This window comes from Thamnophis sirtalis, unplaced genomic scaffold, assembly GCF_051295495.1.
Source record: "Thamnophis sirtalis isolate CommonGarterSnake01/CBP01778 unplaced genomic scaffold, rThaSir2_p1.2 scaffold_3, whole genome shotgun sequence".
Classification (NCBI taxonomy): Eukaryota; Metazoa; Chordata; class Lepidosauria; order Squamata; family Natricidae; genus Thamnophis; species Thamnophis sirtalis.
In genome coordinates, this window is record NW_028261383.1 from 3,243,676 (window position 1) to 3,315,764 (window position 72,089).

The window sequence follows — 72,089 nt, forward strand, 5'->3', positions numbered from 1 at the left end:
TCTGATACAGAGGCTCTATGGCCAACCAAGTATGAGAACTCTGTCCTTAAAGGTACCTTTTGGTGTGGAAGGGAGAAAGAACTGCTTTTAAAGTGGTTCCCTTTAAAGCCCAAATCCTTTGCACCACCTGAAAACATTTAGGATCATCGGTGGACAGTGCCAGGCTGATATATATCCAACTTGCTAAAACCACTTCAGAAATGCCTGAAAATACCTGAATGTCATTAAAATGATCTTGGCCCATTAGTCAGTTTATGACTGTATGCAATGCATGAAAGAGGGTCCCTTTGCAATCCAGGTTATGGCAGCTACATACTTATATTATGGTTAAAATGGAGTTGAGCTCATCGGGGCATACAGAGTCATCAGCCACCCTATGGGACATTCACAGGATTCCCTTGCAAGGGCTCTCTCATGGGTTTCTAAAGGGGGGGAGATCTACACATGGGGTTGGACACATTTCCTGTTGAATATTGGCCTTCTTCCCTGTGGACCCAACCAGGTTTCAGTGAGAAATGGCAGGTAATGTCATAGATGAGAGCAGCCTTGTTATGCATCAATCTAGCAATCAAAAGCAACAGCTGGAACCCAAAGCCATCAAGGATCTGATAGCCATGATTTGGAATGCTGCATTAGAACTGTTCTCAACTAGAGAGGCCAATGCTGCTAAATATACCTGTGGAAGGGAGAAGGATATTTTTATTGTACTTGAGCGGACTGATTCTTACCAGGTTGACCAACTACAAAACTGCCCCATTACATGCATAACATTATGTACCCTTACTTCCCAACTAGTAAGAATCAGTAGAAAGAGGTGCAACAATTGAACATTCATTTTTCAAATATGTAATTGTGGAATTTCAGACCTGACAGGAAAGCAAAGAGCAAAACCAGAAATGCTAACTCAACTGCTCAAAAGAGCTCAGTGACCATCTTGCAATTCTATTGGACAAGAATGGGCACACAATCTTCCATCAGCCCTTTATTTCAAGCAAAATTATTAGCCCAGTTCACATATGGAGAATATTTTGGATCATTTTTCAGAGATTATCCTGTCAGAGGATATTGTTAAAATTCCTCTCTCTCATATTTCTATATTTCTTCTGGCTGTAAGATTCTCCTTTGTATTTAGTTCTTGTCTGATAACAATAATGTAGCACTTAGGAATGAAGATGCAACCCAATAGACCAGAAGTAGAAGACAGGATGGAGAAGACCTGCACAGCCACCATGTATTTCCCTTTGGTGCTCAGGTAGGTAGGCACAAAAGTCACCCAGACACTGCAGAAAATCAGCATGCTGAAGGTGATCAGCTTGGCTTCATTGAAAGCTCCAGGCAGATTTCTGGCCAGGAAAGCCACTGTGAAGCAGATGGCAGCTAGGAAGCCCATGTAGCTGAGGGTGATGTAGAACATGACAACAGAGCCTTCATTGTATTGAAGGATGATCACTCCAGGTTGGGAGTGGAACTCAGATTCAGAGAACGGGGGAGAAATTCCAAGCCAGATGGAACAGATGATAATTTGGACACAAGAACAAGAAAGGATGATGGAGTTGACACAGGTCTTCTCCAACCATCTCTTCATTCGGTTTCCTGGTTTTGTGGCTAAGAAAGCTAGCACCACCATGATCGTTTTGGCCCACACAGTAGACACAGCTACAGAGAAGACAATACTAAACATTGTTTGTCGTAAAAGACAGGTGGCTTTCTTTGGTTGACCAATGAAGAGAAAAGGAGACATGAAGCAAAGGAGGAGGGAGGCAAGGAGGATGTAAGAGAGGTCTCAGTTGTTGGCTTTGACAATAGGAGTTTCTCGGTACTGAAGGAACATGATTAAAACAACTCCAGTGGTTAGGAGCAAGACAAAGGAAAAAGAGATCAGAATGATAACCAGATTATCTTCATAAGACAGGAAGGATACACCTTTGGGGATGCATCGGAGTCTATCCTCATTTGAATATTTATCATCCGGACACTTGGTGCATTTTTCTGTATCTGAAAAAAAGCATTTTTTCTTTAATATACTTTATTTTTACCTTCCAATATATGCCTTCTTGGGACAACAACTGATATTACAGCATTTTCCAAGATGCATTTCGTATCTCCAGAGAAGGGAGATATGATGGGAGGTTATGTAGATTTCATTGCAACAATTGTTTTAGGAAATGGACCTAAGACATTTTATTAACTTCCAAAGAATTCCTAGAAAGATAAATACTGAAGAACAGATTCAAAATATTAAGCAGAAGAGAGATTTTCCCCCACAAACCTTGCCCAATCCACCACAATTATTTCTCTCTTATCAGCCTCTCCTTCAAGGTATTTTTGCTATTCTTTCCTTTATATAAGAACTGTGCATTTGGAAAATAGAAAGAAAAACAGTTAAGGTTCAATATAACATTGAACATGTGATTTCATCAAAATGTTCTGGATGGATCCACTTACACAAGGCATCACTTACACCTTTCTTCAGTGTGACCTACCTTCCTGAGTGGAGATGGTGCCCTCTGGACAAGGAATGCAGTCATAGCAACAAACTGGCTCTCCTTCCTGAGCCCGTTTGACAAATCCAGGATGACAATTTTCCACACATTTGGAATGAGGCAAAGGCTAAGAAGAAAAAGAAGGAATGCCAAAGAAAATGTCTCAGGACTAAGCATCCATGGAAAATGATAACATAAGATAACCTTTATTGTCATTTTTTTTACTGTGAGTACACTGTCTAAAAATTCTGTTGCCTGCTCTCAAAAGAAAGTAGTGAAAGAAAGAAAACAATTATTTGTGAAAGAAAGGTCACAAGGAATTATGAGTCCTTGTAAACAGAAATCATTGAAAATCCTTCATTGGAGCAGAAGGCCTATCTCCCACCCCATCCAAGTGGGGTGATTTTGAGACATGAATAACTCTGGCTAAGTCTGTGTTACTTATACACATCCTCTCCTGCTTTTTCATGAGACCCTGGCCCCACCAGGACAAGGTAATTCTGAAGTCCCAAAGGTGCTTTTTCAAGAGGCAACTGGACTTTCTTGTTTTTATTAGAAAACGTTTCGCTTCTCATCCACAAAGCTTCTTCCACACTGACTGGATGGTGGAGGATGGATATATTTATATTCCTTGCAGACAGCTGGTCATTTGCATTCTTTTAGAGAGTCTCTGAGGCCACTTGGAGCTTTGTCTCTGTCTTCAGGATAATCATTCTCACTATTCAGGTGACCCTGAAGAAATAGACAAACCTCCAAGTGGCCACAAGTGACTACCTAATAGAATGCAAATGACCCGCTGTCTGCAAGGAATATACTGTAAATCCCTCCATTCCCCACCATCCAGTCACAGGCAAAGAAGCTGCTTGGATGAGAAGCAAAATGACTTCAAAGAAAAACAAGAAAGTCCCGTTGCCTCTTGAAAAAGTACCCTTGGGACATCCATGATTCAGATGACTGAGAATCTCCATAGACATCTAATTCGGAAGCGTAATTTCCATTGGAGCCAAATACACTTCCATTCAGTCAACCTGAAGTTATGAGTACTACAGTCCCGTGAGAGCATGTGAGAGCCTCTCTTAGCATTTTCATGCAGCTTCTCCATTTCAACAGTAAAGCTTAGCCCAATGAAATGGGTCAGAACCTTTTGGAAGATAGAGAAAAGACATCAATATATCTCCCACCCTGTTGAGCAACTTTAGTAATAATAGATGATTTGGGTTGATAATAAGTTTCTGTCTTTCAAAACTTGCAAGTTTCTCTTTAATGAGATTCTTCTTGGAGTAAAACACCCAGCTCATGAGCTTAAAATCAGCTGCTAAATCTCCTTTTTGGTCCAAGTACAGTTTGTAGGTGGAAAAATTGAGAAACTCATTCTTCTCCAGAAAGGGATGGAACTAGAATGGGAACATCCAGAATTTTAAAAGCAGTAAACGTGGTAACTTACCTCTTTTTATCTGTTCTCATTTGAACGTTTCTTCTACAGTGGTCTAACTTGTAAATATTCTTATTTGGGAAAACAGGCTTTACCACTATCTTCAAACATGAAAAAGAAAGGTTCACCAACATTTGTCAATCATATATTGAAAATAGATGTATTTAAAAGGTATAATTTACAAAATCTGTTAATTACAGGAAACATTCTAGAGTAGATCATAAATACTCAGAAATGATTTACACCCTGGTCAGTGTCTCTTCGCACTTCTACCATCGGGTAGAAGACATCGAAGCATAGGCAGCCAAACTAATAGGTTTTAAAACAGTTTCTATCCTTGGGCTGTCAGACTTTTAAACACAACTACAATTACTCCACACACACGTGGAAACGTATGACTAGTTTTTCGTTTTCTTTTTTCCTAAATGCTTTCATAGAGGTTATTCTTTATACTATTTATGTTGTTTGTCTTTCTTGTCATAGGTTCCACCAGTGAGGCTAAAAACAATTGCGTTGTATACATGATGTACAATGACAATAAAGGCTATACTATACTAATTAAATTACATAAAGAGAATATTCATAAACCCCCTGAGAACAACCAGAAAACATGGATTTGCAAGAGGAAAGTTGCCAGGCTCACTTCTTCCCAGTAGACCAGATAGGGAATACATCCAGATGAGCTAATTCTACTTTATTGTAAGGGAACTATCAGATTATTATTTTATTTTCATATATTTTTGTACATCAACCCATTAAAACGCCTTCTTTATCATTAAAACCTGACCTGTCCAAGGAAGCATTGTTGCAAAAACTATGCCAGACTGACCCCCGGCAAAACTAGAGGCAATTCACACAAATGAGAGGCAGATTGAGGAAAGAAATCCCAAAGGATTTGAATCTATACGTATACAGAAATTAATATTTAACATTCTGCACCCAAAAATGTAAAAAAAAAAAGAATCTAAAGAATTTACATACTCAATAGATGTTAAAATGGACCTCTTCTAAAACTATACTACCACTAGGTTGATAGGGACACTCTCCTCTTTTTCACAACTCTCCCCTGCACATGTCTACACACAGAGACCCACACAGAGGCACACAGACATGCATACCCTTCCTTATAAAACTTTAGACCTCTGTTCCATTCCCCCAGAATGGAACCTCTTTATTTTTGGGAATAAATAAACCATCTCTTTTCTACATAGCGTGTCTGGATTTTATTCTCATTGGTTCTTGCTCAATCTGCTTGAATTGGGAGCCCAAATTATTCTTCTGACAGTACGTCACACTACATTAAGAGAATAAATACCTACCTACCTACCTACCTACCTACCTACCTACCTACCTACCTACCTACCTAGATATCTATCTGTCTGTCTGTCTGTCTGTCTGTCTGTCTGTCTGTCTATCTGTCTATCTGTCTATCTGTCTATCTGTCTATCTGTCTATCTGTCTATCTGTCTATCTGTCTATCTGTCTATCTGTCTATCTTTCTATCTGTCTATCTGTCTATCTGTCTATCTGTCTATCTGTCCATCTGTCCATCTGTCCATCGGTCCATCTGTCCATCTGTCCATCTGTCTATCTGTCTATCTGTCTATCTGTCTATCTGTCTATCTGTATCCATCCATCCATCCATCCATCCATCCATCCATCCATCCATCCATCTATCTATCTATTGTATGAAATTCAAAATACTTCTTGGTAGTTTAGCAAAATGGGCTGGGGAAAAAAACTCAGTAGAATTTAAGAGAAGGAGAAGTACAACGTTTTCCCTGTTGAAGAAGAAAAACCAAGCATATAGCAAAAAGAGCAAAAAGGAATACAAAACATGACGACGATATTTGTAAAAATATAAAAATGATATCAAAAGGCTAGTTCAGTGGTGGAATTCAAATTTTTTTTTACTACTGGTTCTGTGGACATGGCTTGGTGGGTGTGGTGTGACTTGAAGGTTTATTATTATTAACATTTATAGGCCGCCCTTTTCTCTGAGGGGACTCAGGGCGGCTTACATAAAATCAGGGGAGGGAAATACAAACAGTGACGTAGACAAACATAGAGTAAAAATAATGAGCAACATTCATTCATCATTCGGGAGGGGCGATTATCTTTATCCCCAGGCCTGACAGGCTAGCCAGGTCTTAAGGGCTATGCGGAAGGCCTGGACGGTGGTGAGAGTACGAATCTCCACAGGGAGCTCGTTCCAAAGGGTCGGAGCTACTACTGAAAAGGCTCTCCTCCTTGTAGTTGCCAGCCGGCACTGGCTGGCAGATGGAATTCGGAGGAGGCCCAATCTGTGAAATCTAATTGGTCGCAGGGAGGTAATTGGCAGAAGGCGGTCTCTCAAGTACGCAGATCCACTACCATGAAGTGGTAGGCATGGCAGGGGAAGAATACTGTAAAATCTCCATTCCCTCCCCACTCCAGGGGAAGGTTACTGCAAAAACCACATTTCCTCCCAATCAGCTGGAACTCAGGAGGCAGAGAATAGATAGAGGCGAGGCCAGTCAGAGGTGGTATTTACCAGTTCTCCAAACTACTCAAAATTTCCACTACCGGTTCTCTAGAACTGGTCAGAACCTGCTGAATACAACGTCTAGACTAGTTGATTTAAAAGTGAATGTGAATGTGAAATGTTATGATCACGGGGAGAAAGCAAATGCATTCATAAATGCACCATCCAGAAAGTGAATGTTGGTTGTTGTTTTTTTTTTTTTTTTTTGGTGAGACACAACTGCTCCTATTATGCAGAAAAAAACTAATCTGTTTTAAAGAACAGAAATGAAGAAACAGATCAAAGGAGCTGCTCTTAGCATTGAGGAAAGACAAGAAGGAGAAAAGCCACATTAGTTTACTGGAGCAGAAAATCAGAAGGAATTTTCAAGCCCCTTTTCCAATTAATACAATGTCTTAAATGATTGATGGATCTCGACAGACTTGGAAATTGGGCCCTATCTAACAAAATGAAATTCAGTAGGGATAAAAGTAAGATTTTATACTTAGGCAAGAAAAAAGCCAACTCTACAGTTAAAGACTAGGTGAAACGTGGCTCAATAGCAATAACTGTGAGAGGGGTCTCAGAATTCTAGGGGACAATCACTTAAATATGAGGAAACAGTCTGTGGGAGCAGACAAAAAAGCCAATGCAATCCTAGGCTGTATTAATAAAGGGATAGAATTAAGATCATATGAAGTATTAGTACCACTAGATAAAGCCTTAGTAAAACCACACTTAGAATTCTGCATCTAGTTTTGGCCACCTTATTACGGGAAAGTTATTGAGACTCTGGAAAAAGTGCAGAAAAGATCCACAAGAGATTAGGGGGTTGAGGTCTTATGAACAATGTTGCAGGAATTGGATATGTCTAGTCGAGGAAAAAGAAGGACTAGGATAGTGATGGCGAACCTTTTTCTTACGGCGTGCCAAAATTGTGCACACAGGTGCTATTGTGTGCATGTACATTGCCCACTCAATCTCCCAACCCAACTGTACATGCATGTGCAACCCCTCCCCAGGCTCTGGAGGCTTTCCTGAAGCCTGGGAAGAGGGAAAATGGCCTCCCCTGGCACTCCTGAAGCCAGAAATGGATCATTTCTGATCTTCCGGGTGGGCCATTGGGGCCATTTTTTCACCCTCCCCAGGCTTCAGGAAAGCCTCCGGAGCCTGGGGAGAGTGAAAAATGGCCCTAACGGGTCAACTGGAAGTTTGGAAATGATTCATTTCCAGCTTCCAGAGAGCCTCTGCAGGGGCTGGGGAGGCCATTTTTGTCCTCCCCAGGCTTTGGGAAAGCCCCTGGAGGCTGGGGAGGGTGAAAAACTTCAGGTTGGCTATTGGGGCCCTTTTTTGTCCTCCCCAGCCTCCGGAGGCTTTCCTGAAGCCTGGGAAGGGCCCAACTGGAAGATTGGGAACAAACTTCCGATTGGCCAATTGGGGCTGTATTTTGCCCTTCCCAGCCTCCGGAGGCTTTCCTGAAGTCTGGGGAGGGTGAAAGTAGGCTCCCCTGGCCCTCCGGAAATGTGAAAAATCAGCTGGCCGGCATGCACATGCGCACTGAAGCTGACAGCTGGCGTGCCACCAAATATGACTCCTCATGCCACCTGTGGCATGCGTGCCATTGGTTCACCATCACGGGACTAGGGCATCTTCCAATATTTTAGGAGCTGCCACAAGGAAGAGTGAAGTCAACCTATCTTCCAAAGCACCAAAAAGAAAGATAAGAAACAATGGATGGAAACTGACCAAGGAAAGAAGCAACCTAAAACTAAGGCAAAAAAATAATAATCCTAACAGTGTGAACAATTAACCAATGGAATGGCTTGCCTCCATTACCTCTAGTTTTCTTATCGCTGGAGGTTTTTAAGAAGAGATTGCACAGCCACAACTGAAAGATGCTACACAGAAGCTGAAGATCTGTAAACTGTTATTTCAGATGGTAGGACATGGAAAAATGGATTCACTTACAGTAGAGCAGATTCTGACTGAATGAGAGAGAAAAAACATTCTGAAAGGGGAGGATTTTTAGCGCTGAACCAGAGAACCAGACGATGCTAATCATAAACCCCTATATACGGGAATTTGTTTTAAAATGCATATATCTTTTAAAAATTAGCAATGTTTGATATCAAACTATATCTGTCATAGTTTCTGCTCTTATGAACCTAATAGCACAAAGATGTTTATGTAGTTCTCCTCCCTCTTCTTTGGACTTTTTCTCAAAAGAAACTAAATTTGATGGGTGCTTGTTAAAACTGCATACCTTCCATGGCTGCATCCTTAGAGTCCCCAATCTCTCTTCACTTTCCTTCCTTCTCCTGAATACAGAGGAATATGCAGCATTCAAGGCATGGGCCAGAGTCTGAATAACACTGTAAAAGTGGTGGAAATTGGAGATCCAGATCATGTTCTTTTTCTCTTGGGTCTCCAGTGGTGCTTTTTCAGTGCATCTTTTCCATCCTTTGATGGAAAGGACATGCTTTGAAAAAGAACAGAGAAATGACTGATCTCCAAAGGGTGGATCCACAAAGATATTGGGTTCAAAGCCTTCCTTTATTGGCCATCTTTTTTCCTCTAAAGCAATGGTCCAGATGCTATTCACATATTTGAGATGTTCACTGTATTCCAGTGGATATAATCCAATGAGTTTTGTGATCCAGACTTCCCCGTCAATGGGCCCTGGCAAATGCATAAGAGTTAAATGGAAAGGAATAATCCTATCCAAAATGGCACCGTATTCTATGTAGTGGAGAAATACATTAACTTGCCTCCACTTAGAAAGGGCATCCCTGATCTGTGCTGTATGTCCAGTTGTTGAGAATCGTTGTGATATAGCCACACAGATTCCATTCTTGACAAGCAAAGGAGTAAAAGTCCTCATGAAATTCTCTCCATTTTCTGTGTCTGAAGCAAAGACACCAATCAAGGTCCATCTGAAATGGAGAAGCACTTGGACAATTCCTGGATAGAAGATCCCTTTTTGGGGGAAAAGCTAGTGATAAAAGGGCAATTGACTTTTATCATGCAGTGACTCTGAAAATAATTCAAAACTAATCTGAAAAAGCAATGAAGAATCCTATGTTATATTTGGGGTCAGTTCAATTCCAAAATATTAGCTTCAAAGACATCCAATTTAGCTATAATGAACATATTCAAATAGTTTATTGTTGATTAGTCTATTTTTTTAATTTTGACCAAACAAGAAATATGTTGTTTTAATATAAAGATCCAAATAGACCATTCATCTAACCTGTGATCCAAGATACTTTCTTACAAAATTGACATTTAAATAATAGATGTGCTTTTGTCTATCTTTGGGGCTCAGCAAATACATGTCTCTTCATTACAAGGATCTTGGTTAAATCTTCCATATGTAACTCTTGTGTCCAGTGGTCAAATCTTGCTTGAATAAATACCACCTTAAGATGTTTAGACATTTCTGTATCGAAGTACTTGCCAATGTGGAAGTACATTAGTAGAGGCCCAACCATTTTAATGTGCCATCCTTACTGGGCATGATTGTATCTTTCTCTGCTTCAACATCTGAATTCTTTGGGCAGCAGTCTTTCAGGTTTCTTCTCCGGTTGCTGAAGAGACAGAAAGACCATAGCCCCTAATATAATTTGACAGTTGAAATGTTGTCTTTTCTAAAGGACAGAATGTTGGGAATCTATCAATTTCCATAGGTTGAATGTAACACCCATAATTGGACACTGGGCCTAGGAAAGAGTCTTGAGGTACCACACTGCATGCCCATTACCTCAAGATAGATATAGATCCTTTGAGGATTTACATACTGAGTGTTCTTAATCAGCCAAAACCAGGGGTCAGCAACCTGTGGCTCTGGAGCCACATGTGGCTCTTTCATCCCTCTGCTGCAGCTCCCTGTCACTCAAAATATGTTTCATAACTGCCAATGTGTGACACCCGCCAGCATGCAATTTATTTAACTTTTTGACCCCCAGTAGGCCAATCATGGATAAATCCAAGAAAAGAAAATTTTCAGAAGAAAACAGGACATTTAATTCAACTACATGTGCTAGTTTTGTGGCCTCTCAAGAAATAGTCAGACATGGGAAGGGGTTTGTGGCTCCCGGGTTTGCAAAGGGTGATCACATGACCCAGGAACGTAAATCACATGACCATTGGGATGCTGAACTGGTCATAAATGTGAAAAATGGTCATAACTCCCTTTTTTCAATGCTGTTGTAACTTTGAATGGTCACTAAATAAAATGTTGTAAGTTGAGGACTACCTGTACTTAAATACAAGCCAGCATCATGCTTCAGGTGCCAAAAAAGTCAATGCCATCCTAGGCTGCATTAAAGAGGGATAGAATCTGGACTATATGAAGTGTCAGTACTGCTTGTGTTCTGACCCCCCCTCGTTCCACACCAAAGCACACTCCGAGCCAAAGATAAGTTATGGCATTTAATTAACAGACAGACAGGTCCTTGGCAGCAAACCGGCACAGACAAGCTTGGGCAGCAATGCAGCACAGATAAGGCTTGGCAGCAATCCAGCCTTCCAAGCTCATAACAATGTTCTCTGACATTCATTCCTGCGTTGACTTCTGCAAGAAGGGTGTGTGCACAAGTAGTCTTTTTATAGTCTGGAGAGGAGCCTAATGATCACCAGCTGAGTGCAATTACCTCCTGTAACTGCGCAACTGTTCCTGACACCTATTAGCTCTCCAGTGCCGTGCATCCAGGAACAACTCACTACTGGCGTCCGCCTCACTCTCCCTTGTCTCCTCCCCAATGGTCCAAGGCTCAGGCACCTCCTGGTGGTCAACCAGCCTCTCTGCACCCTGCTCAGAGTCGGAATCCCGTCCAGGATCCTCCACATCCTCCAGAGCTGACTCATCGGGCCCCTCGCTGTCAGAGTCTGGTGGCAGCTCCAACGGCTCCTGCTGGGCCACAATAGCTTGATAAGGCATTGAAAAGACCACACTTGTTATATTGCATCCATTTTTTTTTGCCACAATATAAAAAAAGATGTTAAGACTCTTGAAAGACTACAGAGAAGAGCAAAAAGATGATTAGGCAGCTGGAGGCTAAAACATATGACCAACAGTTGCAGGAATTGGGTATATCTAGCTTAGTGAGAAGGACTACAGTAGTCCATGGTAGCAGTGTTCCATAAGAATAGTGTGTCAACCTATTTTCTAAAGAACCAGAAGGCAGGAAAGAAGCAATAGATGGAAATTTGTCAAAGAGAGAAGCAACCTAAAACCAAGAAGAAATTTCCTGACAGTGAGAACAATTAAGCAGTGGAACAACTTGCCTCTAGAAGTTGTGTCTAAAGTGATATAGTTCAACTAGAATACCTCCAAGATCCCTTCGAACTCTATTATTGTTTATTCTATTATTCTGTGTGTCTGTGTGTATCAATGTACCTTATCTCCAAACAAGAAACTTTTTTTCCTGACAACTAATCCAGATGCACCAGGAACACAGCAATACCCAACCATCCCTTCCAAGATCTTGGCAATCTTGGGAGGGGAATCATACATAACCTCAGAGATGTGAATGCCAAAGAGCTCCACAACCAAAACCAGAAGAAGGGAAACAATGTCTCTTCGAACCAGGTTTTTGGTGGGTGTGTCAAGGAATTGGTGTCAAGTAAAAAAATATCTATTGATCCTGTATCTTTTTCCATATTTATGCAAAGATAGAATCTGAAAACAGTCAGTGTCCTCAATCTAGAGTGGCATCAAACTCCATAGCTCTGGGTGACCTTACTCAGCAGTCTCTGGAGAAAAGATACCATGTGAAGGACAGCAGAATTCAACAACAATACTGTGTCTTCCTCCAACATCATTTTCTGGTCATGTCCTGATAGGACAGAGCACAATCACTGCATAACACTGCCCCAAGGGGTGTATCTGTAGTTTTTCACTAACATGCTGTACATCAGCTTCCTTTCTGCAAATGGAGCCAAGGAAGAAGTTCAGGATCCCCAGAGGAAAAGTTGCTTCTCACCGTAATTATCACCATCCTGCTGTTTGACATGTCTCCTTCTATTTCTCCAGTAACTGCCTTTGATGTAAACATCAGACTGAAGCAACATGGAAGGATCTTGCATCAGAAAAAGATAAATGCTTCAGGTCACTCTCTGAGTTGTATGCATTTTAAGATGGACAGAGGCTGTGTTGTTATATGTACCTTTCTTTCCTTTCCAGGTGAAGCTTGGTGGGTCTCTATTTCAATCAGGAAAACCACTGGCTCTTGTGAGAAGGCTTTTAATTCTCCAACTCTTGTTCTGAAGCAGGAAGGGAATTGATTCAGCTCCATTAATTATGGATCTCCTGCTTCTCCTTCTGATGCTGTTGTCCCAGCCAATCTCTGGGAATCTTAGAATGAAATGTCCACTGACTCTGGAACACCAGGATGGAGAAAAACCATGGAGCTATTACAGCCCAGGAGACCATCTCATTAGTATAGTCATCACTGCAACAAAAATATCTCCTATAATGTTCCCTTTCAATGCAGCTCCTTCTAGTCAGTCTCCCTCGTAAGTCATTTAGGATAATGAAGTTGCATTCTCTTCATTTATAATTCTAACACTCTCATTTTGTTATCCTTATTAAACTTGCTCTTTATACTGCAGCACTTGTCCTGTCTAATTTCCTGAATTACTTTGATTTCCATGCTGTCTTTGTCTTATTTTTGGGAAGAGATTCAAATCGAAAGATGGGACAGAAAAAGAAAATCTGAAAGAAGTGCACATTATTTTCCTTTCCCTGTTCAATTTTGAATTCATGACTTGAATACTGACTTTGGTTTAAATTAGTGATTATTATAGTTTTCCTCTGCCCAGTTCATTTCAAATGTAACTACTCATTGATATTTACTTCCTGATCCTTCTAGAAATACAGGATGACTTATTTTTAGAATTGGCTTCTGAGTTATTTTTGAAACATCCTCTTCCTTTTAAGTTCTACTTTAACTAGTCAATTATTTCAAAATCTGGTTACTGGGCAGTGAAAATTACTGGCACAAATAATGGTGTCTTTGTGATGCTTAATCCAGGTGGGGGACTGTATGAACTCTCATTCAAATTAAATTGAGATGGGAGAATATCATTTGTTTCTGGGCTTGGAGTCAGTATTGGCATAAGACTTTGAAGGTGTCAAGAGACAAAGTGGATAAGACTGAAAAAAATGTATGTTGCTGGTTCTGTTGATGATGATAACGACAACATCATTTTTATAGGCATTTATCTACTGCACATTCAAAAGTGCTATGCTTTATTTTCATTACTCAGGAAAAAATATTTCAAAAGTATAAAGTATATTTTGCTATTGATGAGGATGGTGATGTTAAAATGAACATTTTTTTACAGTAAAATGTCTTCTAATCAGTCTAAACTCCTACGTTTGATTTTCGCTATTCAAGTGGTCAATAAGAATTCCAAGCTTCTGCACAACCTCACACTTGGCTACAACATCCATGACAACTTTATGAACACCATTGGCACTTCAGATGTCTTGATGGACATGCTATCTACTGGCGAAGCCAATGTTCCCAACTACAGCTGTGGAAGGAAGGATAATCCTTTGGCTTTTTATGATGGAGCTGACAGGGATATCTCCATCCAGATGTCAAGATTAGCAGGCCCCTACAAAATCCCACAGGTCTGTATGTGTGCCTCTCTATCTAGGAAAATGAGTGGATTGGTAGGACATGTTAACGATAAATCCAACCATTTCTATTCTATGGAATTCAAGAGCTGCTTCTCTTCATGGTCACTCTAGGTATGTTGACTTTTGATGGGATTGACATTGGGGAATGGGAACACATAAAAGCAGTCACACCATCTGATGACACCATCCCCATTTCTTTGGGTGCTTCTGTTGCACACTTGTGAATGTAAGGAGGGGCATTGTGTCTAATCAAAGGGTCTTCCGTACAAAAGAAGCACTGATGCAAAGCTGTTGTTTTGAACATCATCTTAGCCAAACTAAGGATATTTTCAATGATATACAATACTAGATTCATGAAAAGAATCTCAATGGCTTATCTTGGTTGGTGAGACACATAATACATATAAAATAAACTCTGCCTACAATCTGGGGTTCGATTCAACTTTCAATCCTTTCAAGGTTGGTAAAATGAGGGCACAGATTTTTTTGGGGGGGAGGGGGGAATAGGTTGAGTTTAAACCATCCAGAGAGTGCTAAAAAGCATTATGAGGCAGTATATACACTCTGTGGTGCAAGTGGAACAATCTGGAGCTGACCACCCTTAAAACTGTAGAGATGAAAGTGCATTTTAGGAGAAGCCCTCCTATTCTACCACCTCTTACAATATTAGGCAACACAGTATCAACATTAGAGATCTTGTTTCTAGGTTCTATCATCTGCGTCAACTCAGACTGTTTAAGGAGCTGCTGATGCAATTCTACAGAGGAATTATTGAGTCTGTCATTTGTATTTCTGTAACTGGTTTGGTACAGCAACTAAACAGGACAGGGTTTCAAGGATAAACACTTCAAACTGAATTATGTTGTCTGAGGTTTATTGATGCTGAACTAGGGGATGTGACAACAGATTCCAATGAATAGTTATGACTGCAGAAAAAAACAATTGCAACCAGTCTGACTTCCATTGAAGATCAGTATACTGCATGAGCCAGAAAGAGGGCTGATAAAATATCTACAGACTCCTCACATCCTGGACATAAGCTGTTTCAACTCCTCCCCTCAGGATGCTGCTATAGGGCATTACATGTCAAAACGACTAGACACAAAGATAGTTTTTTCCCCTCGTGCCATCACCCTGCTTGAATATTTTAACACAGCACTGTCTTATGTCTAAGAACATTTACTCAAATTGTATTATTATTATTATCTTTTTTGTTCATTAAACTCAGTCAACTGAGCATTTAAAAATGTGTCTCAAATACCATTGACCTGTCCTGATGGTTGATACAGGTTGCTGCCAGCATCCTAGATATCAACCAAGTATCTTCTTAAAATAAATCATGCACCAAGTAGTGCATTTTTTTGCAGTTCCACTGGTGTTATTGCAGGAAGCTGCAATTTCTTGATGTGTTTTGTAAAATTCTGGGACATGGTACCAAGTGCCCCAATGACAATATGTATTACTGTTACATATTTAATTCATAGCTGTGTAGTTTCTTCTTCTTCTTCTTCTTCTTCTTCTTCTTCTTCTTCTTCTTCTTCTTCTTCTTCTTCTTCTTCTTCTTCTTCTTCTTCTTCTTCTTCTTTCTTACTATCTTCTCCTTTTGCTATCATGATTATATTACCTTGTTGCTTGTATGTACACTTGTGGTTTGTCTGTGCATGTTGTCTGTACGTAAACTGATTACAATATCTTGTGGTTTATATGTACACTGAGAGCTTACGCACCAGAGACAAATTTCTTGTGTGTCCAATCACACTTGGTCAATAAAGTATTCGATTCTAAATAAGTCGAAGTGCTATTACTATTGCTAATCAGTTCATGATCAAATGCATAATAAAAGATTTGAAGAGCAATAACACCAGTGGATATATATATATATATATATATATATATATATATATATATATATATATGTGTGTGTGTGTGTGTGTGTGTGTGTGTGTGTGTGTGTGTGTGTGTGTGTGTGTGTGTGTGTGTGTGTGTGTGTGTGTGTGTGTGTTTTTTTTACTGGCTGAATTATTCAAGAACTATCCCAATCTGCAAAAGTAGTTTATTTAATTCTTCTATAGTTATAAGAGCCATGGTGGTGCAATGGCTAGAGTGTAGTATTGCAGGCTATTTCTGCCGCCTGATGGCTGCCTGCAATTTGGCAATTCAAATCTCACTAGGCTCAAACTTGAATCAGCCTTCCATCCTTCCGAGGTGGGTAAAATGAGAGCCCAAATAGTTGGGGGCAATATGCCGACTCTGTAAACCGCTTATAGAAACCGCAGTAGATCCAGCCAAGACACAGGAGGACTACTTGGCAAATCATCTCTGGGTTGAGTTCCAGGATGTTGCCTCTGGGGATGTGGACAAGGCCATTCGAGCTGTAAGTGCCTCCACCTGCATTCTGGACCCGTGTCCCTCCTGGCTGGTTGCCAACAGCAGGGAGGTGACACATGGCTGGATCCAGGCGGTCGTGACCGCCTCCCTTCGGGAGGGGCACTTCCCCGCCGTACTCAAAATGGCGGTGGTGAGACCCCTCCTGAAGAAACCATCCTTGGATCCAGCCATTTTAAACAACTTTCGTCCTGTCTCCAACCTCCCCTTTATCGGGAAGGTTGTGGAGAAGGTGGTGGCCTTCCAGCTTCAACGGGCCTTGGAGGAAGCTAGTTATCTTGACCCCTTCCAGTCCGGCTTCAGACCTGGTTACAGCACAGAAACCGGATGTTATAATTACCGCCTGATTAGTCTAATAGATATTATGGCTAAATTAAAGCAATATCTTTTTCCTCTTGAGTAGAATTCAGAGTGGGAAGATAGAGTATATCTTTGAAGAAGTACAAAGAATAAGAAGGGTTTAGACCAACGGTTCTCAACCTGTGGGTCAGGACCCCTTTGGCGGTTGAATGGCCCTTTCACAGTGGTCGCCTAAGACCATCGGAAAACACACATTTTTGATGATCTTAGGAACTGAGCCACCAATTTTATGGTTGGGGGTCACCACAACATGAGGAACTGTATTAAAGGGTCACGACATTGGGAAGGTTGAGAACCACTGGTTTAGACACAGATAATCCATATTGACAATTGCTTTGTCAGGAATCATCGAATGACACAATATGTCAGTCAGGAGAAACCAAGCTTTGCTCTCCCTATACACCTTATTAATACCTATTCATAAATCAAACTCAAAATTTATGGTCTTTGGAAAATGACTTGATAGCCATGCATGGCTATTCAATGGTATAAGACAATAGAGCAAGTAACCCTATTCCTTACCTAGAGGTAGTTTTTCTGAGACCAGAACTTGGCTCCCTCTTGGTCAAAATGCTTCACTTAGGGACAGGGCATAAGGGAATTTACTGATTAGATTTTTAAAAAATGGCATTATCCTATTTATTTAGCCCCATTTATATAATTTATATAAAGCCAAGATTTGCCAGTGCTGTTATATTGAGCTGAAGTTTGAGTTACTACTAAAAGAAAGCCAATTGCAACATCTGAGAAACTTCTTGGGTGTGTCTCTGTTTGTGTGAATAAAAGGATCTCAACTGGTGCCCTGAGAGTCCATTTGGGATTTCAAAACGTCTTTATCTAAAATGTGAGCACATTTTTTTAAAAAAAGCAATCATAGTTATCCATCTTCTTTAGCCCAATTTATTAAACTGTATGATGTCACGATTACTCCCCATGCTCTTATATAGAGCTGAAGTTTTGGGTCTAAAATACATCAATACTAGAAAAACCAGATCAAACCAACTGGCAAGTAGCTTGAGGTGGATAAAAGGTCTTCAGCTTCTGCCTCAGAGCTGAATTGGAAGTATTTTTGGTCTAAAATCAGGGCACCTAGCAATAGCACTTAGATTTATGTATCACTTTACAGTGCTTTTACAGCTCTCTCTAAGCAGTTTACAGAGTCAGCATATTTCCCCCAACAATCTGGGTCCTCATTTTACCCACCTCGGAAGGATGGAAGGCTGAGTCAATCTTGAGCCTGGTGAAATTTGAACTGCCAAATTTCAGTCAGCTGGCAGTCAGCAGCCAAGGAGCCAGCAGAAATAGTCTGCAGTACTGCACTCTAACCATTGTGCCACCATGGCTCATAATTATTGGTATAAAATTAAAGCTATGAAAACTGACAGACTCTCAAAATTCTGCCTGTTAGAACAAGCAACATTTCAACTAAAGATCTCTTGGGTTGCGTGATTTACAAGTTATATAATATAATTGTATGCGATCTCTCTCTTTCTCTTGTACAACTAGAATACAAGCTAAAAAGATATTTGCAGAAATTATCTGGGACATCAAAGCAGAGAAAGATAAAGTCATTCTCAGTAAGTCTGATACACTGAAGTGGATGAGAATCTAATAACGCCCCTTCCAAATTGTGAAGTATTTAAATACAGAGATGACTGCACATCTTAGGGTGGTATTTACACAAACAAGACTTAAGCAGGCTGGCACAATGGTTAAATACATAAAATTAACTAAGTATATTGAATAGACTTGAATTGTGAAGCTCTAGAGAAAAAACAAAGATATTTCAGTATCTTGGAATACACATTAAATGAAAGACCTATTGCAATCCTTATATTAAAACATCATATTTCTCTGTGGACAGAACTTTAAACTTACATATAATACAACTCTTTATTTGAACAAAACAGTTCATCTGAAATCTGCAAATATGGGTCTGATTGCAGAAAAATGTAAAGGTGATACAGCAATATAATCCTTTATTCTGATTCTTATTTTGTTCTTTCATTTTTTTTTCTGCTCTTGCTAATGTTCTGTGTTTAATATTCTGTAACTTGATATGGTCTACCGGCTAATCAACAATGCTATATTTTAATATGTTCACGACAACACAAGTTGGATTTATTGAAAGCTAATAACTGACCCTAAATACAGCATTCTTCACTATTTTTCAGATCCGTTCAACTGCTTCAGAAGCTCTGAGTGATAAAAGTAAATTCCCTTTTTTCTACCATGTGTTCCCCAAAATAGGGATTCTCTACTCAGGAATTGTGCAAGTGCTCCTCCATTTCAGATGGACCCTGATTGGTCTCTTTGCTTCAAACACAGAAAATGGAGAGAATTTCATGAGGACTATTACTCCTACACTTGTCAGGAATGGAATTTGTATTCTTATCTCACAACAATTGTCAACCACTATACCGACAGCAATGCTTAGGGATGCCATCTCTAACTGGAGGCAAATCAATGTCTTTGTTCACTTCGTAGAATATTATTTCCTTTGGGACAGAATTAGTCTTTTCCATTCAACACTTAGCAGTTTGCCAGAACCCATTGAAGGGAAACTTTGGATAAATGCAGGCTTTGGGGAACTGCAGCTAAGAAAACACCCATTTCTCAAATATGTCCATAGTGTTTGGACCTACAGTTTCCAGTGGAAGAAAGGGCCAAATGACAGTTCTAGTGAACCAGATCTCTTTGTGCAACCGCAGTTTGGAGATCAGTCACTTGACTGTTCTTTTTCAAAAGACCTCATTTCGGTCAAAGGCCGGAGAAGATGCACTCAGAAATCACCACTGAAGACCAAAGTGGAAAGAAATAAGATCTGGAAACAATATAACCGCCATGTTTACACTTTGATGAATACTCTGGCCCATGTCTTGAATGCTGCTTATTCCTCCATATTCAAGAGGGGAAGGAAAGTGGGAGAAGAGAGGTTGGGGTCTCAAAGGCTGCAGTCATGGCAGGTATGAGATCTTGACAATGATCCAAACTTACTTTCTTTGGAGAGGAAATACAAGGAAAGTGGGGGGGGGAATCATCTCAACCTTTTCCTGCTTCAAAAGGCCAACAAGATTGATCAATCCAATGACTTGTGGATAATTTTCCAAAGAGCAGGTACCACAACATACGTATGTGCGTACATACATACATACATACATACATACATACATACATACATACACGTATACGTGTATGTGTGTATGTATGTGTATGTGTAAGTGTATAGGTAGAGGTAGAGGTAGAGGTAGAGGTAGAGATGATAGATAGATAGATAGATAGATAGATAGATAGAGAGAGAGAGAGAGAGAGAGAGAGAGAGAGAGAGAGAGAGAGAGAGAGAGAGAGAGAGATTAAACAGTATTAATTTTATAATATATGCATTTTTAAAATAAATTCCTATCTTTATGAATTTGTGATTAGCATTTTAGAATTTTATGTTCCTAAATTTGAAGGAGACCCTGAGATCTTGTAGCGCCATGTCTCTCTTTTAAAAAAAATAAAATTCCCAGTTAAAGCTTCCTTAAGTGATGGCTGCTGGGTCTTTGCTTTAAAACAATCGGCAAAGGGGAGACTGAACTGATTAGGTTCACCGGATCAGCTCTAAAACTGCTCCTCTTTTTAGGATGTTTTTCATGTCATTCATCCAGAATCTCCTCTCTTGTGACTGAGCTCAGTTTTCTATGTCCAACACTCTGGAATAAAGCTTCTGTGTAACATTTCTCAGTTATTGGAAGAGGGCTGTATTCTCCCTTTTCCAATCAAGATATTATTTCAGTTGGAGAGCAACATGGCTCTTCTCCTACTTGTCTTCCCTTAAGGCTAAGATCCACTCCTCCTCTCTTCTTTGGTTTCATTGCCTTTCCCTAAAGCTGATCCACTATTTGTGCAATGGCTTCTCAAAAGTGTGTTGCCTATAAAGTGTCTCTCTACTTGACTCTCCAAGCTAGAACCTTCACTCCTGACGCTTTTATGGATACACTTACCTTCTTTCCATGAGCATCACACTGCCAACTCACATTTGGTTTGCAATCAATTATTTTGAGACCATCTTCACAAATATTCTTATCAAGTATAGTTTCCATCATCCTTTCTCCAGTGCATGATTAATGACTTTATCATCCATAGGATTATTATCCAATCATTAACATAGTACTACTAATTTATTATAATCAGTGACCAGTATGAAAACACACACATACACACATATATACACACACAAATACATATGTAAGAAAACATACAAATAAAATCTTAATGAAATACCTATATTAAAGCAACCATCCCTTTTTGCTTATATGATTTGAAATACTTTATCAAGTCCTTGTTGCTACAAGTCCCCTCCCCTCTCGACTTGTATGGTTGTGTGATTCTTGGTTATTTTAATTACTTGTATTCTGTTTTATGTTCCCCTTTTCCCCTTTTGAGTTGTTCGCCGCCCTGAGTCCCTCCCAGAGAAGGGCGGCATACAAATAATAAAATTCAATTCAATTCAAGTCAGATATTTTTTCTAGTGGCCTTCATTTATCCATTTATTTATATTAGGAAATTATAAATATTTTTCTTGAAGTTTGACATTTTAAAATAAATTCAAAATATCTTTTTCTATGAGTTGGTATAAATATTGTATCCAAAAATCATGATTTGTCTACTTTTCTGTATAACAGAAAATATATAATAGATGACCAAGGACTAACTGCTGTTTATAACTAGAGCATTTTATAAGGAACATTGAAATTGATTGAGTTCATTAGTACAATTTTTATCCACATAATTATCACACCATCCAGCCATCATTTAACTAGATTTCTAATCACATCAAAGATTTTTTTTTACTGAAATCAAATTATATCACCAGCATTCCCATAATCCATTTAGGAAGTATGTGAGAATGACTTTTGGAACAGGGAGAAGAGATGTTGCCTAAGGAAGGATTGGATAAGATCCTTATGCAGGTTCATAGTGGTTAGAGAAAGAAAATCAGAAATGATCCTATCTATTTTTCAGGCTGCAAAAAGAGTTGGTGTGAGATTTGGACTTTCAGACTTGCAATATTCTGTTAATGTAGCCTTACAATACAGTGGAATTAGCTCATGTGGTTGTATTTTATATCTGTTCTACCTGGTAGAACATTAGCTTAGTAACATTCTTCTTGACAAATCTATGCTTCCAGAGTTGAAGCATTTACAACTTCTAGAGGCAAGTTGTTCCATTGATTAATTGTTCTAACTGTCAGGAAATTTCTTCCTAGTTCTAGGTTGCTTCTCTCCTTAATTAGTTTATATCCATTGTTTCTTGTCCTGCCGTCAGGGGTTTTGGAGAATAGCTTGACTCCCTCTTCTTTGTGGCAACCCCTGAAACATTCAAACACTTTGTACTTTCAGAATTGCAAAATTTTTGTTAAAGTAGCATTACAATAAAGTAGAATTAGCTCAATCAGTCACCTTTCATGTCTGGTCTAGCTGGGACAACATCAGCCTCACAACTTTCTTACTGACAAACCCATGATTTCTGGTAATTACACTGTTGTTTTCAATGGCTTTATGAATAATCTCTGCATTTGTTTGTTTGTTCAATTTCTTTGTGACCCAATCTAGAATGTTCCCTATACTTTATCAGTTTTATCAATTATTTATTCTATCAGTATATTGTTTGTCAATATATCATTTGCTAAGCCTTTCTTTTTCTCTTTTGGGGATTTTGATACCGATTGTTCTCTCAACTCGGGATATTTGCAAGTTACACAGCTTTAGTAGAAAGATTCAGTTGTGAAAAGAACATGTGGGATAAGAAACCAAAGTTTCTGCTTTTAAGATTCTTGGATGTTTCATTCCAGCTTCATCCCTTTCTGAAGAAGAATGAATTTTGCAATCTTTCCCTGATTAAACTGTACTTGGACCAAAATGGTGATGTAGCAGCAGACCTGAATATCATAAGCATGTTATTTTTTTCTGGGGAAGATCCCATTACTAAGCAACTAGGCAGTTTTGAAAGACAGAGAATTACTATCAATCCAGATGCGCTTTCACAGCTAAAGTTGCTCAACAAGGTGGGTGAAATATTGGTGTCTTTTCTTTATTTTCCAAAGCCTTGGGACACATTTCAAGTGGCTAAGCCTATTCACCAAATACAATGACCTTCAATGAGAATTGAATCTGAGGAGTAGAAGAACCCTTATAGTTTTCATAAATAGCTTCGGAGGCTTCAGTACAATTGGCAAGGTGTCCTTTAGATGCTGTAATATGGAACACTGTTTCAAATTGATTCAGCTATGTCCAAAATGGGATGCTGAGTAACAATTCTTTAGGGCACAAATCATGACTATTTTGTGTCCCCTGTGCAGTGTGGTATCTGTATAAAACTGGTGAAAGGGAACATCAAGTGTTGGGGATTTGGGGGTTGCATCAACTTGTCTTGTTTCCTTGCCTAAGAATAGCAAAATAGAATGAAAGTCTTTTGACCAATGCTCAAGTTCCCAGTGGTGTGAAAGGCAAGGATAACATTGATCAAGACTGGACACAGTTCTTGTTGATATCATTGGGAAATTTGCTTTGAATTCAGGGTTATCTTGCCATGGGTGGGCAGGTTTATATTCTGTGATGTTCTTAAATAGAACGTACACAGTCAGAGTTATCCATAGTTGTCTGTCATGCCAAGGAATAGATGCCTTCTGCTCCTGGGGAGAAGGTCCAAGGCTTTCCATTCACATGAAATCATAATGACTGTTGTGATGTGCCCTGAGTGAGAAAACCAAAGCACTCAAACAAGGTTTAACCCAAACAAAAGCCCTTCTTCATATTGGAAGAAATGAGGGACAATTTGAAAGAAAAAGATTTGGTTTTTAGCTTATCACTTCATGTGGAAGACCCCTGAATGCAATTGTTTACTTTCATTGTTAGGTACCTTAAATCTCTCTGAAAAAGGAGGGTCCAAATTTAGCCAATAATAAATGTCATGCCAACTGGTGTCACCTAATTGTGATTTTTCAACTGAAAGGACCTTTTTTAGATTGACTTTAGAAACATCTCTTTCTGTCATAGGGCTCATATTCACATCCCAAGTGATACAGCAAAAAATGCCTGACTTACCATTTTCGAGGAACACATTCTCATGACTCACCTCTATCTCATCTCACTCCAGTCCTAGGCAATCAGTTTTAGTCTTAGTTCATCAACATGGTGGCCATATAATATTAGCAAATAAGCATATAAATAAACAAAGAAAAGATGCATTAAGGTTGACAGCCCTAATCTGTAATGAAGTTTTCCTTTACATCTTAACTTTCAAATAGGGCTGGCTTTGCAATGATACATGTAATTCAGAAGAAATTTTCCAGATCCAATTGGTCAGATTTTTTTTACCACATTTTTATTCTGTTTTGATAAAGTTAGTAAAATTAAAATTGCATAAACTTTTCACAATAAATTTCATTCTAAACTTTAATATGACTAAAGCATCTTAATTTAAATGCGTAGGTACATGAAGAAAGGAGGAGTGCATGCTGATATAACTATGTAGAAGAACCACTAGTTATTCATGCTTAAATCTTTTCTCCATTGCTTCTCTCCAGAATTTATTAAGTAGAAATGTCATTTCTTGCAATGTGAGAGCACAAAAGCAAAAGGGAGGAACTAAATGAAAAATCTGCCAATGGTTGTATCTCTTGCAATATTGGGAGTTAAAGTTTTCTTATTTACCTATGTGAAGTCCAGCAACTATTTGACTAATGATCATGTTTTCCTCCATTTTTCATGAATGGTTAGTTCTCACATACCTTGTTTGTCATTCTTTGTTTTTCTTCTTAGTCTTTACCTCAGTCCAAATGTGTGGAAAATTGCCAGCCTGGATTTTTCAAGAGGGCTAGGAAAGGAGAGCCAGTTTGCTGCTATGACTGTGTTCCTTGCCCAGAGGGGACCATCTCTACTCAGGAAGGTGGGTGACACCACATAAAAGGGTACTGGATTAAACCAAAGCATTTTGATCAATCTACATTTTAAAAGAAACACATCTAAGATTGACAATTTTGTGGTTCTTCGTTTTCAAGGTGCCCAATTTCCTCCATAATAGGAGGAATAAGAAAAAAGATATTGAAGGATGAGGTAGGAAGAGATAGAAGAACATGGTAGATTATGCATGGTTAGTTGTGCCAGAGGAAATCTCTCTTTTTTTGTCAGTTTGGAACTGTCCTCCTATTTTTACCTTTCTTAGGAACATCTGAATTCTTTGAAATTAAGGAATGGTTTCAGGCAGTGGTGGGTTTCAATTTATTTTATTACTGGTTTGCCTGCACAGAAGCATCTGGGTGGGTAGGTGGAGTCTCCCGCCGTCGCCACAACCAGTTTGCCCAATCCAGGGCAAACTGGCAAAAACCCACCTCTGGTTTCAGGTAAGTGACTTTTGCTCAACCAACCCAGTTTATATTACAGCCCAACCAGTGGTGGGATTCAACCAGTTCGCACCTATTCGGGAGAACCGGTTGATAACTTTCTAAGTAGTTCAGAGAACCGATTGTTGGAAGAAATCTCCTTTTGTTTGTTTCCACTTTTCAAGTCTAATCCTGTAAGGAAGGCAGGAAGGAAACATTCTAGTGTTGTTTCTAGCCTAATCTTTATTGACCTGCTTACAGAAACTGCCTCTCCGGTTAACCCTTATTACATTGTAACAGCTAAGGTGAAGTGTCCATCGACCTGAGTGACCTTGAGTTGGCCACGCCCACCCAGTCACCTGACCACCGAGCCCCACTTACCCAGATGGTCATTAGGGCAGAGAACTGGTTGTTAAATTATTTGACTCCCACCACTGAGCCCAACATATTTTGTATATAAATTAATCAATTAATTAGTCAGTCACTCTTTATTTAGATCATGGAACCACATAAGGCAAAAGATGTAATTCCGGGGACCATGGAGGGAGAGGGTTTGAGTTCAAGGGACAAGAGAAATACACACAAAAGACTCACCATAAAAGACATGGAACTGTTTTGTGTGAAAGGAGGCATGTAATTTAACAATTTGTAATTGTTTATAGCCCAGCTCAACATTTCCAGATTCAGAGTTGCCACCATCATGGTTTCCTTGGTTGGATTGTTATTGAATCTTCTCTCTTCTTATCATTCCAATTTTCTTGGATATTAAATAATGAAATAAAAATAGTTATAGCAATCACAAAAAAAGGAATATAGTTGTGGTTCTAAAAGGGGAAACAAACCTTACTTCCATTATTGGGATTAAAAGGAATTAGATATAACAGAAAGCAGGAAGGAAAGATAACTAATTAATCAACCAGTCTACATAATATCCATTTATACAAATGTGGAACTAATTCACTTTAAAATTATTACTAAATCTAGAAATTATGGTAATACTATAGATTTCTGCTTTTTCTGATTTTTAGGCACTAAAATCATTGCAAAGCTAGATAACAGATTGTTTCCTTTCTTGAATTACTTCAGCAATTAATTTTGCCTAAGATCCCTGTTTGCAAATTTATTTACTTGTGAAATTCATTGGCTGCTAATCTTACCACAGGGTATCAAATTTATATTACTGCCATCCCACACAAAGTGTCTCTGGGTGTCATCCAAGTAAAACAACAATTAAACATTACCCCAAACTATAGGAAATCAATAACACATTAGATACCAAGATTACAAGTGAGAAATACACCAAGATTTTACACATGATACAACCAGTGCACAGGGCTCTGGTACCACACAATGCCCAGGCCTGTTGGAAGAATAAAATTGAAAGGAATTTGAGGAGGCCTCAAATTAGCACTCTGACCTTGGGGGTAGTAAATGCTTCCCCCACCAGAAATCAGTGGTCCCACTATTTGCTTTGAAGGGTGCCATTATGCAATTCATTATAAAGAGGCTTTCCATGGACCTATTTCTCTTTTTGGATTTGTGTATATTAAGGGTTTTTTTCTGAGTTGAAAGTGGTCCAGAGTTTGCTTTAAGATGGTCAGATGGACAACTATTTTATATATGTATGCAGGGTCATATTAACCACTTACTATGGTTTCCCTGTCTCTTAGTATCAGCAATTATTTATTTTGTACTAGCTGATAACCCAACATTGCCCGGGTTTTTATTTATAGAAGGAAAATGTCTGGACCAAATGTAATTTCTAATGTTTGATTTGCCCCCTTACCAGATTGGAGTACTTGTGGAGTATTGTGAAGCTGTTACCATTGCAACTCCACTGTGCTGCACAGTAGAAGCCATTTTACGTCAGTATACTAGAAGCTATTTTAAGGCACAACAGGCTGTATTGTAACAGAACACACTCACTGAGGGGTTTTAGGGGTGTCTTACCCCCACAATATTCTTTTCCAGAGAGTAAGTCATCTGTGTACCAAGTTTGGTTGAAATTGCTTGAGGCATTCCAGAGTTATGCTAGAATACACACACACACACACACACACACACACACCCATTTATATATATTAATGCTACATTCTATTAAACTATATATATATGTGTGTGTGTATATGTATATGTATATGTATATGTATATGTATATGTATATGTATATGTATATGTATATGTATATGTATATGTATATGTATATGTATATGTATATGTATATGTATATGTATATGTATATGTATATGTATATGTATATGTATATGTATATGTATATGTATATGTATATGTATATGTATATGTATAGTTTAACAGAATGTAGCATTAATGCATAAAATTCACAAAATAAAAAAAAAATATCACAAAAAGTGCCCTTGAGATTACGTGAGGAGGCATTCCGTCATACTATGAGGTAACGTTTGTGGGATGTTCCCACATTCACAGTATTATCAACCAGCTCCCATTTGTTTTTGTTTTTGTTTTTCAATATTTGGACCTGCCATGGTTGGTGAGTATCATCTGACATCCATAGAAGATCTTTCTTGAAAGGTGAAAAAGAGATACAAAAGAAATATTACTTGTTGTTTTCTCAGATATTGAAAAATGCACCAAGTGCCCAGATGATCAATATCCAACTGAGAACAGAGTCCAATGTATCCCAAAAAGAATAACCTTCCTCTCCTATGAAGAACATCTGGGCATCATCCTGGTCTCAATTGCCCTAATCTTGTTCCTATCCACAGGATTCATTTTAATTATATTCATTAAATACCTAGAAACTCCCATTGTCAAAGCCAACAACCGGGACCTCTCCTACATCCTCCTGGTCTCCCTCTTACTTTGCTTCTTGTCCTCCTTTTTCTTCATTGGACAGCCAAGGAAAGCCACCTGTCTTCTCCGACAAACTGTGTTCAGCATTGTCTTCTCAGTAGCTGTGTCTTCTGTGTTGGCCAAAACAATCACAGTGGTATTGGCCTTCCTTGCCACAAAACCAGGGAATAAAATGAGAAGATGGTTGGGAAAGAGCTTGGCCAATTCTATCATCCTTTCTGGTTCTGCTGGACAAATTTTCATCTGTGCCTCATGGCTTGGAATTTCTCCCCCATTCCCTGACTCTGACCTGCACTCCCAGCCTGGAGAGATCATCCTGCAATGCAATGAAGGCTCTGTCACCATGTTTTATGTTGTCCTTGGCTATATGTGTTTCCTAGCTGCCATTTGTTTCACCGTAGCTTTCCTGGCCAGGAACCTGCCTGGGGCCTTCAATGAAGCCAAGTTGATCACCTTCAGTATGCTGGTCTTCTGCAGTGTTTGGGTCTCCTTCTTGCCCACCTACCTGAGCACCAAAGGAAAGTCCATGGTGATTGTTCAGGTCTTCTCCATCTTGGCCTCCAGTGCTGGGCTGTTGGGTTGCATCTTCTTCCCCAAATGCTACATTATAATCCTGAGGCCAGATCTAAACACTAAGGAATATCTAACAATAAAAGTAGGGAAATGACTGTGAAATTGTTTCTTAGGCGTGTAACATTTTATTTTTTCATTGCAGTTATTGGGCTTTTGTATTCTTCCTTTGCATCAATGTGACAATTAAGATTACTTAAAACTGAAGGAAATAAACATATAAAGAATGTAAGACTAATGAAATTAAATTCCGACATAAGCATCAAACAGTAAAAAAAGCAATTAGTAATTAAAATTGTCATGTATCCAGAGATGAACAAGCTAAGAAATAAGATAGTTATATTAAGGTAAGACAGCTGAATAGAAGAGACAAGACTCCCAAAAGAGAGAGGGAAGGAGTCTTTTGCCTGAGGTGTCTCGAATATGAAACTCTACATCTTGTGAACATGGTGACTTTTTCTTGAAAGTAGGTGTGAACAGTGGAGGTGCATATCAAGATCATGCAAAAGACCCCACTTCCAACACTTTTGATGTCTATATCAGTTATTTTTGGAGGTGTTAGGTGAATTAAAGCTCTTATGGGACTTGAGAATTCCATGACTCTCTGTTGAGTCACAACTATCCTAACATCTTTTCTGGACATGTCCAAAAAGTAGTGACCCTGCTTCAAAAAGGACCTAGAAAGATAGCAATAGCAATAGCAGTAGACTTATATACCGCTTCATAGGCCTTTCAGGCCTCTCTAAGCGGTTTACAGAGAGTCAGCATATTGCCCCCAACAATCTGGGTCCTCATTTTACCCACCTCGGAAGGATGGAAGGCTGAGTCAACCCTGAGCCGGTGAGATTTGAACTGCTGACCTGCTGATCTAGCAGTAGCTTGCAGTGCTGCATTTAACCACTGCGCCTTCCAGAGAAGGAAATGGAAAAAAGCTATGAATATGATTGGTCTCTTATCCAAATAAGCCGTAGGATCCTCTTGTCCCCAGATCAGAAGCTTTCAGCATTCTTCTATGTGAATGGGAAAATAATCTGATTTTCTAAATGGGATTTCTAAAGGTAGAAAATGGCAGGAAGGCATCCCTGAGACTTCACTGTCTAGACTAGTGGTTCCCAACCTTTTTTTGGCCATGCCCACCTAAGCATCATTAAAATCCTGATGCCCCCTCCCCTGAACTCTACTCATGTGGAGGAAGCCTAAAAAGCCATTAACTGGGTTTAAACAAGGTTAAATTGCCACCATTAAAAATCTAATTGCCCCCTTGTGGGGTGTGGGCCCCAGGATGGGAACCACTGGTCTAGATTTAACTGGGGAGCTGCAGGAAGAGTCCACCTTCTCTGGAAGCTACCCAGAGCCAAACCCAATTCTAGGGAATTTAAAAACTGCATATGGAATTGCAATTTTTAAATTGTAGGCCAGTATTTCTACCCAAACCAAGTGTGAGGAAAGAAAATCTTCCAGCTTTTTCACCTGCCATTACCTAGTGGAGGCTCAGGAAATTTCTGAAGCTGGTGCCTGGAGGGTTTGAGATCTCCCTGGACTAAATTCCCTCCCTCTAAGAGACAATTCTTCCTTCCCCTTCACTGATGGCACTTAGAGGTCTCTGAAACAATCCTATCTCTGCCACGAGTTGTTGCAAATTCTGCTTTTTCTTCTTCTTTTGAATCATCAATGAGTAGATTGCTACAGATTCAATTCTCAATTGAATTCTGCATTCTTAATGTACCCCTGAAGTTAAAATGTGTATTGATGTTAAATTTAATTTAAACTTCTACATTTTAAAATTGTATAGTAGAAAGGACTGTGATAAGGAGAGTATCTTCTGACCAAGAGGATCCTCAAATATACCTGCAGATTACATAAAATGTTGCAATCACTTCCTCTTTTGAAGTAGTATAACACATGAGGCTCTCCAGTTAAGATGCAAAAGGAAATGTTGGCATTATCAGTCTTAGAAAATATTTTATTTTATTCTATTCTTTCAATTTTTATGGCTGCTACCTTGGTAAAATAATAAAGACTAAAGCTGACTGCATTCCTTTGTGCTGAAGGAATTGGGACACAAGAAGGAGCCTTTTCTTGGAAAGATAGATTTCAAAGGCACTGCTTGATAGCTCAAAGTCCTTTCAGAACAAGAACTACAGATAGGTGACACCAACCAGTATATAAAGACAGTCCTATATTTATAACTAGTTGAATTTAGAGCATTCTTTTGCCTAGACGTGAGTTAAGGTAGATAATAGTACAGATAAACTCAAGACAAATCTAATCAAAGTAGGCCAATGGAGTCCTTTAGAGGGACACTTTCATTCAATGGGGCTTCAATTGTAGTTCCTCTTACAATCCAAAGGCCAAATCAAACTAGTGTTTTCCTTCAAATTGTCTAACATTATTTTAGATAACAGTCATAGTTTTTCTTTGGGTAAAAATCATATTTCAGGGCTTCAATTTTCTGAGTGAAGGTTCTGTCTCAGGTCAAATGATGTTTAATTATAATTATTTCATATGAACTGAAACCCTTGGACCTCCTTCTTAGGAGCAGAAGGCCAGTTGCTATTCAAACTGGTGTGAATGTGACTTTCCTCCCCACATTTGATTCTGAGTGTAGGTCATCCACATTGATGATTAGGCTCAGGCAACTTGAAATGGGTCTGGTCTTAAGACTGCAAAACAGAGAAAAAAAGAGAAAAGAGGAAAACCTTCCTGAGTAACTTCAGCTGTGATAGGATATTTTGGTTGATAGTAAGTTTCTGTCTTTCAAAAGTCCCCAGTTGCTTTTCAGTGAAGGGCTCCTTGTGGATAACCACCACAGCTACGATGTTCAGGTTAGCTGCTAGGTCTCCATTTGGGTCCGGATAAAGTTTCACCCATGAAACTTTGCAAAACACATTCTTGTCCAGGAAGTGATGAAACTAGAATGGAAAAATCCAGTAATTCCAAAAAAGATTTAAAAAAAACTAGTCTTTTAATCCCACTTAGTCTTTAGACATTTAAGTTGCAGCCATTCCTGGATAAGGAATCCCTCTGCTCAGTCATTCAGTCCTGGGTCATCTCATGGTTGGACTATTGTAATGTGCTCTACACCAGGGGTGGGTTGCTGTCGGCGTTGCTGTCAATTCGCTTTGTGTGTGTGGGGCCGGTTGACTATAAATTGTTCTGCACATGCACAGAACATGAAAAAATTACTAAAAAACACCGGGGAATGTGTTCAGGATGTGGCCAGCCTGGGTCGCTGCTGGTCATACCAGCAGCGACAACTATCGGTTTGGCTGAACCATGACAAACTGGGAGCAACCAACCTCTGCTCTACATGGGGCTACCCTTGAAGAACATCATGGCAGCATGGAGAGCTTTGGGGGGGCATAAGAATGGCTCCTGTAACACCACTGCTCCACAAGGTGCATTGGTTACTAGTCTGCTTCCAGGTGCAATTCAAGGTGCAATTCAAAGTGTAAAATGGTAAGTGAGCACCTATCTACCCCAGACGAGTTCAAATTACCATGACCAGATGGATTGCACCCCAGGGTTCTGAAGTAACAGGCCGACAAGATCTCAGAACCACTGTGTCAGCATTCCAAGTATCATGCAGAATTAAATCAGAGTCCAAGGCAAAATGATCCTTAAAGTTCCAATTTAATAAGTCAGACATCTTAGCACATCTGTGGAATCCCAAGGCTCTAGCAGATATGGCAGAAGCCTACAAGAAGAAACACCACTCACTCCAAACCCCCTTCCGTATGGGGGACAAAGTTTTTGTGTCTACCAAATACATAAGATTAAGAATGCCTAGCAAGGAATTTGGTCCAAAATTTCTCGGTCCATTCCCAATAGTGAAGATAGTTAACCCAGTTACAGTTCAACTCAGTCTACCTAGAAGTCTAGGGAAAATTGGCCCAAAATTTCATTGTAGCTTGTTGAAACCAGTAATTGGGTCTAGCATAAGACCATCCATCCAAGCTTTCCCTCCTCCTGTAGTGATAGAAGGGAAAACACAATCTGAGGTGGAAAAGATTGTAGACTCCAGGCTGAATAGGGATCGCTTGCAGTTTTTAGTGCAATGGAAGGGTTACCCTTTGTCTAAAGCCACTTGGGTGAAAAGCTGGAACTTAAAAGTGGAGAAGTTAGTAGAACAATTCCATGAGAAGTTTCCCGATAAGCCAAAGGGTCCCCTGGGGGGGGGTGATTAATTTTGTTATGTTAACTTTTATGTTATTCTCTTTTCAGGAAACATTTTTCTTCTGAGGAGAGGCCACCTGTCAGGCCTGCAGTTATATCCCTTTTAGGACCTTTGGCCTGCCACACTCTCTCTTATTTCATTATGCTGTTTCATTAATGTAGTAGTTGGGAGGGGGGAATAGAAAGTAGTAGAATTGTGGAATGTGTTGTTGTTATTCTTTTCTAGAAGCCCAAGGTCATCTCTGTCTCTGCACCTCTGCACCTGACCGGACCAGCTGGGTGGAAATGCCAGCTTGGAAGAAGAAGATTGGACCATGTGATGGATTTGTGGGTGTGGGGACAAGATCATGAACTTTCAACTGGGTGGGAATCCTAGGTAACTTCAAGAATTGGGATTCCACAGCCGTTGCCAACATGTCTGTCTTATTAAATTGGAACTTTAAGGATAGCTCTGCCTTGGACTCTGATTTAATTCTGTATGATATTTGGAACGCTGACATTTTTATTTACAGGAACTGGGCATGGCTAGTCTAGTGAAGAGAAGGACCAGGGGAGACATGATAGCAGTGTTCCAATATTTGAGGGGCTGCCAAAGAGAGAAGGGGGTCAGACTATTTTCAAAACCACCTGAAGGCCAGACAAGGATTAATGGATGGAAACTGACCAACGAGAGATTCAACCTAGAAACAGGGAACATTCTGACAGTGAGAACAGTCAAACAACAGAATAGCTATCTTCAGAAGTTATGGGAGCTTCATCGCTGGAGGCTTTCAAGAAGAGATTGGAGAATTGGCAAATAGGCTGACCCTGCCCCCACTACCCCCACCCTCCTAGCTGTTCTTCTTTTGTTGCCCTGAATAGGAGAACATAACCATGCACACAAAACCACACCCACAAAGCCACACCAAGCCAACAAAGCCACACCCACAAAACTGGTAGTATTTTTTTTTTAATCCCACCACTGGTTCACACCATCAGACCTTGCCCCTGGTACATTGACCTTCCCTGCCGAATCCAAACAAATTCAGACCATTTCCATTATACAGTTTGTAGATAAAGTATTTCCTTTTTTATTTGAAGTATCAAGGCTGGACAAATGGCTACAGAAAATTGAACTGGACTCTTTCCCCAGGAGGAGATTGAAAGGCTTAAGTACTTTAAAGTATTTCAAAAAACAACCAAAATAATGGAATTTTAGCCTCCATCACTATATATTTCTGGCATGGTCACACAATTCCCATTGCACACGTGTTATGATTAGAAAACCTGGGTGCGGTGTCTCAGTCCTCAAGTAGGCTAAGGGCATTAGCAGATATTCTGCCTTAAGGATTCAAGAATGCTCAGTGGACATTTTTGAATTTTATTTTACCCAGTTGGGGACATTATCTTCCAAACACCCTTTAGAACAGCTTGGACCATTATCTTGGTGTAGACTGTTGGAAGAAAGTTAAACTTAAACTCTTAAACTTTCTCTGTCTCACATTTCTACATTTCTTCTGGTCGTGAGATGCTCCTTTGTGTTCAGATCTGGCCTCAACATGATAATGTAGCACTTGGGGATGAAGATGCAGCCCAGCAGAGCAGCATTGGATGACAAGATGGAGAAGACCTGCACAGCCACCATGTATTTTCCTTTGGTGCTCAGGTAGGTCGGCACAAAACTCACCCAGACACTGCAGAAGACCAACATGCTGAAGGTAATCAACTTGGCTTCATTAAAGGCCCCAGGCAGATTCCTGGCCAGGAAAGCCACTGTGAAGCAGATGGCAGCCAGGAAGCCCAGGTAGCTGAGGGTGATGTAGAACATGACAACATAGCCTTCGTTGCATTGCAGAATGATCACTCCAGGCTGGGAGTGGAAGTCAAAATCAGGGAATGGCGGAGAAACTGCCAGCCAGATGGTACAGATGATAACTTGGACAGCAGAACTAGAAAGGATGATGGAATTGGCCAAACTCTTCCCCAACCATCTCTTCACTCGGTTTCCTGGTTGTGTTGCCAGAAAAGCCAGCACCACTGTGATTGTTTTGGCCAAAAGAGAAGAAATGGCAACTGAGAAGATGATGCTGAACAGTATTTGTCGAAGAAGGCAGGTGGCTTTCCTTGGCTGACCAATGAAGAGAATAGAGGACAAGAAACAAAACAGGAGGGAGATCAGGAGGATGTAAGAGAGGTCCCGATTGTTGGCTTTGACAATGGGAGTTTCTAGGTACTTAATGAATATGATTAAAACAAGGCCTGTGGTTAGGAACAAGAGTAGAGCAAAAGAGACCAGGATGATGCCCAAATATTCTTCATAAGACAAAAAGGTTATGATTTTGGGGATACATTGTATTCGGTCCTCATTTGGATATTGATCAGGTGGACACTTGCTGCACTCTGCCATATCTGAGAATACCAAAGACTTATTTTTTTAACAACTCTCCATTCACATTTTTAAAAGTGTATTCTTAGGATGTTGGATACCAAGAACATTTTCCCAAATGCATGTTTAAAATCTCCCCAAAATAAAGATAATAAAAATATCATTTTCATACATATACATATACTCTCACACACATATCTGTGTTTGTGTGTGTGTGTCTGTATGTGTGTGTGTAATGTTATGCCTCCCAGAGTCATCCTATAAGGGAGATGTGTGGCATAAAAATGTATTAAATAAATGAATAACTAATATATACATAGCTAAGATCTATGGAATTCAGGAAGTTTTAGGATTTCATGTCAATATGTAGAATCTACAGTATTAGAATTTAATAATGAGTTAGTTAATCTTTCTAGATACATTTCCCAAGTCCTGCAGGATGGCACTTTTTAATATACTCTACTCAGAGGATGTCCATCTTGTGAAATTTAACAAGATTGCAGAAAAAGCTAATCATGCAAATAATCTAGAATGGCTAACAGGAGCAATGGAAATATGGATAGAATGAAATGTCCCCATATCTGTCCACAGCACCTCATTATAAACCAGTAATAAACTCTCAGTGATCCTCACAGGGAAGCCCATTCAGAATACATTGCAAGAATCTTTCCAATAATTATACTAAAATATTTTCTCAAATTTCAAAGAAGTCTGATTTTCCTAGAAATATAGAACAAAACATCCAAACTAAAAACAGAAAATATATTTCATATGATAGTAATACATGTAGCCTAAGGTGACAAACTCTCTTACATCTTCGAAGCCACACTTTCAAGATCATGTTGCTGTTCTTCCCATTAATAAGAAATTCTCCACTTTTAAAATAAATAAAAAAACAGTTGAGCTTCAATCTGTCTCTTAACTTGCACTTCCATAAGAATGCTCTGAATATATCTACTTCCCCAAGGCTTGCTCCTTTCTATGGTGTCACCCACCTTCCTGAGTGGAGATGGTCCCCTGTGGACAAGGAACACAATCGTAACAGCAAACTGGCTCTCCTTCTCGAGCCCGTTTGACAAATCCAGGATCACATTTTTCCACACATTTGGACTGAGGCAGAGACTAAGCAGAAAAACAATTAATGCCAAAGAAAATATGTTACGACTAACCATCCATAGAAAGCAAAGGTCAAAATGCAGTGTTCCAATATCTCAGGAGTTGTCACAAAGAAGAGGGAGTCAAACTATTCTCCAAAGCACCTGAGGGTAGAACAAGAAGCAATGGGTGGAAACTAATCAAGGAGAGAAGCAGTTTAGAACTAAGGAGAAATTTCCTGACAGTTAGAACAATTGTTTGTTTGTTTGTTTGTTTGTAGTTTATTTATAGGCCGCCCTTTTCCCTGAGGGGACTCAGGGCGGCTTACAATCAAAAAAGGAAGGGGAGTGTAGGACAATACAAAAAAAAAGAAATGTGCACAAAGTAAATTAAACTATAAAACTCAACATTCACTCAGCATTCGGGAGGGGCAAAATAAGATTATCCCCAGGCCTGACGGGTTAGCCAGTTCTTGAGGGCTGTACGGAAGGCCTGGACGGTGGTGAGGGTACGAATCTCCACGGGGAGATTGTTCCATAGTGTCGGAGCCGCAACAGAGAAGGCTCTCCTCCGAGTAGTCGCCAGTCGGCACTGACTGGCGGATGGAATACGGAGGAGGCCAACTCTATGCGATCTGATGGGACGCAGGGAGGTAATTGGCAGAAGGCGGTCTCTCAAATAGCCAGATCCACTACCAATTAATCAGTGGAACAGCTTGTCTACAGAAGTTGTGAATACCCCAACACTGGAAGTCTTTAAGAAGATATTGGATAGTCATTTGTCTGAAATGGTATAGGGTTTCCTGCCTAGGCAGGCGGTTGGACTTCCAACTCTGCTATTGTATTGTATTGTATTGTATTGTATTGACATTCATACAATCTTGATTCAATTTCATTGAATTCAATCCAATTCTGAACGTGGGTGCTGGTGAATGGAATTGCTTTTTTCTTTGTTATTTGAAGGCAAGGAACAAGCAGAGTATCACAATCCCTAGCATTAACAGATTAACAGATTAACAGAGTTGGAAGGGACCTTATAGGTCATCTAGTCCAACCTCTGCTCAAGCAGGAGACCCTACACCATTTCTGACAAATGGCAGTCAAATCTCTTCTTGAAAGTCTCAAGTGAGGAAGCTCCCACAACTTCTGAAGGAAACTGTTCTATTGGTTGATTGTTCTCACTGTCAGAAAGTTCCTCATTTCTAGGTTGAATCTCTCCTTGGTCAGTTTCCATTCATTAGTCCTTGACTGGCCTTCAGGTACCTTGGAAAATAGTCTGACCCCCTCCACTCTTTGGCAGCCCCTCAAATATTGGAACACTGCTATCATGTCTCCCCTAGACCTTCTCTTCACTAGACTAACCATGCCCAGTTCCTGCCACCGTTCATCGTATGTTTTAATATCCAGTCCCTAATCATCCTGGTGGCTCTCCTCTGCACTTTTTCTAGAGTCTCAACATCTTTTTTATACTGTGGTGACCAAAACTGGATGCAGTACTGTATGTGTTGTCTTACTAGGGCTTTATAAAGTCGTATTAGTTCTTGATTGTATTCCTCTGTTAATGCAATTTAGGATTGTATTGGCTTTTTTTGGCTGCCTTTGCACACTGCTGGCTTATATGTAGCTTGTTGTCTACTAAGATTCTAAGATCCCTCTCACAGTCACTGCTATTAAGCCTGGTTTCACCCAGTTTATACGTGTACTTTTGGTTTTTCTTACTTAAGTATAGGATTTTACTTTTCTCAACATTGAATTTCATTTTGTTAGATAGGGCCCAGTGTTCAAATCTGTCAAGATCTATCTGTATCTTGAGCCTATCTTCTAGGGTATTAGCTATTCCTGCCAGTTTAGTATCATTTGCAAATTTGGTAAGTTCCCCATCTATTCCCTCATCTCAGTTATTTATGACTATATTGAAGAGTACTGGGCGTAAGATGGAACCTTGTGGTACCCCACTGCTTACTTCTCTCCATGTAGACTTAAACCTATTAAGCACTACTCATTGAGTATAAGTTTGTCAGCCAGTTGCAAATCCATCTGGTGGTGAAGCTATCTATCCCAATTTTTCTAGCTTACGAAGAAGTAGGTTGTGGTCTACTTTATCGAATGCCTTGCTGAAATCTAAGTATATTATGTCCACAGTATTTCGCTGGTCTACTAATTTAGTTACTATGCTGAAAAATGAAATAAGATTGGTTTGGCATGATCTATTTTTAACAAACCCATGCTGGTTGCTAGTTATTACTTTACTCATTTTGTTGGCAGATTTGTTTTTTTTTTATTATCTTTTCCAGTATCTTCCCTAGTATTAATGTTACGCTGATAGTTCCCCAGTGTTCCCCAGTTTTTGAAAGATGTGGTGCAGTGGCTCCTTGATGGCCTCTGTCACCAATTTTATGAAAATATGAATTTCACAGAAATTGGCCATGATCTTTGTTCTAAAGAATTATCAATGAAAATCTCAATTTGGACATAGCTGAATAAATTAAACAGTGTTCCATGTTGTAGCATTGGAGGGATACCATGGTTGATGGAACTAAAGCTTCCCCCTCTTAGAAAATTATAAAGTTTTTACTTCACATGTTCAATTCTTAGTAAAGGAGGAATTGACCGGAAGTTCTCCAGCTGAACAGACATGGGGGTTTGAGCTCTGAAGAGCCTCACATGAACCCTGTCTGACAAACCAATTCTGAGATCCTTTTTGGATCAGACCCCCCTGGAGGGGAGGCGAAGAAGGAGCAGCGTCTCATCTGAGCCAGAGGGAGGCAACAGGTCCTCGCAAATCAGAGATTTGCTCTCTGATTTGGAGTAGGGGTGGCAGCATGGCAACATAGCTGCACAAGAAGCTAGCTTCCAGCCAAAGCAACTGAGCAGGAGCATGCAGGACGAGATGAAAGACTAGTAAAAAGATCCAATTAACCCACAGTCATAAATCAAAACTTGGAAAAGGCAAAGAATCTTGAGAGTATAAATAATATTAATGGACAGATCTGGATTTTGGCAAAAAGAAAGAAAGAAAGAAAAAAAGAAAGAAAGAAAGAAAGAAAGAAAGAAAGAAAGAAAGAAAGAAAGAAAGAAAAGGAAAAATGGAGGGTTGAATCACTATCCCAAAATAGCCATTTGCTTGAAACAATTTGGACAGAAAAGGAGAAAGCAGAGAAAGGACAAACCCACTCAAATACAAACTCTAAATTTGGTTTTGGATTTGAAATAAAAACCAAACATACCGAGGAGATTTGCTTCATCTGAATTTCTTCTAACTAATATTTCTTAAGCAACTCCAATTAATGAGAGGTGGAATGTAACAAGGGAAAAAGCAATATTTTCTCACTGATAACTGATAAACTAATCTTGCCTGTGCGGGAAAATTTAATTAACCAACTGCCATAAATCAGAACTTGGAAAAGCAGGAGACGACGAGAATCATACTGGAGTTTGGCTGTATGCAAGTTTGTTCCAATTAATATACTTTGAGTAACTATAACCAACAAGAGATGGAAGGTAACAAGGGAAAAAATTATAAATCAAGACCTGGGAAAATACGAAGTTTTTTTTTTCTCTGCAAAAGATCAAGATGGCTTCCACTTCTCTTCCGCTTCACATTAACTGAATTAGCTAAATTTAAGGTGGACTAGAACTTTGAAATAAGAACTGTATAATTAACTGCAATTTGGAACTGGACATTAAGGAAGAACAAAAGACCAAGATGGCTCCCACTGCTCTTCTTCTCCACATCAGCTGAATTAGCTAAATTTAAGGTGGACCAGAACTCTGAAATAAGAACTGTATAATTAACTGTAACTTGGGAGTAAAGGTTAGGTAAAGTTAAAGGTTCCCCTCACACATGTGCTAGTCATTCCCAACTCTAGGGGGCAGTGCTCATCTCTGTTTCAAAGCCGAAGGTCATGTGGCCGGCATGACTAAATGCCGAAGGCGCACGGAATGCGGTTACCTTCCCAACAAAGGTGGTTCCTATTTTTCTACTGGCCTTGTTACATGCTTTCAAACTGCTAGGTTCACAGAAGCTGGGAATAGTAATGGGAGCTCACTCCATTATGTGGTGCTAGTGATTCAAAGCCCAAAACTGCCTCCTTTCTGATCAACAAGCTCAGTGTCTTAGCCACGGAATCACCATGTCCCATTCAGTAAAGGCTAACCACCATTTTGGCTATGCTTAGCCTACTTGAAATGGGTCCTCAGTTTTTTGTAAAAAAAAAAGAAGAAAAAGAAAAAAGACAACAATATTTTCCCCACCTTGTTAAGCAACTTTAGCTTTGACAGAACATCTTGGTTGATAGTAAGTTTCTGCCTTTCAAAACTCCCGAGTTGCTGTTTGGTGGGATTCCCCTTGGATAGAAACATCCAGCTTACAATGTCCAAATCTGCAGTTACATCTCCATTTTCAAGCAAGTGTAGTTTCAGCAGGGAAAGATTGCACAATTGGTTTTTTTTCAGAAAGGGGTGAAACTAGAATGGAATCATCCAGGAATTTTAAAATTAGAAGGCATGGCTTCTTAACCTTTCTTTGAGGAAAGACAAAAAGATGTAGAGATGTGCTGGACTATGGGAGGCGTGTGGGATCACCTTTTCCCTCTAACAAAATCTCCAGCTTGGAGAAGAGAGGATACAGCATTCTTTCAAATAACTGAAAGATGTTATTCAGAAGTCACAGAGAAAACAGGAATAACCAGTGGGGAAATTAAAAAAAAATACTACTGGTTGTGTGGTCATGGTTTGGTGGGCATGACAGGGGAAGGATACTGTAAAATCTCCATTCCCTTTCACTCCTGAGGGAATGATATTGCAAAATCTCCATTCCCACCCCACTCTGGGGCCAGCCACAGGTGGCATTTACTGGTTCTCTGACCTACTCAAAATGTATGCTACTGGTTCTCCAGAACCTGCTGAATTTCATCCCTGGGAACAGCCTATTTTACAAAGCACCTGAAGGCTAGACAAGGAACAATGGATAGAAACTGATCAAGGATAGATTCAACCTAGAAATATAGATAAATTTTCTGACAGAACAATCAACCAATGAAACAGCTTGTCTTCTGAAGTTGTGAGAGCTTCATCACTGGAGGCTTTCAAGAAGAGTCTGGATAGCCACTGGTCAGAAATGATATATGGTCTCCTTCTTGAACAGGGAGTTGGAGTAGTTAACCTACAAGGTCCCTTCCAAGTCTGTTATTCTAAGCTTAGGATCTTTTCATTGTATTCTAGAGTGCGGGATATGGAAAAATGTTACAAGTTACAAGGGATGAAATTCTGTTAATGAGAGGAAAAACATCCTAAAAGGAGAAAGAGTTTTAGAGTTGAGCCAGTTAACCAGGAAAGAGGAGGAGACCCTCACGGTCTCTTTCAAATTTAGGAATATAAAATTTCATGATACTAATCACAAACCCATAGATATAGAAATTAATTTAAAAATGGAAATCATAAAAATCATAGAATAACAGAAAAGATCTTGGAGATGCTTGAGGAAGAGCCTCTGTACAATGGATGCATGGTTGTCTGATCTTTTCTTGAAAACCTCCAGTAATGGAGTCACCACAACCTCTGGAGGCAAGTTGTTTCACTGATTGATTGTTCTCACTGTTAGGAAACTTCTCTTTAATCCTATGTTGGATCTCTCTTTAGTGATCTTCCATCCATTACTCCTTCCCCTGCTCTCAGGGGCTTTGGGGCCCCTTCTTCTCTGTGACAGAGATTTAAGTTCATTGAAAGACTGCTAGACATATCGAGTTCTCATAACCATTCATCCTATGGTTTGGACTTCAAAACCATTATCATCTTATTTGTTCTTCTCTGCATTCTTTCCAGCATTCTTTTTGTATCTTAGTGACTAGAACTGGATGCAGAATTCCAAGTTTTTTCTTAATAGTTTAGTACAGGGGCGTCAAACTCAATTTCACTGAGGGCCTCATCAGGGTTATGTTTTACCTTGGGGGGGGGGCATGTGGGCATGACCAGGGTGAGCTTGGCCACTTTGATGTCACTTGTGTCAGGGGCACCCCTTCCAGGCTCCGTTTTTGCCTGTGATGCCCTCCTCCAGTGCTCTGCCAGTGAAAATGGAGATCGGGAGGGCCACATAGAGTGCTCCTGAGCTCCATTTTTGCTTGGAGAGAAACCACGGGCCAGTCCTTTGCTATTTCCAGGATGGTGCTGCGGGCCAGCTCTAAGCACCCATCGGACGGATCTGGTTCCCAGGCCTTGAGTTTGATACCCCTGGTTTAGTATAAAATAATACTATCATTTCATGTGATCTTGGTAGTATCATTCTGTTGATGCAGCATATCACAAAGTGGTTGAGATGGTTCCCTTCCTCCTCACAAGGAACTAAAATTAATGGATCTATGTCATACTTCACACCTGCCATGGTTGCAAACTTGAAACCCATACATTCTCTTTGCCCTCTTTTTTTCTCCTCCAGGATCTGGAGGAATAAGCAGCCTTCAAGATGTGGGCTAGCGTCTTCACAATACTGTAAAAATGGTGGTCATTTTCAATCCAGATTATTTTCTTTTGTGCTTGGGAATGCTTTGCTGTTTTCCAGGTACATCTTCTCCGGCCTTTGACAGAAAACACATGCTTTGAAAAAGAACAGTGAACATTTCTATAACAAGGGGTTCCACAAAGGGGTTCCACAAAGAGATTGGATTCATAAGCATTATAATTTGACCATTTTTTCCTCTGATAAACAAGCGTTGAAATACTATGGATGTATTTGTACTCTCTTTCCCATTTTAGTTTTAATTCCAAAAATGTTGACAGGATCCAGACTTTACCTTCTATGTGTCCTGGCAAACCTTCAAGTGCTAAATGGACAGGAAGAAAGCCATTCACGATGCTAACAAATTTTGTAATGAAAACAAAGACATTGACTTGTCTCCATTTAGAAATGACATCCCTGAGAGGTTCTATGGGTGTAGATGTTGACAATCGTTGTGATATAACAACACAAATTCCATTCCTGACTAGCACAGTAGTCAAGGATCTCATTGAGTTGTCTCCCTCCTCTGTCTCTGAAATAAAGAGACCAATCAAGGTCCAGCTGAAATGGAGGAGTATTTGGACAATTGCTGGGTAGTGGACCCCTTCTTTGGGGGACATCCGATAGAAAAAGGGGAATTGACTTTTATGACTCAGAACGTCTGAAGCAGTTGCATAACCAATCTAAAAAAAAAAAGAGCAATGAAGAATGCTTTGTTACATTTGAGGTCAGATCAAACCCAAAATATTAATTTTTAGTAGATCCAACTTGGTGGCCATCAACATATTAGAATAGTTTATTATTGAATAGCCATTAGGCAATATCATGGCACAGAATATAAAACACAAATCATTAATAAATCCTTATGTAAAACCAAATAAAAATAAATTAAGTAACAGAATAAGAATAAAAAATTCAAATTATATTTATCTGTCACTTCTACAATTTACCACATTTATCAGACTCACTTGTATAGTTCATTTATTAACTATTCCATTATTGCTGCACCTTCCTTTTAAAGAAAGACCCTTTGATTGGATACAGAGCCTCTCTTCACCTTCACAGGTGGGCAGGCAAAAGCCCCAAAGCAATGGAAATGGTGTCATGTATGGTGTCCATGATAGGACTTCTTTCATTCTTGCCCCCTCCCCTATGCAGATCCCAATCCATAGCCATGGCCTATACAATAGCTATGATGAAAAGCAGCTCTTGAATCAAATAGAAAATATATACTTGCAACTATCACTGAACCACCCACCCCCTACCTCTCTTTACTAGAAAGAGAAACACACACACACACACACACACACACACACACACACACAAACCTGTGGGACTTTGTAAGTGTTTGCTAATGTTGACATCTGGATGGAGATTTCACTATCAGCTGCATCAAGAAGAACCAAAATATTTTCCTTTGTTCCACAGCTGTAGTTGGGAACATTGACTTTTCCAGCAGAGAGTATATCCAGCAAGGCATCTGAAGTATAAAGTGTGCTCAAAGAGTTGTCATATATGTCATATCCCAATGTGACATTGTACAGAAGCTGGGGATTCTTGTTGGCCACTTGAATAGCGAAAATGAATTGTAGGGTTCTTGTATGATCAAAAAATAATAAACTGTAAAAAAAAGCATCATCATTATTATCATCCTCATCCTCAAAATCATTTTTCATTTATCCCTTTGTCACCATCTTCCTGTTTAGACTTAAGCTAAAACTGATCCAAACTAAATGAGAGTCACCCATTACTGGCTTCTTGCGGTGATGTCACTTCAGAGCGGGTGAAGGAATAGTGGCTCCACTAGCTTTGCTTGAGTTTCTGCTGTGAAGATCCTGTAAAAGGATGAAGTTGAACCTGGAGGGATGAACAAGAGAGAGTGGGGAGCTTGGGTGACGGAGAGGAGGCAAGCAACTTCCCTACCAGATGAGAGAAACTCCTTGGAATCACCGGAGAAGAAATCAGCATCCATGGCCAATTCTGAGTGGTGACAGCCAGATATGAGGGAGAGAAGGTAGCAACATGGCAGCATTGGTGAGAACATTTCAAATAACTAAAATGGTATACACCTTACTAAAAACTCCTTGAGCTAGAATTTCAAAGCTTTGAATCGAGCTGGATACAGGTCAATATCGGGCAGCTATAAGAAGGGAGAAAAAGCATGTGATTTCCTCTAGCAGTAGAATAGCTTGGAGTGACTTGACAATGGAATGGAATAAGGAGTGGAGGACTGTTGAAGTGATTTGGACAATAAACAGAAATTGGAGCCAGACAAGACAGTGACAACAGTAAAGATGGCGAGAGAATTATTTTGGATTACTTGAGAGAAAGTTGGTTGTAGAAAAGCAAGGATCGTACTTTTGATGAGGGGAAAAAAAGCTTATATGAAAGAAGAGCAACAGCGCCATATAGTGGAGAGAGAAATAAGAACTGAGTAACAAAACTGAATAAACTGGCTGATGCAATCTGCTGAAAAATTGACAAGAGCAATTTTGTGGTCTCTGAAATCAGATTAAAAAATTGAAGGAGAACATTGAAAGAAGAAATATAAATGTAAACTGAATTGTGGTGAGATGAAATATTGATGAATTGTATTGAACCATATTGTATTTGGAAGAGAGAGTGCAGATGATATATGAACTATTGGTGATACTTTGAAATTATTAATGTTATAAGTAGATGACATAGTATTAGATAAAAAGTAAGGATTTATTAGTCTAAATATATTGCGTATTTTGAGAATATGAATAAAAAATAGTAATATAGTGTTTAGGTGGGGGTGATAGTTTGTATCAAAGAGATGATATAAGATTATGTATGAATCAAATCAAGAACATGTTAGGGTAAATATATTGAATATTGTGTGAATATTGTGTGGATTGACTTGCATACAAACTCAAATATATAGAAATTAAGTTGTTAGATTGTAGGACTGAATTGTATAGAATTGAATTGAACTGTCCATGGAAGAGGGAAAGTCCAAAGATTGAAGGAGCTGGTAAGAGGGTGGAAATAAGCAGTGGGTGGAGAGAAGTATATGTTATTGTGGGAAAAATTGTAAGGAAATTAAAATAACAAATGACAACAACAATTAGCATAATGAACAGGAAGGCAGCATCCAAGTCGGCATCAGCAACATCCTCACCCTCAAATCAGCACACAATTGAGAGCACACTGCGTCTAGAGAGAGCAAGCTTAACAATGAACCTTCAGTGTAGGCAAGATGCATTAGCAATGATACAAGAAACAATGTTGCAAACACAAGAAACAGTTATAAAAAACCATGAAGATACTAGGAAAAACCCTGAAGAAATTAAAATAGTAATGGGAGAAATGAAGAGTGAGATTAGAAGAATGTATGATAAAATAGGGAAAATACAAAATGAACTAACAAAAAATGAACAAAAAATTCAAAAAGTAGAAACAGAGGTAGAAAAAACGAAGAAGACAATGGAAATGATTAGATGAGCAGCTTACCACACTAAACAAAGAATTAGGGGAAACTAGTCTTTTTAGAAATGGAAAAAGCTGGCTTCTTTTTGCGTTTTCAAAATATAGTAGAAGAAAAGGAGGAGGATTTAGGGGAAACAATTACAGAGAATTTTTGAACATATTATAAAAAAAATAAACAAGAAATGAGAAGGGATATAGATGAGGTATACTGAATTCACACAAATTACGCCAGGAGACACAGATTCCCAAAAGAAATCCACGTACGCTTCACTAGAAAATTGGTAAGGGATGAAGTATAGAAGAAAGAGAGAAAAAAACAAATAACATATAAAGGAAATGAGACACAAATTCTGAGACAAATCCCGAAAATAGTAAGAGACCAGAGAAGGCGATATCAGTTCCTTACACAACAATTAATAAGGTACAATGTAATGTTTAGATGGCTTACACGAGAAGGAGTGATGATTACCTGGCCCCAAAAAATGAAATAGACACAGTCGAGAAAGTGCATGAGTTCTTTGAACACTACTTCACCATTGAGGAAGAACAAGAGAGTAAAGAGGAACCAGAGAGTAGAAGCCAAGAAGAACAGTCAGTTGAAAACAGAGGAGAAAGAGAAGAAAGAAGAAAACAGGAAAGAGAAAACAGAACAAGAGGGAAGCACTTATACAATTGAAACTACCAAAATTATGGAGGGAAGCATATATAACATTGATACCCAAAGAAGATTCAGATCATCAACATATAAAAAATTGCAGACCAATTTCTTTATTAAATGCAGATTATAAAATCTTTACATCAATAATGGCAGAGCAAATAAAAAAAAATTAAATGAAATCATTCACAAAATCAAAACGGCTTCTTACCAAAATGCCAGTTAAAAAATAATATGAGGATAATTATTAACATACTAGAATATTATGAAAAGAATCCAGGGAAACAAATTGCACTGGTCTTTTTAGACACCCAAAAGGCCCCTGACATTTAAATTGGCAGTTCACTATCACACAGTTAAAATGATGAGATTTGGAGAAAAACTTATAAAGATGATAGAATCAATATATTCGGCCCAGACAGCAAAAGTAATAATAAATAGTGTCACTACAGAAGAATTTAAAATATGGAAAAGAGTAAGACAAGGTTGTCCATTATCACCTTTATTATTTATATTAACACTGGAAGTTCTATTAATAGAAATTAGAAACAATCAAGAAATAAAGGGATTAAAAATAAAAAAGAGGAATATAAAACACAGGCATTCATGGACGATATGGTATTCATATTAGAGGAACCATTAAAATCAGGGATTAAATTAATCCAAAAAAATAGAGGAATTTAGTGGGGTAGTGGGACTTAAAATTAACAAGAACAAAACAAAAATCATTACGAAGAATTTCACCAAAAAAAGAGAGCAAGAATTAGAGGAAAACATGGGAATGCAGATAGTAAAAAAGGTAAAATATTTAGGAATTTGGTTGACCGGGAAATGCTCAACTATTAAGGAAGACAATTATGATAAAATGAATCAGAAAATTAAGAAAGATTTCAAAAATTGGAGGAAACTACAAATATCACTAATGGGAAAAATTGCCATTGTTAAAATGAATATCGTACCAAAAATGTTATTTTTATTTCAAGTGGTACCGTTTAGACTAGGGAAAAACTTTTTCATAGATTTAAACAAATTAATTGCACAATTTATTTGGTCAGGAAAAAAACCAAGAATTAAATTAAAATTGTTACAGGACAGTAGAGAAAAAGGAGGATTTGGACTTTCTGATTGGGAGCTTTACTATCAAGTAAAGTGCTCTACATGGGGCAGCCCTTGAAGAGCATTCGGAGACTTCAGCTTGTCCAGAATGCAGCCGCACAAGCGATTGTGGGTGCACCTCGGTACACTCACATTACACCTATCCTCCGTGAGCTGCACTGGCTGCCTATCGGTCTCCAGATACGCTTCAAGGTGCTAGTCGTCACTTATAAAGCCCTACATGGTATTTGACCTGGGTACTTGAGAGACCGCCTTCTGCCAATTACCTCCCAAAGACCTATTAGATCCCACAGATTAGGCCTCCTCCGAATTCCATCCGCCGGCCAATGCCGATTAGACCACCCCGAGGAGGGCCTTCTCTGTGGCTGCTCTGGCCCTCTGGAATGATCTCCCCGTGGAGATCCGGACCCTCACCACCCTTCAGGCTTTCTGCAAAGCCGTCAAGACCTGGCTGTTCCGACAGGCCTGGGGCTGATGAGTTCCCATCCCCACTTGAATCGTGTGGCTATTGACTGTTTTTAAATTGTTTCCATATTTTGTTTGCTTGCCTTTTGCTTTTATCTGTATTATTCCCTTCCCTTTTGGTTTGTTAGCCGCCCTCAGTCCCTCCGGGAATAGGGCGGCATACAAGTGTAATAAACCTTGAACCTTGAAGCAGCAGCTCTCACCTGGAAAGGGTCTGGATCAATCTAAAAACCAGAAGATTACTAACAAAAGAAGGTTACAATTTGGAACTGGGTTGGCACACCTTTATCTGGGATGGGAAAGAAAATTCATAGCTATTTCCAAAAACATTTAATTAGAAAAGCTCTACTTCAAATATGGTTAAAAATCAAAACAAAACATTACAACAAAATCCCAATCTGACTATCCACCATGGAAGCGCTGATATACCCGAACGTATTGGACATAAACAGGATAATAAGATATGAAAACGTATTAGATAACCAAGAAAGACTAAGAACAAGGCAAGAATTGAAAGACGAGGGAATAGACAAAGGCTGGTGACTGTATTTACAAATACAGGCAAGGTATAAAAAAGACAGGGAAAGAACTGGATAAAATTCTACAGGGAACTGAAGAAAAAATGATTAAAAATATATATCATAATTTATTAAAATTTAAAATGGAAGAAGAAACTGTGAAAGAAACAATGATAACATGGGTGACAAGTTTTGGATATACTATAGAATTGGCAGAACGGGGAAAAAATTGGGAAATAAATTACAAATTAACGATGGCAATGGCATATAGAGAGAACATGTACAAGATGTTCTACAGATGACATCTCCCACCAGCGAGAATTGCAAAAATGTTCCCGGAGTGCTCACCTATCTGTTGGAAATGCAACCAACAACAAGGAACTTACTACCATATGTAGTGGACGTGCGTATCTGCAAAAAAATATTGGGGGAAAAAAATAAAAGATTGGCTGGAGGAGATTACCACACACCAAATTGAACTAAAACCAGAATTATTTCTGTTAGGAATTATAAAATAAAATTATGAAAAAAAAAATTTGATGCTTAATTCTACACATAATCACGGCAGCGAGAATTACATTCACACAAAACTGGAAAAATAATTACACACCAACAGAAAAAAATATAATAAAAAAATATTGGAATGTGCAGAGATGGATGGGCTCACAATAGAATTAAAAGAGAATGAAGAATCTGAATATTACTCGTATGGAATTTATGGTATAATTAGCTAGAGGAAAGGGGGGGAAGCAGGAAAGCAAAAAAGAAAGGAAGAAAGATCAACAAATTAAAAAATAACTACAAAACCAGAAAATGATTAAAAGATAGAAATACAAAATAGACTGTAGCAAATAAATAATTGGAAATGGATGCAAAAGGATTCAAATATAATAGCAGTAGCAATAGCAATAGCAGTTAGACTTATATACCGCTTCATAGGGCTTTCAGCCCTCTCTAAGTGGTTTACAGAGTCAGCATATCGCCCACACAGTCTGGGTCCTCATTTCACCCACCTCGGAAGGATGGAAGGCTGAGTCAACCTTGAGCCGGTAAGATTAGAACCGCTGAACTGCAGATAACAATCAGCTGAAGTGACCTGCAGTACTGCACCCTAACCACTGCGCCACCTCAGCTAGAATATAGAATATATGGAATGTTATATATAGAATGAAGAAAAAAGATGTATGAAATAATATAAATGCACATATATATAAAGTTATAGTTATACAAGATTTATATGTGCAGATAAAAGAATCACAACAGATTTGTAAAAGAAGTGTAATGTGTTGCAAAGATGTGAAGTATGCATAAACAAAATAAAAAGTTAAAAAAAAAAAGAGTCACCCATTACCATTTGATTTTTTGGAGTGTTGACTACATTGTGGTAGTGTAAATGTGCCGATGTTCCTTTTTCAAATAATACAGTAATTCAATTTTTGAAATAGAACCACCAGAAAAGACAGAGCAGGGTTTAGTAAGTGAGCCAGCAAAGTTATTCTAAAAACAAAATATCCTTATTTCTCTTAAGAACTTTATTTAATATGGACAAGCAGAAGCAACTACAACCCTTGTGCCTTGCCAGATAAAAGTTGGTATTTAAGTGATGAAATCAGGACTGGGAAGGGAAGGTCCTCTGGATTTCTGAACTTCTCTTTTACAGGTTTTTTTTAGGGTTTCTTCTGCCATCTCATTGGAATTAAGTCTCTTGCACAAGATAAGACAAAAAGTTCAGATGTAGACATAATTAGAAAAATCTGCGCGGAAGCAGATAGGCTTACCCTAGAATTAAAAAATAAAGGGGAGTCGGAATATTATGAAGTATGGAACAGATTTTATTATTGGTATAAGACAAGGTGACAAGACTGGGACAAATTGTAAATAATGTGATTGGATAGAAGGATAGATATTGTACTAAGTAGACTGACAGTTAATGGATGAGATTATGTACATATACTGTGATTGTATTGCCATAACGGCTTCACTGCGCTGCACTATTTTAAATGCAAAAGTAATAAAAATATATATTTTTAAAAAAGAATGAACTTGGATTAGTAAGTGAACCAGCAAAGCCATCCTAAAAACAAATAAAAACAAATTGTAATCCGCTTAGAGAGGGCTGAAAGCCCTATGAAGCGGTATATAAGTCTAATAAATAAATAAATAAATAAATAAATAAATAAATAAATAAATAAATAAATAAATAAATAAATAAATAGATAAAAAAATAAATAAAATCATCCTTAGCAGCCGCGCGAGTGATAGTGGGCGCACCGCGGTTCGCCCACGTTACACCTGTCCTCCGCGAGCTGCACTGGCTACCTGTTGGTCTCCGGGTGCGCTTCAGGATACTGATGACCATCTTTAAAGCACTCCATGGTAGTGGATCTGGGTACTTGAGAGACCGCCTTCTGCCGATTACCTCCCTAAATCGACCAATTAGATCGCACAGACTGGGCCTCCTCTGAATTCCATCTGCCAGTCAATGCCGACTGGCGACCACACGGAGGAGAGCCTTTTCTGTTGCTGCCCCGACCCTATGGAACGAGCTCCCCATGGAGATCCGCACCCTCACCACTATCCAGACCTTCCGCGCAGCCCTCAAGATCTGGCTCTCCCAGCAGGCCTGGGGATAGGTTCCTAATTACCCGCCCGAGTGTTTGATTGCTGAATGAAAGTTGGGTTTTATTATTTTTCTGTTGTTCACATATTGTTTTGTTTTGACCTTGCACCTCCCCTCCCCTGTGGTTGTAAGCCGCCCTGAGTCCCCTCAGGGAAAAGGGCGGCATATAAATCCCAATAAATACCTAAATACCTAAATACCTTATTTCTATAAAGAACTTCATTTAATATGGGCAAGCAGAGGTAACTACAACCCATGTGCCATGCCAGATATAAGTTGGTATTTAAAGTGATGGTGACAAAAGGTAAGACAAAGGATAAGACAAAAGATCAAAATTATCCAAAGAAGTTATACAAATCTTGTAACAGAGGAAGAAGTGGAAGAAGAGTGTTAGAAATGCAAATGGGGGGAATGTAATACCGTCTGAATGACTTACCGAGGAACGGCAATATAAGGAGCCCCATTAAAATGTAAAGGCTGAAATAAAGTTCTTGATGCAGTGAGAACCACGTTAATTACATAGTCTCCAGACCTGTAGTAGCTCTGTGGTTTTCTTCTGTCCAGCTGCTTCAAAATTGTGGGGCATTTAGTTCTGAGCCTCCCAGAGTTTCTCTGGATTAGTAAAACCAACAGCATCAGAAGTAGAAGCCTGAGGTCCATTCCTTCTTGGACCAAATTAACAGCTTATCTGTTTCTAAACAGCAAAAAGTTAGAATTCAAAGTACTCTCTCAAGATTGAAATGCTAGTGGCTTTCCTGTTTCAGACAGAGGCAAATCTTCAACTGGAAAAGAAAGATACATTCTAGAGCACAGCTCTTCCATATACTAAAACATATGCCAAACAGAGCATGACCTGAGGTATTTACCCTTTTCTAATGCAAGATCCCATCCATGTTGCTTCAGCCTGATGTTTACTTTAAAGGCAATCACTGGAAAAGTAGCCGAGAGGTCCCTAAGACTGGGATGGTGATTACAATGATAAGCAACTTATCCTCTGGGGATCCTGAACTTCTTTCAGAGCTCCATGTGCAAAGGAGTAGTTGGAAAAAAGGATTACTGAAAACTTGCAGGTACAGTCCCGGGGTCACTCTTCTGCAGCAGATGTGACCCATTCTAATAGGACATTTTAGGAGATTTATGTTGGAGGGTGAAAATTCAACTCGCAGTTGAAGGATCAAGTGAAGTACTAATACCACTCTATAAAGCCCTAGTAAGACCACACCTACAGTACTGCATTCAGTTTTGGTCACCACACTAAAAAAGATTTTGAAACTCTAGAAAAAGTGCAGAGAAGAGCAACTAGGATTTTTAGTGGGACTGGAGACTAAAACATAAGAAGAATGGTTACAGGAACTGGACATGGCTAGACTAGTGAAGAGAAGGACCAGGGGAGACATGATAGCAGTCTTCCAATATTTGAGGGGCTGCCACAGAGAGAAAAGGGTCAAGCTATTTTCCATCTGAATGAAGGCCATACAAGGAATAATGGATGGAAACTGACCAAGGAGAGATTCAAACTAGAAATAAGGAGAAATTTTCTAACAATGAGAACAATCAACCAATGGAATAGCTTTCTTTAGAAGTTGTGGGAGCTTCATCACTTTTCAAGAAGAGATTGGACTGCCATTTGTCAGAAATGGTGTAGGGTCTCCTGCTTGAGCAGGGGGGGGGGTGTTGGACTAGATGACCTACAAGGTCCCTTCCAACTCTATTAATCTATTAATCTGTCTTGTAGTATCCGTCTACATAGTATCTTCTCTTCTATGCTTTTCAATATTAACAGAATGTTGGTAGGGTCACCTCCAAGCCTTGGTGTTTGATATTGCAATTTGCTGATTATACCCTGTTCCACTGCTGAATGTTCTTTCCAAAGGTTGGGTCACTGCTTGGAATTAGGGAGGTGGCTGAGGCATTAAAGAAGGTTGCATCCATGTGACCTCTCCCCTCTCAGCAATCCAATCAATCTCCATGAACCAAGGAGTTTAAGAGAAATGAAACAAGAGAAGAAATGTCTGTAGTATTGCTGTGCTTTTTCAAGACGCAACTGGACTTTCATTGTTTTTCCCTTCTTTCCTTTCTTTGTTTTCCTTTCCATGGTTTGGAACAACCATGATTGTTGCCCCTGAATTCTTGGCCATATATGAGTATGATACCCTACTAACTGATGAGCCTGCACTTGGGAAGTGGTTTTTACTGGTTCTGCTGCTTCTATAGTGAACATTTTAATTTGGTGACCCGTGAAAGGAGAGATCATCATGATGGCTTTAAGATGTGGGACCAGTGTTCTCCACTCTGCTTTTTAATATCCATGGGAAACCATTTAGAGAGGTCCTTGGAATTTGGGATCTGGTACTGTGTTTCTATGCTTTGCCTTCTGACCCTGGTCCATGCTGAAGGTGCCACCCAAGTCCTTGGTGACTGGAAATTGTGAGGGTGCAAATGAGAGAAAAATTAAGCCAAATAGGATGGAGTTGCTGTTTCTAAATTGGAGTCATTTTCATCCAGTTAATTCTTTTGACAAGGAGCCCTATCTCCAGGAGCAGGCCCATCACTTGTGTTGAGGAGGTTCCCTGTAATTGACTTTTCTACTAGAAGTGCAGATGGATGACAGGGCTGGGGGACTCTGCCCAGCTTTGGCTGGTGAATCAGCTGTGGCCTTTCAGAGACTCTTGCCTTCATCCCCACTTGGGTAATGTGGGTCTGCCTTTGAAAACCACTCAGAAACTTCTGCCGTTATTGGATGGAGTGGCCTGGATGCTCACCTGCAGCACAAGTCCTGTTATCAGCTACCAGAATATTTATGGTCTCAAGATAAATAGCTCCTTCTGGCTAAGAGCCCAGGATCACATCAAGATACTATTCAGGTAACTTTACAAAAAAGGTTACACTCTTCCTCCCCACAATCCAATGGACTGTGCCATGGAGATACAACTGGAGGCTATGCTCCCAAAACCGAAAATGCATTCCATGACTCCTAAGGAGATGGAGGAGATGTGATAAAGAAGAACCTGGCCAGGGGTTTTATACCACCTGCGTAGTTCCATGTCGTGGCCAAAGTCCTGTTCAGGGCGAAGAAAGACGTGGGATTGCGGTTATGTATGGACTTCCGCAGGATCAACGGAGTGTGTGTAGAGCACATGTACCCCTCATCCCTTATGAAGGATATGCTGGCTTGCTTGGCTGAAAACAGATATTTACCAAATTAGACCTCAGGGAATCCTATTACCTGGTTTGGATAAAGGAAGGGGATGAATGGAAAATGACTTTAAATTGCCTATTGGAGAGCTACTAATACAGGTAATGCTGTTTGGGTTGCAGGAAACCCAGAATCAACGGCAAAACTTTGTGAATTTTTACCACCAATTCATCCCATCCTTTGTGAGAGTGGCTCTCCCTCTCATGGACCTCCTGAAAACCAAATATCTAACTGGAAATCCTAGGCCGGCATACCCTGTTGAAATGGACAATGGCATGTCAGCAAACCTTCGAAACCCTGAAGGCATTTTTCACTAAGAAGCCAATACTGAGACACCCAGATCCCACCAAACCTTTTGTAGTCCAGACCGATGCCAGCGATGTGGCTGTGGAGGCTGTGTTATTATAACCCAATGAGGGGGTAAGCTACAACCCTGCACCTACACCTCCTGCAAACATACCAACACTGAATATCGATGGGCTATATGGGAGAAGGAGGCCTTCGCAGTCTGGTGGGCCCTAATGACATGGATGCATCTCTTGCAGGGTATGTGTGACTCCATTCAAAGTTTGGACTGACCATAAAAACCTCAAGGCCCTACAGACCCCATGCAAACTCTCACACTTCAATTTTACATTGAAGTATATTCCTGGGGGAAGGAATTTCCTGACAGATGCTTTATCAAGGAAGTCACTGTATAATGGCAACCGGGAAGATGTAGTGCACATTATGGTGCTGGGGCCTTCACAAGTGGCACAGGTGGATGAACAGAGACAAGGTGTGACTCCACAGGGACAGTGAGTGGATGCTGTCACCCATTCCCTACAAACAACCCTGCTAACTGACCTCTGGTTCCAGCCAAACGAGCAGCTGCTTATACAGCATGACAACCTGGCTTGGAAAGGGTTGAAAATATATGTGCCGAACTCCCAACACCTGGCCATGTTGTGGAAATGCCATGATGCCCAGAGTGCAGGATGTTTCAGATTCTTGAAAACCTTCCATTTGTCAAACCAACAGTTTTGGTGGCTGCAGATAAAAGAAAACCTGGAGGACTGTGTACTGAGCTGCCCCATTTGTGCCACCATGAAAAAGTAACCAGGGAAGCATCCTGTCCTCCTGCAGTCAGTGATAGGGGTATCCACTATCAGAAGCCCAGTGGGTGAAGGAGGGGGCTATAAGAGCCCCTTGGTTGGTAAAAAGGTTCTACTGACCAAACCCAAGAGAACTGGTGGGGGGAGAGTGGATACCAGGGAGATGGCTAATGGTGGCCTTTGTCTTCCAGATGCCATCCCTGTGGTAGTTGGCCACATGTCAACTCCAGACCGCTAGACATCCCAGGACCACCATTTGGGTGGCCGAGGAGTGGCCAACTGGGATGTGCACACATAGCCATCAATGGCCACACTGGACTGCCATCTGGGAAGGGAGGAGCCACCAGATGGGATAGCATTCTGAACTCACACTTGCATCCTATATCACATGGAACTGGCATCCAGAGCCCTACCTGCTGGCTAGAAGAGGCCTGAACTTCACTCAGCTGGTTCGCAGATGTACTGCTGATTATCGGCTCAAAGGTGGAAGCAAGAGGCAGGGCAGGCTCAGCTGGGATAGGCAGGTAGGGGCATGGCCAGACTGCAAGGCCATATTGGCAGTAAGCAGCTAGTGGGAGGGGAGAGGTGTAACACAGGGGGGGGGGGGTTGGAGCATGATATAAGTAGTGGTGTAGCCACTGTAGCACAAACTGTTTCCTTTTTGGTTGGTCGCTTTGTGCGAGGTCCGCATTTCCAGATAAATATTATCACATAGGCCAGTGTTGCTGGTTTTTTCTTTATGCAAGACAACGGAATGTGACATACTCACTGTTAGAAAATTTCTCCTTAGTTCTGGGATGATTCTTTTCTTACTCAATATGATATCTCTAATAAATTGGAATTTTGAGGAACTTCAAGCCTCTGAGTTTCCTTTTGTTGGAGGTGTTACTTGGAACCCTGACACTTTTCAAGCAAATATGAAAAAAATTATAAGGATAACACAATCCAGGGTAGAAACAAAACAGAAAACCACATATTCCAGGGGTGGTGATCACTTATTTCTCCAATGTCCTAGGTAAGGAGTGAAATGCTTAAAACCCTTCAAAGGTTAGCACTGTGGGAGCCTTCTGGAACTCACAGGGAAACTTGTCCACTTCCTTAGGAGTCACTCACTCAAACTCCCTTCCAGTTCACACAAGAGGTGGTATTCAGCTAGTAAAAACTTTGAGTAGTTTGGAGAATTGGCAAATAGGCTGCCCCTGCCCTCGCTACCCCCCACCCTCCTAGCTGATCTTCTTTTGTTGCCCTGAATAGGAGAACAGAGCCAAGCCCGCAAAGCCACACCCACAAAACCAGTAGTAAATGTTTTTGAATTCCGCCACTGGTTCACACCATCAGATCTTGCCCCTGGTACCTTGACCTTCCCTGCCAAATCCAAACAAATTCAGATCCTTTCCATTATATAGTTTGCAGATAAAGTATTTCCTTTTTTATTTGAAGTATCAAGGCTGGACAAATGGCTACAGAAAATTGATCTGGACTCTTCCCCCAGGAGGAGATTGAAAAGCTTAAGTAAAGTATTTCAAAAAACAACCAAAATAATGGAATTTTAGGCTCCACCACCATATATTTCTGGCATGGTCACACGATTCCCATTTCACAAGTGTTGTGATTAGAAAACCTGGATGTGGTGTCTCAGTCCTCAAGTAGGTTAAGGGCATTGGCATATATTCTGCCTTAAGGATTCAAGAATGCTCAGTGGACATTTTTGAATTTTATTTTATCCAGTTGGGGACATTATCTTCCAAACTCCCTTTAGAACAGCTTGGACCATTATCTTGGTGTAGACTGTTGGAAAAAAGTTAAACTTAAACTCTTAAACTTTTTCTGTCTCACATTTCTACATTTCTTCTAGTCGTGAGATGCTCCTTTGTGTTCAGATCTGGCCTCAACATGATAATATAGCACTTGGGGATGAAGATGCAGCCCAGCAGAGCAGCATTGGATGACAAGATGGAGAAGACCTGCACAGCCACCATGTATTTTCCTTTGGTGCTCAGGTAGGTGGGCACAAAACTCACCCAGACACTGCAGAAGACCAACATGCTGAAGGTAATCAGCTTGGCTTCATTGAAGGCCCCGGGCAGATTCCTGGCCAGGAAAGCCACTGTGAAGCAGATGGCAGCCAGGAAGCCCAAGTAGCTGAGGGTGATGTAGAACATGACTACATAGCCTTCGTTGCATTGCAGAATGATCACTCCAGGCTGGGAATGGAAGTCAAAATCAGGGAATGGGGGAGAAACTGCCAGCCAGATGGTACAGATGATAACTTGGACAGCAGAACTAGAAAGGATGATGGAATTGGCCAAACTCTTCCCCAACCATCTCTTCACTCGGTTTCCTGGTTTTGTGGCCAGAAAAGCCAGCACCACTGTGATTGTTTTGGCCAAAATAGAAGAAATGGCAACTGAGAAGATGATGCTGCACAGTATTTGTCGAAGAGGGCAGGTGGCTTTCCTTGGCTGACCAATGAAGAGAAAAGAAGACAAGAAGCAAAACAGGAGAGAGACCAGGAGGATGTAAGAGAGGTCCCGATTGTTGGCTTTGACAATGGGAGTTTCTAGGTACTTAATGAATATGATTAAAACCAAGCCTGTGGTTAGGAACAAGAGTAGAGCAAAAGAGACCAGGATGATGCCCAAATATTCTTCATAAGACAGGAAGGTTATAATTTTGGGGATACATTGTATTCGGTCCTCATTTGGATATTGATCAGGTGGACACTTGCTGCACTCTGCCATATCTGAGAATACCAAAGGATTATTTTTTTAACAACTCTCCATTCACATTTTTAAAAGTGTATTCTTAGGACGTTGGATACCAAGAACATTTTCCCAAATGCATGTTTAAAATCTCCCCAAAATAAAGATAATAAAAATATCATTTTCATACATATACATACACTCTCACACACATATCTGTGTTTGTTTGTGTGTGTGTGTTTGTATGTGTGTGTGTAATGTTATGCCTCCCAGAGTCACCCTATAAGGGAGATGTGTGGCATAAAAATGTATTAAATAAATGAATAACTAATATATACATAGCTAAGATCTATGGAATTCAGGAAGTTTTAGGATTTCATGTTAATATGTAGAATCTACAGTATTAGAGTTTAATAATGAGTTAGTTAATCTTTCTAGATACATTTCCCAAGTCCTGCAGGATGGCACTTTTTAATATACTCTATTCAGAGGATGTCCATCTTGAGAAATTTAACAAGATTGCAGAAAAGGTAATCATGCAAATAATCTAGAATGACTAACAGGAGCAATGGAAATATGGATAGAATGAAATGTCCCCATATCTGTCCACAGCACCTCATTATAGACCAGTAATAAACTCTCAGTGATCTTTACAGGGAAGCCCATTCAGAATACATTGCAAGAATCTTTCCAATAATTATACTAAAATATTTTCTCAAATTTCAGAGAAGTCTGATTTTCCTAGAAGTCAAAATATAGAAGGAAACATCCAAACTAAAAACAGAAAATATATTTCATATGATAGTAATACATGTAGCCTAAGGTGGCAAACTCTCTTATATCTTCGAAGCCACACTTTCAAGATCATGTTGCTGTTCTTCCCATTAATAAGAAATTCTCCACTTTTAAAATAAAAAAACAACAGTTGAGCTTCAATCTGTCTCTTAACTTGCACTTCTATAAAAATGCTCTGAATAAATCTACTTCCCCAAGGCTTGCTCTTTTCTATGGTGTCACCCACCTTCCTGAGTGGAGATGGTCCCCTGTGGACAAGGAACACAATCGTAACAGCAAACTGGCTCTCCTTCTTGAGCCCGTTTGACAAATCCAGGATCACATTTTTCCACACATTTGGACTGAGGCAGAGACTAAGCAGAAAAACAATTAATGCCAAAGAAAACATGTTATGACTAACCGTCCATAGAAAACAAAGGTGAAAAGAGACTCTCTGTTCTTCACTTAGATAAATTTGAACTCTCTAACTGGTTCCAAGTAATTACAAGAGATGCAACTGCTGACAGAGTCTCCATTTAATTCAGGTGTGTCAAACTCAATTTCATTGAGGGTCACACCAGGGTTTTGTTTGACCTCGGGAGGTGGTGGGTGTGGACAGCTATATGTCACTCATCTCAGGGGTGCCCATGATGGCCCAAGGGATCTGCCAGAAAAATGGGCTGTTTCCAGGGTGGCCCTGCAAGTCAGTTCTAAGCACTCCATGGGCTGGATTTGACCCCCGGGCCTTGAGTTTGAAACCCCTGATTTAGTTCATCCCTTTTGCTTTTGGAACATTACATTAAAATAAAGGACTTTTCTACTTAATATTTAGGAGGGATGAAACTGAGAAAAAATTTAAGCATTAAGTATCAACTAGCGGTTTCTTTCTCACATCTGTATTGAAATTTATTCCACTGTTCTTCATATCCATGATTTTAAAGTAGGATGATTTATTCATGTTAAATTTTAGAATAACAATTATCTAAAAGAGTTATTAAATATTTGTTTTTTTAAATGTAATAAAATAGAATAAAACTGATGAAGAAAGAAACTTATAACTGGTAGGATCTGCAAAGGTTTTTTTAAAGACTATATAAAACATTGCAAAGCTATTCCCCTTTGGAAGTAATCTAAAATAGTCTCCCAATTAAGATAACTAGGAAAAGGTCCTTATAAATTAGAGCTGTCAACATTAAAGGAGAAGGTGGAATTCAACTGATATAACAACCAGTTTGCTAGGTTTGCAAGACAAGAAACAATGGTTGAAAACTAACAAAGGAGAAAAGGAACCTAGAACTAAAGAGAAATTTCCTAAGGGTGAGAGCAATCAACCAATGGAATACAGTAGCTTGCCTTCAGAAGTTGCAGGTGCTCCATCACTGGAAGGTTTCAAAAAGAGACTGGACAACCATTTGTCTGAAATGGTAGAGGGTATCCTATTCAAGCAGGGGGTTGGATTAGAAGATCTCTAAGGTCCCTTCCAACTTTATTAGTCTATGTTCTAACTTGAAATGGATGCTCAAGTTTAGGAATTAGACATCAATATTTCTCCAACCTTGTTGAGCAACTTTAGCATTGATAGAGTATTTTTGTTGATAGTAAATCTCTGCTTCTCAAAACTTCCCAGTTGCTCATCGACAGGATCCCGCCCAGGAATAAGCACCCAGCTTACAACATTCAGATCTGCTGCCACATCTCCATTTTGGTCTGAGTACAATTTCCAGTGGGAAATATTGCAAAATTCATTCTTCTCCAGAAATGGATGGAACTAGAATAGAAACATCCAGAAATTTTAAAAGCAGTAAACTTGGTTTCTTATCCCAGGTGGTCTGTTCACAATTCAAACTTTCAGCCACAGTTGTAATTTAACTTGCAAATATAGTGAGTTGGGAGAACAAGCGTTACCACTCTCTTCAAAAGTGAAAAAGACTCAGGTAAATTGGTCAATCATATAATGAAAAAATATATATGTATTGACAAAAAAAGGCTGAATACTATAATTAAGTGTATAAAATGGTCTTAAAATTGTACTGAAAAGATTTTCTATGCTCCTCATATAACTGGGGAGCTATGAATAACAAATTAGTTTTTGGTCATCTATTTTTTCTATATTGTCATTATAAATAAAGATAGCTACTTGATAAAATATGATTTTGTGATGCAATATTTATATCAACACATAGACAAGCCTATTTTGATATTGTTTTAAGAATAAAGAGCTTCCCCAAAAAAGTTTGGATACTGCCTATTTGTATGCAAATTGCTAGTTTAATATATATGAAACATATTGTCTAGACAGACAATATCTGTCTTTAGCATGTGCACTTCAGGCTGAAATTAGGTGACCAACTCAGCTGATATGTTCTATTGAGGTGCTCTGCTATCATCCCCTTTCTACCACAAAGATCCTGCATAAGAATGGTAGTATGGACAACTGTTGGACCTTGCATAATGAGAGCTGTGGACCATAAACATGATGCCTTTGGTGTATCCCTGCATAACAGTTGCACCATCTCTGCTAAACTTAATAGGGAAACACAGATGGGAAGTTCAGCTGTTTGTGATGATGAAGACTCATCAGGGGATGGTGATTCATGTTATCTTGATAAGGGAAGGTCTGCATCTAATGTTGCAAATCAGCTATGAGTGGTGAGTACAGTGTCTAAAAAGAGAAGTCACTTTCCAGTTGGTGACTCAGTTATAATAGATGTCTATTTAGGAAAGGATGTGGAATATTGAAGAAGGCAAGGTGTCTGCCTAGTGCAACTGCTAGCAGAGAAAAGGGGTGCATAGTTAGGATTGTCAAGAATGCTAGTAAGGATTGTGATGCTATTGTGCATCTTAGCAATAATGATCTGTCCAAACCAGATATGTTCTCTATACATGATCTAGGTCTGTCCCAATGGTTCCTCAGATAGCCTGGACTCATATCATGCAGGGCTTTAAAAGTGAAAATCAACACTGGTACACAGTACAGCTTGTGGATCAGTGATGCAACATGGATGGCGCTAGGGACCTGCACTACTAAATTCTGCATCAGTTGTAGCCTCCAAACCTCTTCAAGGTTAGCCCCTTGGGGTGCAGAAGTGTTTGAGTGCCTAAGCACAGGGACTGCTGATCAAGGAAATGGTAAAATTGGTGCACAACACAATATTGTGCAAAGTCTGTGTTTGCTACCTGATCTTCAAGGTGTTGTGGGTCCAGCAGAACTCAAAAGTTCTGGAATGGTTTTTCAGTAGTGCTGAAACAAAGATGTTAATTTATTCAATCCTGAAGATCCATGCTGCAAAAATAATTTGGTTTCACCAGCATTCAGCCAAAGCTTCTTGTCCCCCATCCCTGCAATATCATTCCCTGAGTGATTAGTTTGGCCAATCTGTTGGCTTTTGGTAGCATAAGGAGGTTGGGAAAGTTTTTCTCCCTCTCCTTTGGAATTTCATGGATCCTCATATGAATCGTGGTGACACAGTGGTTAAAGTGCAGTATTGCAAGCTAACTCTGCCCACTGCCAAACGTTTGATCCTGACCAGCTCAAGGTTGACTCGGCCTTCCATCCTTTCAAGGTCAGTAAAATGAGGGGCCAGATTGTTGAGGTCAATATGCTGATTCTGTAAACTGCTTAAAGAGGGCTGTAAAGCACTGTGAAATGGTATATAGGTATAAGAGCTATTGCTATTGCTATCCTAGTAGGGACTCCATACCTGCCACGGCTGCAACCTTAGAGCTCTCAAACTGTCTTTACCATTCTTGCTTCTCCTTCTGGATCTGGAAGAATACGCTTCTTTCAAGGCATAGGCCAGAGTCTTAATAACACTGTGTAAACGGAGGTGAAAAGGGATCCATGCACTTCTACTTTCCTCTATAGGCTCCAGTGGTGCTTTCTGGGTGCATCTTTTCCGACCTTTGACAGAAAAAATGTGCTGTGAAAAAGAACACTGGAAAAACCGATCTTCTAATTGTACATAGAGTTTGGTTCCAAGGGGATCATCCTCTGGACTTCTTTTTTCCTGAAAAGCAAAACTCCAAATGCTATGGGTATATTTGTAAAGATCCTCCCTTGTTGGTACCAAATACTCAATGGCTCCCATGATCCAGATTTTCCCTTCAATAGGTCCCGGCATACTGTCAAATTTAAACTGGAAAATACGAATTCTGTCCCAAATGTTAATATTTTCTATGTAGTTTACAAAGACATTGACTTGTCTCCACTTAGAGATATCATCACCGAGAGGTGCTGTATATCCAGTTGCTGAGAATCGTCGTGATATAACAACACAAATTCCATTCCTCAGAAGCACAGGAGTAAACGTCCTCATGAAACTCTCTCCCTCGACTGTGTCTGACGTAATGAGACCAATCAGGGTCCATCTGAAATGGAGGAGCAGTTGGAGCATTGCTGGATATGTGATCCCTTTTGGAGGGAGCATCCGGTGGAAAAAAGGGAATTGGCTCTTATCATTCTGAGCCTCTGAAACAAATGCATCACTGATCTGAAAAGCAATGAATAATGCTATGCTATATTTGGGTACAGATCAAATCCAAAGCACTAGATTTTCACAAATTCAACTTGATACTCATGAACATATTAGAATACCTTAGAATTATACTTTGGATTTATTGATTACAATTACAAGAGCCATGGCACAGCAGTTAGAGTGCAGTACTGCCTGCAATTTGACAGTTCAAATCTCACCAGGTTCAAGGTTGACTCAGCTTTCCATCCTTCCTAAGTGGGTAAAATGAGGGTCCAAATTGTTGAGGGCAATATGCCGACTCTGTAAACCACTTAGAGAGGGCTGTAAAGCACTGTGAAGTGGTATATAAGTCTAAGTGCTATTGCTATTCTTAATTAAACTACATCAAAAAGCAGGATATACAGAACATTAACAAATTAATTAAAGCTTAGGAAATATTCCAGGGATGAAAATCTTAAAGGGGAAAACAACCTAAGGAGCTTGGGCAACTATGAAAAATAGATTAATAAAAGCCCAGTCCAGCACAATACCACTGAAAAAGAAAAAGAAGAAATTCAAGAAGAAGCTAGCATGGTTACATAAAGATCTTTCTCTGATAAACTGAAAGACAAAAAGGACAAGTGCAAAAAAATGGAAAGAATGACACATGACTAAGGCAGAATATGAGCAGATAGACTGAATCTGCAAATATGAAGTCAGGAAAGCAAAGGCTTAGAATGAACAAAGATTTGCAACAAAAGTCAAAGATAATTTAAAAAGTTATATACGTACGTATGTATGTATGTATGTATGTATTTAGTGTCACAATCCCTGGTATGCCCAAAATGGGAGGAAGTCTACTGCTTCCATTCTCTGTCTATCGGCTCGTCACAAGAGACCATCCAGACAGAAACCCAATATTTTTACTGTTGCCTTTGTTACATTTTTGTGTTGTATTTGTGCTGATAAATAAATAAAGGGAGACTAGTATAGATCTATTTCAAGCTATTTAGCTCTCATCAGCTAGCCATACCCTTACTGGGATTCGAACCTGGGCTGTATTGCATATTAGGCAGATGTGTTAACCACTAAGCCACAGGCTCTGATCCGTTATCAGCAGAGCCAGGGAGAAAGGTATATATTTAAAATCACAACCCCTGGTATGCCCCAATTATGGGAGGAAGCTAACTGCTTCCATTCTCTGTCCATTGGCTCGTCACAAGAGACCATCCAGACAGAAAGCCCAATATTTTACTGTTGCCTTTGTTACATTTGTGTAGTATTTGTGTGTGTGTGTGTGTATATATATATATATATATATATATATATATATATATATATATATATATATATATATATATATATATATATATATATATATATATATATATATATATATATATATATATATATATATATATATATATATATATATCACATGTTGGAAGAAGCTTTTTTGTTATTTTTTATTTTGTGGAAAGCCTTTCTTCATTGTGAGCCTTAGCTTTCCTCACTTTATCTTTATCTTTATACCTTATCTACCGTGTGCTGAGAAATCTATATACATTTGCTTCAAACTGCATTCAGTGTCCTTCCAATTTACAGGAGGACCCACCTTTGTTCAGCTGAATAAACGTGTTTATAAAGGAGATATGTGGGACTCTTCATCTTTGTTCACACCAAGCCACATTTGATCCCTGCCTGACTATAAAGGTCATAATGAAACTCAGCTCTTGAATTCCACAAGCAAAATATAGTTGGATCTATTGCTCACCCACAACCTTCCCACTCACTTTACCAGATAGAAACACACACACACACACACACACACACACACACACACACCTGTGGGACTTTGTAGGTTTTTACTAATGTTGACATCTGAGTAGACGTTTCCCTCATAGCTCCATCAACAACAGCCAAAAGGTTTTCCTTCCTTCCACAGCTGTAGTTGGGGACATTGGCTTGTCCAGTAGAGAGTATGTCCAGCAAGGCTTCTGAGGTGCCAAGGGTGCTGACATAGTTGTCATGCAGGTTGTAGCCAAGTGTGAGATTGGGCAGGAGCTGAGGATTCTTGTTGACTGTTTGAATGGCAAAAGCCAGGATTAGCAGTTTAAAATAAAGTCCTGCACTGTAAAAAAAAATGTTCACATTATTACCACCATCAACAGAAGCAACATTATATTTTTTTCATTCTAATTATCTGTGTCTCCATCAGCCTACTGTATCTTAATCCAATACAGATCCAAAGCCAAAGGCAAATGATAGCCACCCATCAGCATGCTATTTTAGTGGTCTTTGAGAAGATGGAATGGAGAGAATCCTCCAAATCCCCCTTTATTTGTAACACTCTTAATTTTCTTTTTTTTAAAATATTTTTTTGTTACATAAACAACACATACCCACAACAATGAAAAAAAACAAAAAACAAAAAAGAACAAAAAACAAAAGAGAAAAAAAACCCATCATCACGTATAGCATGTCATTTGGTTACAAGTGTTTTAACATTTATCATTCTTATACATTTATTATTTCATTTAATAGGTTATAATATACGGTTTGGGTTGCTTTGTTTACCATCCCTTCCTCCTGTTATAACACCACCTTATTTTCCCTTTCTTTTCCCCCTTCCTCCCTTCTCTCTAACACTCTTAATTTTCATTTGCCCACTAACTTATATTCAAACCCATTCAATCATTAAAGTTGAACCACCATAAAATGAAGAGGATGCTCCTTAAGTGCCCCATGAAAGCAACTGCAAATAGAAATCACCCTCTATTCCTTTAAGGGTCAGGCATTGAATGTCAATGAATAGTTATTTAAATATAGAAATGTGCTGGGAGAGGCATCTACCAACCTCTCAATCTCTACTTTAAACCAAACTCATTATCCCAGTGATGAGTGTAGTATTAGATGGGAATGCATAAATAATCTGGACTTGTTTCAAGTTTTATTTGCCATATGGCTGGATTTGAGTCTATTCCACAAAAGGAGGAAAGCCATGGAAATCAAAATAGTTGAAGAAATTAGAGAGGTCTTGTAATATAGGAGTGAGTGAAGTAAAGAGTGCTAGAACTGCAAATGCAGGGAAGACAAATCCACCACATTGAATAACTTACGAGCGAGACTCACTAGAAGGAGCCACGTTGAAAGGCAATTTTCTAGGCATTGACATGGTTTCAGTGGAGACTGTAGCAATGAGATGATCTCCTGGCCTGTAATAGTTCCATGGTTTTTCCCCATCCTGGTTTACAAAATTCAATGGGCATTTCATTTTAAGCTTCTCAGAAACTGCCTGAGATACCAGCAGCATTGGAAGCAGAAGATCCATAATTTATAGGACTGAATCAATCTCCTTCCTGCTTCTCCACAAGACCAAGAAGAGTTAGAAGAATTCAAAGCACTCTCAATTTCCCGATTCAGACAGAGACAAACAAATCCTCAGATGGAAAGGTGCTTTTAAGAGCACAATCATTTCCTGTCCCAAAACATGTGTCACATAGAGTGTGATCTGTGGCATTTATCCTTTATCTGGTGTAAGATTGGTTTCTCGGTGGTTCAGTCTGATGTTAAGATTAAAGGCAGTCAATGTAGCTGAAGATGTCTCAAAGACTGGGATGGTGATAATTACAGTGAGAAATAATTTCTCCTCTGAGGATTCTGAAGTTCTTCTTAGACTCCAAGTGCAGGGGGCCATCTGGAGATGAAAAATTGCAAATACATCTCTGTGGTTTTTGTAGTCCTTCCTGTCATAACATGCCCAGAAAGTGATGCTGGAGGAAAACAGTTCAACATAGAGATAATTGACTTCTGCTGTCCTTCACTGTGGTGTCTTGTCTCCAGAGATTGCCGATGAAGGTCACACAAAACTATGGAGCTTTGTTAAACTCTATGTTGATGATACAATTCTAGCCCTGCCTGTCTTCTAATGAAAGGAGGCAATCAGTATCCTTGAACTCTCCCTAATGTTAAGAGAAGGGTCTTTTGTGATTTTCTTTTCTACTAGATCACCATATTATAATCCTAAATTGGATCTGATTTTAAATTCCTTGTGCCTAAAATGCAATTTCATTTTCCATCAGTTCTGGAAATGTCAATTGTTGGATAAGAGACAGTTAAGAGGCAGCAACGTGGCATCCTGTGGCCTGTTATCATTGGGTGTATGTATATAAGGTAGGAGACCTTGTGGCTTAGAGGTTATTATAACTGCCTAACATGTAAAATAGCCCAAGTTCAAATCCCAGTAAGGATGTGGCTAGCTGATGAGAGCTAAATAGGTTGAAATAGATCTATACTAGTCTCCCTTCAATTATTTATCAGCAAAAAAATATATATATGGGAGGGCTTCCCTTTTCTGTCTATCAGCTCACTATGGGAGCCATCCAGACAGAAAGCCATTTTTTTATGTTACCTTGTTACATTTGTGTTGCAATTGTGCTGATAAATAAATAAAGGCAGATTAGTATAGATCTATTTCAAGCTATTTGGCTGTCATCAGCTAGACCTACCCTTACTGGGAATCGAACCTGGGGTGTATTATTTATTAGCACAATTGCAACATACATACACACACACACACACACATTTACATATATAAATATACAGTATATGTAAAGCTTTACTCGCACAAGCATGAAGCCGAAAACACCAGCCTGAAGATGGGAAGTGGCACCTCGCCGAAATGTTGCCAAGACAATCTCAATCTTACACAGGAAAAGACCCGAATACAACAAGACCAGCATACCTACACCCATGAAAACACACACACACACACACACACACACACACACACACACACACACAAACACACATCCTTTGGCATTGATGTAAGCCACTAAGTATATTTAGGATTTGAAGGTTTTTTTATTTATTTGTCAAAAAACACTGGGCTTGTGAGGTCTGTAGCTGTGATCCTACCAGTGCCCACTTCATGGTGGATGAAGCAACTTAATTTCCTGTCACATTCCTTGGGGATGAGCAGCCCAAACTGTGTGCAATAGGGAAAGAAGCAACAGGAGCTAAGCCTCCATAGATTAACATGCCTGAAGTAAAAATGGCACAGCTAATTACAGGTGGGAGGCGGGTGGATGGGCTTATCACATGTGCAATGGCCAAATTGATCAATGATGTATAAAAGCAAACATCTCTTCAATGGTAGTCTTTACACTTTGTCAATGTTAGCAGAGGCTAATGAAAATTAATGGATAATATATTTTAAGTTCTGGAGATTGCAATGTCTGTCTCTTCTTTTATAGCTACACCTGGAACTCATATTTTTAGGATAGTTTGACCCCATCTTCTTTATGGCAACCTCTCAAATATTGGAACATTGCTATCATGCCATACCTAGTCTTTCTTTTCATTAGATTAGGCATGCCTAATTCCTGTAATGGTTCTTCATATGTTTTAGCCTTCAGCCTCCTAACCATATTTCTTCTATTTTTCTGCACTCTTTCCAGAGTCTCTACATCTTTTTTATAATATGCTGAACAAAACTGGATGCAGGATTCTAAGTGTGATCTTACTAAGGCTTTATTGTTTAGGCCAGGGCCCATTTTTAAATGAAATTAAAGTGACCACAAGCAGATGTATGCATTTTCCTAACTTCTGGCTGAGTGCTTATGCCCAGTCTCACCCATCTTCCTTACATCATATCCATGGGGTAGTCAGTCATCCAATTATATAGGATTTTTTTTCTGGAAATCATGAGTCTGTACTTTAGCTCCCCTCTTCTTTAAAATCTACATAATTTAATTAACCAGTTGGATAATCCAAAGTTTCAAAGTTTAATAGCATTTGTATGCCGCCCAATCCCATAGGACTCTGGGTGGCTAACAATACAAATAAATCAAAAGGAATAGAAAAAAGAAGAGATAGATTTAAAAACACACCATGCACTCCATTCCAAGTGGGGCTGGACCATATTTTGGGGTCAACAGCCCCAGGCCTGCCGGAACAGCCAGGTTTTAGTGGCCTTACGGAAGGCCGTGAGAGTGGGAAGGGTCTGGATCTCTGCGGGGAGATCATTCCACAGGGCCGGAGCAGCTACAGAGAAAGACCTCCCCCAAGTAGTCGCCAACCGGCATTGCCCGGTCGATGGTACCCGAAGGAGGCCCAATCTGTGAGATCTTATAGATTATACACATCCTGATTTTTCAAGAGGTATATCTCTGCTCTCCTTATGCTACTGATGCTGAGATCTCGAGTCCAAAACTGCAAAAAAAAAAAAACAAAAAAAAAAAACTGTTGCAAACAAATTATGAGACAATTAAAATAATGGCATTTTAATATTCCTTTTGCAATTATACAATTATTTCTGGCATATCAACAAGGTTCCCACTGCACAAGTGTTATGTTTATAATATCTTGGTGGTGCGTTTCAGGGCTCAGCTAAGGGCACAGGGCAGATATGATATCATAATTGCTCAAAAGAGCTCAGCAGCCATCTTCCACTTCTAGACTACAAGGAGAGGGGACTACTGTCGAACTACCCTTTATTTATTTCAAGCAAAATCATTGGCTCTCTCATGTATGGAGAACAGCTTGGAGCATTTCCTAAGATTTTCCTGTTGTAAATTCCTCTGGGTTTCATTTATATATTTCTCCTGGCCGTAAGCTGCTCTTTTGTATTCAAGTCTGGCCTCAGAATGATAATGCAGCATTTGGGGATAAAGATGCAGCCCAGCAAACCAGCAGTGGAGGCCAAGATGGAGAAGACTTGCACAGCCACCATGTATTTCCCTTTAGTGCTCAGATAGGTGGGCACAAAAGTCACCCAGACGCTGCAGAAAATCAGCATGCTGAAGGTGATCAGCTTGGCTTCATTGAAGGCCCCAGGAAGATTCCTGGCCAGGAAAGCCACCGTGAAGCATATGGAAGCCAGGAAGCCCAAGTAGCTGAGAGTGATGTAGAACATGACAACAGAGCCTTCATTGCATTGCAGGATGATCTCTCCAGGCTGGGAGTGGAAATCAGAATCAGGGTATGGTGGAGAAACTCCTAACCATATGGAGCATATAATAATTTGGACAGCAGAACATGAAAGAATGATGGAGTTAGCCAAGCTCTTCCCCAACCATCTCTTCACTTGGTTTCCTGGTTTTGTGGCCAGGAAAGCCAGTACCACAGTGATTGTTTTGGCCAAGAGACAAGAAATGGCAACTGAGAAGAAGATGCTGAAAAACATTTGTTGGAGAAGGCAGGTGGCTTTCTTTGGTTGACCAATGAAGAGAAAAGAAGACAAGAAGCAAAGCATGAGGGAGATCAGGAGGATATAAGAGAGGTCTCGGTTGTTGGCTTTGACAATGGGAGTTTCTCTGTATCTAATTAATATGATGAAGACAAGGCTTGCGGTTAGGAACAAGAGAAGGGCAAAAGAAAGAAGGAAGATGCCCAGGTGTTCTTCATAAGACAGAAAGGAAATAACTTTGGAGATACATTGGACTCTGTCCTCATTTGGATATTTATCATCTGGACACTTGGTGCATTTTTCTATATCTGAGAAAACAAATTTTTTTTTAAAAAAATATTCTGTCCTTTTATATTTGAAAAAAAAATTCTTAGGGCAACAGTTAATACCATGAGCATCTTCAAAGAAGCATTTGTTAATAACTGAACACTCCCCCCCCCCTTCACAAAAAAGAGAATATAATTGTATATCTCTAGCTCTATTGCTACGGTTTATCAAATTCCAGAAAATCTTAGGACATGAGTGATTTCTTCTGTAATGTGTAGAACTTCATAGGAAACTACATTATTAGAGTAAAAAATGAAACAGTTAACCTTTCTGGGAAAACATTTTGAATCATGTCAGATGGCACTTGTCAATATACTGGATCCAGAGGACTTATCTTGTAAAATCTAATTGGCTGGCAGAGAAAGCTAGTCCTGCAAAGTATCTGGAATGTCTACTGGCAGCAGGGATAATTATTTATGTAATGAGTTGCATACATAAATATCCATATCACTTCATTGTGAACTAGTAACACCTTCTCTGTGATCCTGTAGAGTGCATTGCAATACTCCTTCCAGAAGGTGAACCTAAGACAATTCCTCAAGTTTCAAAGAACTCAGATGTTCCTTGAAAGGTAAATGTGAAAGATCACATTCAAACTAAAAGCAGAAAAGATATTTTCTTTGGCAATAGGAAAGCTTGACCAATCTGCCGCATTGTCCAATCTCTAGCCAGCTCCCCCTTTAGAATCATTTCAGCATTTTATTGATTGATTGATATGATAGCTTTATTGATTAGCCTACAGACCATTTGAAAGGACAAGATTCAAACACATGTCACCAATAAAATTTTATACAAACAACTTAAAATAAGAGTAGGGTAA

The 72,089-nt window shown here is 39.5% G+C and overlaps 1 protein-coding gene across 1 annotated transcript; it reads left to right on the forward strand.

Moving 5' to 3' along the window:
* Positions 1-1,442: 1,442 nt before the first annotated feature.
* Positions 1,443-28,675, forward strand: LOC148047037 (vomeronasal type-2 receptor 26-like). The gene is made up of 4 exons (XM_087707695.1): positions 1,443-1,689; positions 13,819-14,057; positions 24,617-24,743; positions 27,771-28,675. Exons 1-4 carry the CDS (start codon positions 1,443-1,445, stop codon positions 28,673-28,675), a joined length of 1,518 nt encoding a protein of 505 aa, XP_087563821.1.
* The last annotated feature ends 43,414 nt before the right edge of the window (positions 28,676-72,089 follow it).

What these genes read in the sequence shown, in the direction of transcription:
- LOC148047037 (XM_087707695.1), top strand. Translation starts at nt 1,443, where the DNA reads ATGATCACTCCAGGTTGGGAGTGGAACTCAGATTCAGAGAACGGGGGA. An exon ending in AATACTAAACATTGTTTGTC is followed by an intron (nt 1,690 to 13,818) that starts GTAAAAGACAGG and finishes TCGCTATTCAAG; the next exon opens with TGGTCAATAAGAATTCCAAG. An exon ending in GACCATCTCTACTCAGGAAG is followed by an intron (nt 24,744 to 27,770) that starts GTGGGTGACACC and finishes TTGTTTTCTCAG; the next exon opens with ATATTGAAAAATGCACCAAG.